Source organism: Pristis pectinata, chromosome 11 (assembly GCF_009764475.1).
Source record: "Pristis pectinata isolate sPriPec2 chromosome 11, sPriPec2.1.pri, whole genome shotgun sequence".
Taxonomy (NCBI): domain Eukaryota; kingdom Metazoa; phylum Chordata; class Chondrichthyes; order Rhinopristiformes; family Pristidae; genus Pristis; species Pristis pectinata.
The window spans coordinates 21,606,511-21,678,599 of NC_067415.1; positions in this window are offsets into that span (position 1 = coordinate 21,606,511).

Consider the following 72,089-nt stretch of genomic DNA (forward strand, 5'->3'; position numbering starts at 1 on the left):
CCAGCATAATCAAAGACCCCACCCACCTAGGACATTCTCTCTTCTCTCCTCTTCCATCGGGTAGGAAATACAAGAGCCTGAGGGCATGTACCACCAGACTTAAGGACAGCTTCTACCCCACTGTGATAAGACTATTGAATGGTTCCCTTATACAATGAGATGGACTATGACCTCACGATCTACCTTGTTGTGACCTTGCACCTTATTGCACTGCACTTTCTCTGTAGCTGTGACACTTTACTCCGTACTATTGCTGTTTTTACCTGTACTACATCAATGCACTCTGTACTAACTCAATGTAACTGCACTGTGTAATGAATTGACCTGTATGATCAGTTTGTAAGACAAGCTTTTCACTGTACCTCGGTACAAGTGACAATAATAAACCAATACCAATAGAAAATGAGTGTCACCCATTTGTTGTCTTTTCTATTGAATGTAAATTTCCTTACGTGCACCTCTGTAAACAACACAGCCCAACAGCTCAGCACATCCTTCTATGTAATGGAAGATATTCGAGTCCTAATGTGACAACGTCCTGGAAACTAGTGCGTATCTATGCAATGAATTCCTGCAGCATCTCTCACCATTACTTTAGCAAGCCATAGGGGGCAACTGCACATTTGACTATTTACCCCATTTCTTCAGGTCAGGTGATTGAGAAAACACCAGTGGGAATTTAGGAACCTTTATGATTTCATCTGTAATATCATGGAGGCCTATTTTTAATGTAATTAATTGAGGGTACCATTGCCACAGAGGTCAAACCGAACCGAGAATTGAATGAGACAATTATGGATTTGGAGATGTACACATATTTTTACAATGAAGGAATCTACCTTTCAATGTCAGGTTTTAAAAATTTTTCACGAGCTACCTTGACGTTAGCATTGATTGGCCAAACTGGAAAGATTTTGGTAGAACACCTTTAAGCACGGAAATGCTATTCTCCCTACATATCTGTATGTTCATCCTGTGATCCCGATTGGAAGGAGAGTCATGCAGTCTGCTTGCTTTGCAACAATTTAACATTGTCACAGACAGCCTGGAACATTCAGTCTGCAGCTTGAACTCTTAATGTGTAAATAATTTAAATCTTACAAATAATCCACTATCTATTTGGATATTGAGTCTTAATGCCTTTGCAAAGCCATTGCAATTCTCCAAGGACCTAAAAAAATCAAAGTCTATCACTGCCTCTAAATAATGATGAATTATGAACAGCTCTGTATTTATGGTGATTGTAAATGACAGAATGAATGTTATCTGAACTGAATTGCTTATTGAGTTTCAATAGAAAGGGAGAGAGCATAACGATGAATGTTATTCATTGATGGTTTGAAGTATTGGTTTAATGTGCACATTATATTGATCTACATTAGGGTCTGAGGAGAAAAATATTTGGTAAGCCTGAGAACTTGGAATCTTATTTGATTTTGTATTATTTATATCATATAAAACAGATTTTCAAACAGTAAAATATACATTTAGCTATAAGCACAGTGCCAACATGGGTCTGTATCCCAATAAACCTTTATTGATCCTCAAATTCCACACTGAATCAGGGGATAAATATTGGCAAAGGTGCAGGAATAATACCTCAAGCTATTCATGGTCTATGGCTGCCATGTATTATGCAGCCACAACTGCTTTGGGAAGGTGGTGATGAACTGCCTTCTTACAACTGTCACAGGGAAGGCACTCACACAGTTCTATTAGGTTAGGAGTTCCAAGATTCAGACCCAGCAGTGTCAAAATATTTCCAATTTAGGGTGATGTGTGACTTTGACAGGAGTTTGCAGGTGGTGATGTTTAAATAATTCTACCGTATCTTTTCAAAATTCACCTGAGGGAACATATTATTTTTATTCCATAGGTTTTTAAAGGCTATGGAACCAAAACAAGCAGATAGAGTTGAGATGCATTTCAAGATGGGTCTAATTGAACTAGTAGAACATGATTGATCTACTCAATAGCCTCTTTTGTTTCTATGTTTGATAATAACCTCTCATCAGACTGAGGTAACTCCTTTAGTCCAGCACGCCTTCAATAGTGCTGAGAGCATCAGCACAGACTTTGTGCTCCTCTTTCAGGAATAGAACCTGAACCCACAACCTTATACCTCCAAGATAAAAGTGCTACCCACAACAAACACCGGGAAAAATTAATAAATTCTGGAATTTTGCAAATAATGTTGCTTTTATTTTAAAGGTCTGTTTTTAATCTCTGCAAGTATCCAAAGATAGTTTATTACTGAGAACAATACAATAGTGGAGGCAAAATCTGCAGTAATTCAATACTTTCCACTGCTATATTGAATGCATTAAAAGACCTACCTAAATAGCAAGTTTCCTGACATTAATCTCTACCTTGTAGATTCAATTATGCAGAAAGCTTCTTGTTCAAATGGAAGTATTTCTTTAAATGCCACATTTAAGTTGAAAACTCTTTCCTATTTACCTCAATGTATTCTAATATTAAACATCATATAATAAAGTAATGGAAATAATATTAAAATATTGAACTGATTCCTCTGCCAGAGGATATAGATTTAGAATAATTGGCATAAAAGCCAGGGAGCTGAGGAGTTTCTCTTGTTCACTGGGTGAGTTGTTATGATATGACTTTATACAGTATGTTCTTTCACAGGTTGTTGACATTATTGACATTACTGGTAAGACCAGCCTTTGTTTGAACATAGAATAGTACAGCAGAGGAACAGGCCCACGATGTTGTGCCAAACTAATTATCAGCTTAAATGACGCCTAATCCCTTCTGCCTGCACATGGTCCATCTCCATGCTGTGCATATTCATGTGCCTATCTAAGAGCCTCTTAAACACCTCTATCATACCTGCCTCCACTACCATCCCTGGCAGTGCATTCCAGGCACCCACCACTTTCTGTGTAAAAACTTGCCCTGCACATCTCCTTTGAACTTTCACCCTCTCACCTTAAATGCATGCCTTCCAGTATCAGACATTACAACCCTGGATAAAGATATCAGCTTTCTACTTTTTCTATGCTTCTCATAATTTTATAAACTTCTATCAGATCTCCCCTCAGCCTCCACCGCTCCAGAGAAAACAACCCTGGTCCAACCTCTCCTTATAGCACATGCAAATTATTATGGCAGGGTTCTATCCTAAAGAACATTAGGAAACCAGATGGGTTTTTTGAAACAATCCAATAGAATAGAGTCATAACAACACTGAAGGAGAGCATTTAGTTCTCAAGTCTGTGCTGCCTTTGATCAGACACCAATTGAATCTGATTACACATCCTCTGTGAAGCACCATGGATAGTCGTACACTGAAGAGATGTCTGACTTCTGCATTGATCATCATCTTTCCAGGTTTTATGATTGATTTATTTGGATAGAAGCACAGTTTTCTGACTAACTGCAACTTTAATAACATTATTAGTTTCATGGTTCCTATTACACAAACCAGCTTAGTGTAACGCTATTACAACACCAGCGACCCGGGTTCAATTCTGGCCACTGTCTGTAAGGAGTTTGTACATTCTCCCTGTGACTGCGTGGGTTTCCTCCAGGTGCTCCCATTTCCTCCCACATTCCAAAGATGCACGGGTTAGGAAGTTGTGGGCATGCTATGTTGGCGCCGGAAGTGTGGCAACACTTGTGGGCTGCCCCCAGAACATTCTACGCAAAAGATGTATTTCACTGTATGTTTTGATGTATATGTGATTAATAAAGATATATTATCTATTAAATTAACCGAAAATTAATCCATTCCCTACTGAATTGGTATTTAAATGTTTGTCTCCAGATCTTTATTTTAGACATTTGGATTGTAATTGAACCACTGTACCTTTGTCTCAAATACACTCTGTGAAAGGAAATAAAGCAATAGCAACTGCCTTCAAATAGGCACCAAACGTGTGGTTGAAATAAAGACATTTGTGGAGCCATTGAGGAAGAGCAAGAGAGTTTGACTACTTGGCCAGTTCTTTCAAAGAGCATAATGAGCTGAATAGCCTATTGTATTTTGGTCCTTTCTGAAGTCAGCTTCTTACGACCTATCATCTGATTTAAATCAAGCTGCTGGATCAGTGGTGCAGCAGGTACTGCTGCTATCTCACCAACTCAGCAACCCAAGTTCGATCCTGGCTTCTGGTGCTGTCTGAGTGGAGTTTGCATGCCCTAACTCTGACTGCCTTAGTGGACATCTGAGAAACATTAGATTACAGGGAAAATAGTGGAGTGATAAAATTGTTCTGAGAGCTGGCATAAATTGAGGTGCTCAATAGTCTCCTTCTACGTCATAAAAAAACATAATATGATTTATATTCAAATAATGGGCAATAGTTATATATGCACTATGCTAGATTAAAATAGGAAATCCAAAGTGCCAAAGGCTGGTAGGATCAGTTTTGAATCCAAGAGTAACCAACTGATTGAGAAGAAGCTATTGGGAATTACTTTTCTGACATTTTGAATGTTAAGTGAGAGACTTAGAATTTTTTATTCTGGGTCTTCTGCTTCCTCCTGATCCATGGCTGTAATTGCAGTGCTGGCTTTTGGCATAACCCTGATCCACCAGGTGGAAGAAGCAACTGTTCTACATGAACACAAGTCGTGCGGTCCAACCTAACGAGTGGAAAATGGAAAGCTTCCCCATCAAATCTGGAGTCAGTCAAGGTTGCCCTCTCCCATTTGTCTTGGTCATATGTCATTTTGAGTCTTTTGCCAAATCCAACAGAAAACACGCAGGCAAAAAGGGAGACATTCCCAGGCAGCGGAGGCACTCGGTTCAAAGAACACAAGAAAATAGGAGCACTAATAAGCCATTTAGCCCCTCAAGCCTGCCCTTCCATTGAATATGATCATGGCTGATCTGCCCCAGGCCTCACTTCCACTTTCTCCTAACCCTCAATTCAACCGATCTTTCACAAATGTATCTGCTTCTTCTTTAAGTACCCCAGAGAGAATTCCACACAGAAGTTCATCCCCTCTTCAAGAAGCTCCTATGCAGCTCAGTTTTAAATGACCACCCACTAACCTTGTAACTAAAGAGATGGATAACATCAGCGTCTTCTGCTTGGACCCACTATCGGTGAGCATCTACCACCTGTTTGAATTGGCCTTAGGAACCAAAGTCAATCACAGCAAAAACAAAGCCATATTCTTTGGGTAATTATGCCAATGATCCTTTGTTCCCTTCACTGTCTGGTTTATTTACCTGTAGGTGCTGGGAATATGGTTTGCAGGAGCCGGGGCTAACACCCGGAACTGGGCGGAGTGCATAGCCAAGATGAAACAGAAACTGGGAATGTGGCAGCAGCACTGCCTCTGGATTGTAAGAAAGAACATGGTTATCAGGTGTGAGATGCTCTCAGTGTGGCTGTACTTGGTGCAGGTGTGGCTCATACCCACAGGTACCCAAGATGTCTTCCATTTCTTCTGGAAATCCAAAATGGATTGTGTCCACAGGGATCTGATGTACAAATCTCCAGAGAAGGGAAAATATAAACATTGCCTGCTGCTGGAAGATCATCAACTCAGAATACACTTTGATCTGCCCCAGGCTTGTTGGTCTTCAGTGCAAGAACCTGTCCACCACCACATGCTACAGACTAGTGCATTCCAAGGTGCAGGATCACGTGCTGAGAGACACAGCAAGGACAGGGCACACAATTGGATACTACCAGTACAGGACTCTGAGGGGCGGGCCCCGTGTAATAACCTCTCAATACATCTTTTCTGCTCTGGTTGGTAATTTTCTATATTTAAACCAAATATCTAAAGCAAGCACAGATTATGCTCTCCTAGTACAAAATTTGCTTGAGGGGGAAAACATCATTCCAGTTGATGCAGCAATTTGCACAGATGGACAAAATAAATAAGTGAGAAGCAGCTAGCAAAATATGTGATGTCTGTTCATATACAGAAGAAAAATCTATTAACTTTCACTTTCTCTGAAATGATGTGTGATTTGTTGAATGTTGATGCTGACAACGTTAAATCCCCTGAGGTATTTATTATCTACTATTAATGAAATTGCTTGACTGATCTACTTTTGTACCATAATGCCACAAAGTAAGAAGATAAGTAATAAGTATTTAGCACAATGGTGGTATATAGTCAAAACATATTAAATAAAAATGAGATAATTCATTTTTATGAAAACCCATTTTTCAATAAGGCATTGAATTATACAGATGAATTTGTTTGGATGTCCTCGATTACCATTACTGTCAATACTCAAACTATATATGGCTGTGTAATTTGTCTTTAGGGTGAAGATCACCTCGGTTTGTGCCTTTTAAATGCATTTATAATTTTCAGTCTTAATAAGAACTTTGAAAATCCTCTTCAAGAAATCAATTATTTTAATTTTGAGAGTTAAAATCACTACTGACCTTAAGGTCACCTTCGGATGCAAATACTTCTTAAAATAAATAAAAATGTATCTGGAATATTGCAATTGGCCTTTAATTAGTGAAGAACAGAATTACACTCTAATAAGAGTTTGCATTACCATAGTAACAAGAGTTGTCAAAAAACCTTTTAATGTGAAGTAGTACATCAAATGAGAAAATTTTGTTTTATTCCCCCCCCCCCCCCCCCCCCCCCCCCCCCCCCCCCCCCCCGAAGTGCTGTGTATTGAGAGCACCTACATAGCTGCTGATGGCACAATAGCTTAGATTTGCATCATTTCCGTTATCGGAGCAAAAAAAACTGCAGATGTTGCAATTCTGAAACAAAAACAGAAAATACTGGAAGCACTCAGCACAGAATTAATGGTTTAGGTCAATGATCTCTGATCAGAAATGATGGAACTGAATTCTGATATATGATCATCTATCCAAAATAATCTGTTTGTCTCTCCTAAGATGCTGCCTGACCTGCTGAATATCTATCTACAGTGTTTTCTGTTTTATTTCAGATTTTCAACACCTCTAGGTTTTGATTTTCCATTTCAAATTGTTGTTATTGATGATGCGCATTGATCTCAAACCCAGCATTGGGCCATTTTCACATGATATGCTAATAATGAGAAGGACACAAACATCATGTGAGCATAAAGATTTTGCCAATGCATCTGGAGAAAGATTCAACTCATCTGCTAAACTTGTCTCATCAAGTGATTCCTATTCCTGCCATGAAATTGCCAATGGTTTTCCAATTCTCTTGTCATGACTGAATTAGGTTGAAAATATCACAAGCACTCCTCCTGGGACCAGAAAATTATGTTATCCCACAGCTGGTACATGCAAGCCTGGTCTTACCTAAATCCCAGCTACTGCTCTGTTCCTCCTGTGTGAGGACCAGTAATCAAGGTCTACACTGGCAACTTGGCATGGGTGGCATTAAATAAAGCTTAAAGATGAATAGGCTTGGGCTTTATGTTGGCACAGAATGGTGCACAGTTTATGCACTTCATTATTCGTGTCTCTTGTGAGTGCAAGTCAAAAGTATTCCACAATTAAGTAACTTTTTATAAATTATATTAGATGACCATTTCATGTCAAACACTTTATTTATAGCAGACTTCATTGGTGATCAATTAATAAATTAATTTAGAATTGTAAAGTTCCATCTCAATTTATTTAGCTTTTGGCCACAGGATATGTAACCTTGACATCATAAATTGTATAGTTTTAAAGTTCTATCTTTCAGAATGCTATTTTCCTATCATGTTCTGCTAGCAAAATACTCACATGAATCTATTAGTGTCATATAATTCCCTGCACTCCTGCTATTACTTATCTTGATTGTATATGCCTTTGGAGAATTACTGACAAAGGCAGTTGCTGGATCATTGCATTTTCTCAATCAAAAGTGTGGGTTGTTGCATTTTAAGTATTATCATGTTAAATGATTCTTTACGAGCAATATTTAATATCAGATTCTTCACCAACATTGAAATATAAACACAAATCCAAGACGGTGCTCTGAGAATTTAATCTATCACTGGCTGTGCTCTTTATGTTTGGATCACTTTATCCTATCATTCCAGAATACTAACTCAACCATCATTCTGTTGCTGTAGTGAAGGATTTCCAAGATAATTCAATAAGCTGGCCAAGAAGGATTCTTAATAAACTCTCTTTCTGTTTATAAGCAGCTATGTGACAAGATAGTTGGCTGTATCTGTCTAAAACACTTCTTCAACCCTTTCCTTCAGCCGTGTTAGCCTGACACGTGTGAAAGTGTTAGGGGAATGATCTGTCACTGACTAGCAAGGCATCTCCAAATATAAGTGGCCGGCTTCATCCCAGGGTTACCTTTACAGACTGTGATGTCCTGCCCCCATACTAGTTGTCAAAGCTGTAATAAAGTCTAATGATTTTAATAGACCACAGGTCTAATGTGGCACAAGCTCAGCAGGCAGATTTCCCAGCCAAGTTGACCTCTGTTGGTGCAGTGCAAGTGTCTTGGTCTGGGAACTTTGCAAAGTAGAAAGCTGGACTTGAGACTGTTCTTAGGCTTCTGCCCAGTTAAGTGCGTAAAAAAAAAATCAATCAATCTGAGCAGAATTGCCAGCTTTTCTGTGGTTTATTTTGATTTTCTTCATCCCATATAAGTACCTATACCTCCAGAAGATTCCATCAGACAGTTTTATTTATCAAGACTGAAGAGATCTAGCTTATCAAATCTCTTTCTGTTGCTGCCAGGGATCAGTCTGTCAATGACTGCTTCAAAGACCTGGCCAGTTCCCTCTGCATCATCTATCAGATCAGTACCATGTACTTCACCAACAGAAGCTACAACACAGCTTATTCAGCAATACAATATAATGTCCTACTTGCTTTCTTTATCACCACTTTGCACCACCTAGATGTCATGAGCAACAGGTCAACTTCCTCCCTGGCCAGTTATCCCATCCATGGAAAGGACCTCTTCTATGTTGAGGTGGATTTTGCACCTGAATAGCCACTGATTAGCCAAGCAAAAATCCATCTGATTTATGTCAGACCTTGAGAACCTGCTCTGTGCCTAAGATTGTCCAATTTGACTTAATTTACATATTTAGTTATCTTAAATGTGCATTTACAGATCATCAGGAAAAAAAAATGATCAGGGTGTCTATCCATGGGACACCTTGATCAAAACATCTCTCTGGTATTACCTTACTTGTGACCTCAGGATGTGCATCGTGGATCAAAAGTTAGGACATACACTGATGATCAGTGTTCACTTCCTTTCACAGTTGCTCAGATAATAAAGTAGCCCATGACTCATGCAGCACAACTTTTACAAGATCCAGGCTTGTGCTAAAAACTGTCAAACAACAAATAGGCTATACATGTGTGAGGCAATGACAGATAGAAGTCAACCACCTCCCCTTGACTTTTAATAATAACATCAGTGTCAACCTCTGCACAGTCAACATCCTGGGGGCTCCCTGGTTTAACCACTGTGACTGTAAGAGGAGACCAGAAGCTGAGTATTCAACATTACATCACTCATTTCCTGTCTACTCTTCACTGTCTTGAGTACAAGCCAGGAGTGTGATGGAAATAACTTGCATATGCTTGACAAGTGTAAGTCCAATAGTGCTGAAGGAACTCAGTACCACCAACTCACATGAAGTTGTCTGCTTAATTAACTCTCCATCCACTATCTCAAACATCACTTATCATCTCCATGTAGGGTGTAGGGTGCAACATTGACAAGATGTACTCCAGCAAATGTTCAAGGTTTCTTTGGAAGTATTTCCAAAGCTTGTGACCTCTAACACTTTGATAGACAAGGGCACTGGACACCTGGGAACATCACCAATTTCCCCTCTAAATCAACCATTAATGTGATTTGGGACTCATGTTGTTGTTTCCTCATCATCACTGGGTCAAAAACCTGAAGCATTTCACCTAAAGGCATTGTGGGACTACCTTCGTCAAACAGAATGCAGCAGACCAAGAAGATGGCTCATATGCCCACCCTCAGCAACTGTGAAGAATGGGGAATATACACTGGCCTTGCCAGCAATGCCCATATCCCATCAACGAATTAATCAATATATGTGAATATTAACACAATTGGACACCATCATTTGTGTCCTACTAAGCATCACCCCTCAACCCTTGCAAAAATCTGACCTCAAGTCCCCAGCAATTATACACCAGTCAACATCAAAACACAGGGAGCACCATGGGAAGTGCCCAAGTGCTATTTGCTTATTCCATTCTCAATGGCAGAGTGACATGAAAGCCACCCTGTGGTGTCATATTTAATTCATACAATTCTCAAAAGAATTTTGAACCTCCAGGGCAGATTTTAAATTTACTGCAGCTCCAATGAAAAAGCACAGAAATATAAGCTATGGCTTCACTCCAGCCTTAGCGAGCCAGTTATACGTGAACTCCTTTGTTTGAAATTTTTGTTCATTTCTGTTTTATGAAGATAATCAGTGACATCTCCCTTGCCATTTTGTTGGTTGCAATTCATGCCTGGTCTTAAAAGAGACTATTCAAGATCCATTGTTCATATCCCTCTTAAAAATCAAAGCTACAAAGCCACATGACTAACTCCAAAATCTTACATTCTTACATTATTTTTGAACTGTGAGTCACATTCTAATTCAGTTTAGTTCTATGAAGAGGTTATAGATTCTGACACCACGAAGGAGCTGAATAAAAATGCACAGCTAAATACATATTATGGAGTTAATGGCTATTATCAGTAGGTTAGAGTTTTATCCCCTCATCACTTTTCACCTGCCAAAGTAGGAGCAGCTATTTTCAGATAACAATTAAATACACATTCAAAATGTCCCCTTTCTTCCATTGGTAACACTGAGTTAGTAGAATCCAGTTGTATTCCAGGAGGTTTCATTTCACATGGCTTCTAGACTAGGGCCAACCATTCCACAGGAAACTGACGGTATCTGAGCAACATACTAAACTTAAATTAAAGCAAAATGAACAACTTCTTCATTTAGCTTCGAGCCAAGCAACTGTACTTCTCTGCTGCAGGAACCTGAGATGTATAAAGCTGACTTCAATGGCTACTCTGGCAAGTGGGAAGACTCCCTCAGAAATTCAGTCTTAACAGCCATAATGAATTATAGCTTTCTGAGTCACCCATTACTAGACCTGTCCACATTGGTCTATTGGCTGTTCCCTACTCTATATGACAAGCTATGACCTCAAAGCCTCAGCAGGACTCTGTGGTACCGATTTCCATTTTTACCAACAATCACAGCTACAGGGGATCTGTGAAGCAACAGTGAAGAATTTTAATGGACAGCAAACCAGGACATAAGAAACCTAAACTTTCGTTAATTATTAAATATCTTAGGGAGTGAATTAAAGATTGTGATATACATTAATCAGAATTCGAAATCTACAACAGGTTTTAACAAGAAATGTTTTTATTACTTTACAGAACTTTAAAAATGATGATTCTGAGGGAATTAAACTCTGCTAACATAAAATTCATTTCTCAGGGCTAAAAAATGTTCTTCAACAATAATAGTAGTTTAATGCCACTAATAATTACAGCTTTTACAATAAAACATGATATATTCAATAACATTTAAAGCAAGAATAATGAGTGTATAGTTCCAAGTTCACACTAATTTACTGATTCTGTATTGATCATATTGACAAAGACGACAAATGTGTAGCTTGTGGAGGAGCAGAATCTTTAACCAGAATTTGCTCTTTAGAGTACAAGAATTAGAAGCAAGAGTAGGCCATCTGCCATTATCAAGGTAATGCTCATTGTCTACCATCACTATCCCCATACCATTTGACTTCCTTAATATCCAGAAATCCATCAAGCTCTATTTTGAATGAGCTCAATGACTGAGTCTCCACAACCCTCCAGCATAAAGAATTCCAAAGATTCATTGCCATCTAAGGTGGTGAATCTTTGGAATTCACCTGATTTTATGCCTAAATGGGCCACCCTTTAGTTTGAGATTGTGACCCCTGGTTCTGGGATCACTAACCACAGGAAACATCCTTCCTGTCCGACTTGAAAGAACTTTGCAGGTTTCAATGAGATCACCTTTCATTCTTCTAGACTTCAGAGAATACAGACCTAATTCACTCAAATCTCTGCTCGTCGAGCAAACCGACCATCCCTGAAACCAGTCTAGTGAATCTTCACACAGTCTCTTCCATGTCATTTATATCCTTTTTTAAGGTAAGGAGTCTAAAAGTGTACACAATACTTCAGAAGTACAGTCGACCACTAAGACCCTTTAGAAATGCAGTAAGATATCTTTATTCCAATGCTCAAATTCTCTAGTAGTGATGGTCAATATACCATTTTCATTCCTAATCACCTGCTACACCTGCATGTTAGCTTGTGACTTGTAAAAAGGACAACTAGCTCTCTATGAACATCAGCATTCCCCAACTTCTCAGCATTTCTCTATTGTACTGATAACCCCACATTTTTCCATATCATATTCCATCTGCCATGTTCTCACCCACCATATTAGGTTGCATACATCTCCTTGAAGCCTCTTTCCTCCTTACTCTAGTATTATATCACCAACAAATTTGGAAACATGATATTTGATTCACTCAAACAAATTGTTGATAGAGATTGTGGAAAGCTGGAGCCAGAGCACCAATCTTTTTGTTACGCAGGTAGTCAGAACCTGCCAAACTGAGAGAGCCCCAAGTATGACATAAATACTATTATAGCTGGAAATTCTAGACTGATGACTGTAGAAGTAGTTATAATGTACAATTGTTGGGTGGTTGGAAAATCACTCTCCTTACACAATATCATGCAGAATTGAACAAAGAGGAATAAAGCATTGAAGATGAGTAACTTGCGAATATTCTATTTATCAGCCTTAACAAAAATTCATGAAACTTGATACTGAGAGAAATTAATCTAAGGAAAATGTAATACATGTATTCCTACAAGTTTAAGATATAGGCACACAATTGTTTTATTAATCTTTTTATTTCATGGTGATTTTTTTGCTTCATTAAAACAGTGAAATTAATATTAATTTAAAATACTATCAGTGCCATAATTGGCAATTAAATCACTTGATAAACACTTTAGACAGATTCTGAATTTGCACAGAAGGATCTTTTGGTCTGGACTTTTAATATTAACAACCTGCTGTGAAAATGATGCCCACACACATACAGTACACAGATTTTTGTTCCATCATGTTACTAGTGTTTGTGACAGGTAACTTGAATCACTAAGGGTGACAGTTAATTCAGGAGAGGTTGTCAAGCCTGATGGAACTATAAGAAGAGCTGTTACTGCCATTTGAGGCCATGATAATTTACTACATGTTTAGAATTCCCAATTATGTTGAAGGAATAATATATTGGCTTTCCATGAAGACATAATGATCTTTGTGTCAGTACAAGAATTATGGAAACCTACAGAATAATAGAAGGCTGGTCAGCCCATTGTGCCTGTGCTAGTTCAATCTAAAACCAATCTCTGCCCTCAGTTTGTGCTTCAATTTTTGATCTAAGATTCCATGAGTGGATCCAACAGTTTACCCCTCAACCATATCCGATGGCAAAGCTTGTAAAGAAATTTAAAGGAATGACACCTCATGATTGATTCCCCAACCTTTCTTTTTCCACTTCATCAAACTCATTGCAAAGGCTTTTAAAAACTTGTTAGATTTCATCTGTTCTTTACTGATCCAATAGGAATAGTCTAATTTTCTCTAGCTTCTCCTCATGGTTACAAATTCTCAACTCTGTTTGATTTTAACTGAATACTTAACCAATATTTTGTGTAGCTTTGGCAATAACTACTTTTGCCCTTAAGATGTCCAGAGGTGCTTCCAGGTGAGTGCATTCACTTATAAAACATGGCCATTCTTCACACAAGATCCAGATTTGGTTATTTAACAGTAGTAACAGAATACAAACAGGGAGTTGGGAACCTAGCTGATTTTCTCTCTTCCCTCTCTTAGAGTTAGTTCCTATATCACAGAAATAATCTGACTCAGCAGAGACCTGGAACACAAGTCTATAACTTCTTCGTTCTCAGACACAAAGATTCACTGATGTAGGCAGTGGAAAGCTGTACTCCCTTGCTTTGTGAGACTGTTGAGCCACAGCCAATTATAAAATTCAAAACCAAAATAAATAGACATTTGTTCTGTAGGGATTTAAAATATACTTGCATTTATGGAGCACTTTTTACATCCCTTTCAGGATATCCCAAAGCATGTTACAACAATTGAGTATTATGAATTCTGTTCATCCAGAGACACAACAGACGTGCCCTTCACTACAGATCAGCACCAAGAAAAATGCAGAGAGCAGCAGCAACTTTGGAATGCTTGCCTTCATTGGTCAGGGCATTGAGTACAAGTGTTGGGATGTCATGTTACAGCTCTACAAGACATCAGTAAGACAGCACTTGGAATACTGTGTGCAGTTCTGGTCGCCTGGGTATAAGAAGAATGTCATTAGCCTGCAAAGGGGGTAGAAAAGATTCACAAGGATGTCACTGGGACTGGAGGGATTGAGTTACAAGGAGAGACTGGATAGACTGGGACTTTTTTCCCTGGACCATAGGAGGCTGAGGGGTGACCTTTATAGAGATTTATAAAATCACAAGGAGAATAGATAAGGTGAATGGTCACAGGTTTTGTTTTACAAGAGTTGGGGAGTCTAGAATGAGAGGGCATAGGTTTAAGGTGAGAGGGGAAAGATTTAAAAGGGATATGAGGGGCATTCCCCCCACCACACAGAGGGTGGTGGGTATATAGACCAAGCTGTCAAACTGATAGAGGCAGGTACAACTACAATGTTGAAAAAACATTTAGGCAGGTACGTGGATAGGAAAGGTTTAGAGTGATGTGGGCCAAATGCTGGGAAATGGGATTAGCTTGGCTCAATAACTTGGTCAGATGGACGAGTTTTGCTGAAGGGCCTGTTTCCATGCTGTATGACTCCATGACTCTATGTACAGATTTCTTTGACACAATAAATGCCTTTAGCTCCATCCATTGAAATGGACTTCACAAATCTGGCTGCCTGCAGAAATTCATCCCCAGCTTATATCTGCTTTGAGGTGGAATGCAACAGACCCAATCTCAGTGCAGAATGGTATTGTCACAAACCAGCAACAAAAGAAACACACTGAAGTGTCGTTTGGGTTCCATCGTGGAACATTTGGATTTCGTATGTACTCTCTCTCTGTTTTTCTACATCTACATCTTCAGACAACGGTGGTTGTTGAAGAAGCCCTTGCTCATGTTTCACCTTATGGCTTGCGGAACTGAACTTTAAGAACCATTCAGGAACTGGGAGTTTTGGACTTTGTCACACACACACACGAAGAGTTTAGTTTTGGGGTTAACGTTCGAGGTTTAACATTCTTGAATTCTAACATACTAACATTTTTACTTTTATTTTACGTATTATCAATAGTAGTGATTAATAAAATAGTTTTTAACACTGAATCATGCTCAGTGTGTTTCTTTTGTTGCTGGTTCATGACAAAATTGGGGGCTCGTCCGGGATAGTTCCCAAGGTTAACGAGTGTCATCTGGGATTGTACCCCAGATTGACGAGATTTGTTCGGGATCCAATCCAAAGATTTTTGAGGGAGGTCTGATAAATTCTTTTTAATTGGCTTGTGTGTGTGGAAACCAGCAGCAATGGATATTAAGGCATTTTTGGAGTCACCAACCCAAAAGGGATTGGAGGTGGCGAAAAAGGATGATCTGATAAAGATTGCTACAAGGCTAAACCTTACAGAAGTAAAGCAGTCTATGAGAAAGGTAGATATTCAGAGACTGATAGCTGGCCATTATGTGGAAAAGAAGGTGTTTGAGAAGGAAGTGTTAAAACAGTTTCCTGGCAGTGAAATAGCAATTTCTGAGGCACAGGTGCAGCTGGCAAAGATAGAAGCTGAACGAGAGCAAACCCAGTTAAAGATAGAAGCTGAACGAGAGGAAAAGAGATTAGAGGCTGAACAAAAGCTAACTCAGATGAAGATAGAGGCTGATCTAGCAATGAAGCAGATGGAATTGAAGAGGATGGAGCTGGATAGTGAGGAGAAGGAGAAACAGAGGCAGCATGAGTTACAAATGAAGCGTAGGAGTTCGGAATCTGATTCTGAAGATGGTTTTTTCAGCCAGCAGGGAGGTTCGATTAGTCCCTCCGTTTGAAGAAGATCAGGTTGATCAGTATTTCCAACATTTTGAAAAGGTTGCTGTGAGTTCAAACTGGCCAAGGAAAGGATGGGCTCTTATGGTACAGAGTGTGATTAAAGGTAAAGCTCAAAAAGCTTATTCTGCTTTGTCTGTTGAGGATGCAGCTGATTATACCAAGGTAAAACAAGCTATTTTGAAGGCCTATGAATTGGTCCCTGAGGCTTATAGACAAAAATTCAGAGACTTGAGGAAATCTGCAGATCAGACTTATATGGAATTTGCCAATGGAAAGAGAATATGTTTTGAACGATGGTGCCTGGCTAAAAATGTAGATGGGGATTATGATAAATTGACAGAATTGATACTAGTGGAAGACTTTAAAAGATGTGTTCCAGCTGAATTAACAACATATTTAAATGAAAAGGCAGTGGAAACTTTACAAGAAACTGCTAGGTTGGCAGATGATTATGCTTTAACCCATAAATCCAAATGGGGATAACCTAAAACCTTTCAAAAGAGTTACAAAGACAATCCAGGTAAACCGGAGATTAAATTGGGAGGTAATCAAAAAGGAAAAGATGAAAAGAAGCCAGGGCTGGAGAAACCTGTTGAGCGTACTTGTTATTACTGTAGGAAACCTGGCCACGTGATATCTAATTGTGCCCTTTTGAAGAAAAAGAAGGAAGCTGGGCCCAATGCTTGTTTTCAGGCAATTAAAAATCAAAAAGGTTTAGGAGATGCTGTTAAAGATCAGTCCTTGCAAGAGGGAAAAGCGGAAAAGTTGGAGGAGGTGAGAAAAGAATTCCGTTCGTATGTATCAGAGGGTTTTGTTTCACTGAATGATGAGTCACCCCAGGTGCCAGTGAAAATTCTTAGAGATACTGGGGCTAGTCAATCTCTCTTGCTGGACAGTGTTTTAAATTTTGGTGAAGAAAGTGACACTGGTGAAGTAAATCTAGTACGAGGTGTTACAGGTGAGACCATGTCTGTCCCTTTTCACAGGGTGATTTTAAAGTCAAAGTTCGTAGAAGGACCAGTTGAGATAGGGATAAGACCTAGTTTGCCAGTGGAAGGAGTTTCTTTGTTATTGGGAAATGACCTTGCAAATGGAGAAAGTGATCCTGTGGTACGGTTAACAACCAAACCAAGGATTGATGAGTCTGAGAATGATCAAGATGTTTACCCATCATGTGCGGTGACTCGAGCTAGAGCTAAAGAATTAGCCAAGACAGACAGTCCGGTGCAGTCTGATGTGGTTCCTTGTGACAGTCCTAAACAGGAAGAAAATTATAATGCCTTATCTGAGACTTTTATGTCTTCACTGGAGGATCAACATCCTTATAGTGAGCCTGAATTTAAAGATTTGTCTTTGTCAAGGAAGGATTTTATGGTGGAACAGACAAAGGACCCTGAGTTGACAGAATTGAAAGAAAAAGCTCTCTCATGTGAGGAGATTGAAAAGGTGCCAACTGGATACTATGTCAAAAATGGAGTGTTAATGAGGAAATGGAGACCTCCTCATGTTCCTGTTAATGAGGAATGGGAAGTTATTCATCAGGTTGTTGTTCCAAAAGTTTATAGGGATGAGATTTTAAACCTGGCCCATAGTATGCCTTTGGGTGGTCATTTTGGTGTGAATAAAACTGTAGGGAAGATCTTGAAACAATTCTATTGGCCTGGTTTGAGAAAAGATGTGGTGATGTTTTGTCGAACCTGCCACACATGTCAGATGGTAGGTAAACCAAATCAAAAACCCCCTGTGGCTCCTTTGAAACCAATTCCTGCTTTTGGTGAACCCTTTTCGAAGGTGATTGTGGACTGTGTTGGTCCATTACCAAAGTCTAAGACTGGAAATCAGTATTTGTTAACCATCATGTGTGCCACTTCTAGATTTCCAGAGGCAATACCCCTTAGAAATATTAAGGCCAAGACGGTGTCAAAGGCTCTTGTAAAATTTTTTACCTTGTTTGGTTTGCCAAAAGAAATCCAATCTGATCAAGGTAGTAATTTTATGTCAAAAATTTTTCAACAAATAGTCTATGAGCTGGGAGCAAAGCAGATTGTATCATCTGCATATCACCCAGAATCTCAAGGAGCTCTGGAGAGATTTCATTCTACTCTCAAAAATATGCTGAAGACTTATTGCTTTGAAAACACCAAGGATTGGGACGAAGGTATCCATTTACTTTTGTTTGCCGTTAGAGAATCGATCCAGGAGTCAATAGGATTTAGTCCGTTTGAGCTTGTGTTTGGACATAGGGTGAGAGGACCTTTGGAGTTGTTAAGAGAGCAATGGGTTAATGAGGAAGTTCACTTGAGTCTGTTGGACTATGTCCAAAAATTTAAAACTCGGTTGGAGAGAGTCTGCCAGCTAGCGAGAGAGAATCTGAAAACAAGCCAGATAAGAATGAAGACATATTTTGATAGACGTGCTCGGCCTAGGACATTCGCAGTGGGGCAAAAGGTGTTGGTATTTTTCCCTAGCCAAAATAATCCCTTGCAAGCTCGTTTTTCTGGACCCTATGTTATTGAATCTCGAGTGACTGATCTAACATATATAATCAAAACACCAGATAGACGCAAGAAAACACAACTCTGTCATGTAAACATGCTAAAACCTTATTATGAGAGGGATTCAGTTGTGGCCTTGGTGGATGGTGAAAAGGTTGTTTCTAGAATGCCTGATGTTGATGTTGAGGAAGGCCAATTTAGACCAAATATTGTTCCATCGAAACTGAAAAACCAAAATATCATGGAGAACCTTGAAACGAAGTTGGACCATTTACAAGTTTCAAAAAAAACAACAGATGAGAGAATTAATTTTAAAATTTAAAAATCTGTTCCCAGATGTTCCAAACAGAACATCGATAATTACCCATGATGTTGATGTTGGGGATGCAAAACCAATCAAACAACACCCATATCGAATGAATGTGGAAAAAAGTAAACTTGTTGATCAGGAAATAAAATACATGTTGGCAAATGATATTATTAGACATTCTACTTCAAATTGGAGTTCGCCCTGTGTTATTGTACCTAAACCTGATGGAACTGTTAGATTTTGCACAGATTACAGGAAAGTGAATGCTGTAACAAAGTCAGATGCTTACCCTATTCCTAGAGTGGATGATTGCATAGACAGAGTGGGAAAGGAAAAATTTCTTACAAAGATTGACCTATTAAAAGGGTACTGGTGTGTTCCATTAACAGATAGAGGAAGGGAAATTTCAGCCTTTGTAACCCCTTCTGGATTGTATGAATACAATGTTTTGCCATTTGGAATGAAAAATGCTCCGGCAACATTTCAAAGAATGATTAATTCAGTGATTCATGGGTTAAAACATACAGATGCCTACATTGACGACTTAGTGACTGGGAATGATACATGGGAGGATCACATCTCTGCGTTAGAAAGGTTGTTTGAAAGACTTTCCAAGGCTAACCTTACAGTTAACTTGGCTAAAAGTGAATTTGGCCATGCCACTGTGACGTATCTTGGTTATGTTGTAGGTCAAGGCAAGCAAGCTCCTGTTCAGGCAAAAGTTCAAGCAATATCTGAGTTCCCTATTCCCACAGGTACGAGGACTGTTAGAAGATTTTTGGGAATGATTGGATATTATCGAAAATTTTGTAAAAACTTTGCTGATATTGCTCTTCCCCTAACTAATCTTCAGAAGAAGGGAGTAAAGTTTGTTTGGACAGATTCTTGTCAAGAAGCATTTGAGAAGCTGAAAGCCATTTTATGCTACCATCCTGTGCTCAGAACACCTGACTTTGAAAAGCCATTTTCATTAGCAGTAGATGCCAGTGATGAAGCTGCAGGAGCTGTGTTGTTGCAGAAGGGTGACCTTGATGATATTGACCATCCTGTAGCTTACTTTTCAAAGAAATTTAATGAGCATCAAAAGAATTATTCCACCATAGAGAAAGAATTACTGTCGCTTGTTTTAGCCTTGCAACATTTCAGTGTATATGTTTGCACCGCTCAGAAACCATTGACTGTGTATACAGATCATAACCCATTGGTGTTTCTGAGCCGAGTCAAAAACAAGAACAGAAGGCTGTTAAACTGGAGTTTAATTTTGCAAGAGTTTGATCTCATGATAACTCACATTAAAGGCAAAGATAATGTGATTGCTGATTGTCTTTCCCGATGTTAAATGGGAAACATGTATCTGTACTAATCTGATAGTCTGTAGTTGTGTAGCGTGATAATTATTAACATTACTAACTCTATGCGCGGTTAAAATTTTCTTGGGAAAATTTTTTTTTAGGTGGGAGGTGTTACGGACTCAGTGAAAGTCCCTTTAAGATAGAGAGTGTGTGTGTATGTGTGTGTGGGGCGTGCTTACGTCAATAGAAGATAAAGGACGTAATGACGTTGTTGAAGAAGTTAGAAGAAGAAGAGAGAGAGAGAGAAGGGAGAGAGACACCAGCCTGCTTGTTTTTCTCTATCGATGGATGAGAAACAATAACTGTGTTTACCACTGAAATCCATGTATGGAAGTTGGAAGTAATCCGGTGGAGTTCACTTTGTTGCTGACCTGTAGAAGGAAACAGGTATTTGTATGTGGACGACCACGGTTCGGATGCTTTTCGGGGTGAGGAAGTCACTACCGAGTAAACACTGAAGTGTCGTTTGGGTTCCATCGTGGAACATTTGGATTTCGTATGTACTCTCTCTCTGTTTTTCTACATCTACATCTTCAGACAACGGTGGTTGTTGAAGAAGCCCTTGCTCATGTTTCACCTTATGGCTTGCGGAACTGAACTTTAAGAACCATTCAGGAACTGGGAGTTTTGGACTTTGTCACACACACACACGAAGAGTTTAGTTTTGGGGTTAACGTTCGAGGTTTAACATTCTTGAATTCTAACATACTAACATTTTTACTTTTATTTTACGTATTATCAATAGTAGTGATTAATAAAATAGTTTTTAACACTGAATCATGCTCAGTGTGTTTCTTTTGTTGCTGGTTCATGACAAAATTGGGGGCTCGTCCATCGATAGAGAAAACAAGCAGGCTGGTGTCTCTCTCCCTTCTCTCTCTCTCTCTTCTTCTTCTAACTTCTTCAACAACGTCATTACGTCCTTTATCTTCTATTGACGTAAGCACGCCCCACACACACATACACACACACTCTCTATCTTAAAGGGACTTTCACTGAGTCCGTAACAGTATCAAGAAAAGCTGTGTCATCACCCCAACACTTTTCTCAGTCTTTGTCGCCACAGTGCTGCATCTCATCTCAAAGAAGTTACCTGCCGGAGTGGAGCTTACCTATAGCACGAAAGGGAAACTATTCAACCTATATCACCTCCACTCTGAAAACAAGGTTGCAACAATTCAGTGATCGAGTGGCAGACACAAAATACATATGCGTGTGTGCATATTCAGAAGCTGAGCTCTAAGTCATCGTTCACTCATTCATTGAAGCATATGACGAAATAGGACCAACACTTAACACCCACAAAGTAAATTCTCCCTACCAACCTGACCCTGCTGTACAACACCACACACCGAGGATAAAGGTCCATGATGAAAGACAGGAGAATGTGAACCACTACCCATGTCTCGAGAGCTGCCTCTCATTGAAGAATCACGTTGATGATGAAATTTGCCATCACCTTCGGGGGAGCACAGCACCCTATTACAGTCTGAAGAAAAGTATTTGAAGATCAAGATCTCAAACGCAGCACATAGGTCAGGGTCTCTGGGGCAGCAGTGATCCCTGTCATCCTATACGCTTCTGAAACAATGGATAACCTTCCTGGGACCTTAGAACACTGGAGAGAATTCATCAACACTATCTAAAAAGTCCTCCAAGTCCATTGGCAGGATAAACAAACTGCATCACTTGTATGTCTAATACCAATTTCCAAAGCACTTATTTTATAAGTTTCCTTATTCCTTGCTCTCTCCTGGCAAGAGATTAACAGATGGACAGAGGAAATGATTCAAGAGTCTTCATTCAAGAAAACATTCTCAGAGTCTTTTAGTAAAAAATGTAACATCCCAACTGAATTGTGGGAAACCATGGTCCGTGTCTTCTCAAATGAGAGGAGGAATTCAGGGAGGCACTGAGAACCTTGAATCCACACACTAGGGGCACACCGTAGCCCAGCACAAGGAATGGTACCACCTCCCAAACTAGTCCCCACTGCCCACTCCATCAAGCATCTCCCACCAAACCCATAGCTTAGTCTGCGGATCCCTCTTTTGCCTTATTAACCACCTAAGGACCCCAAGACCAAAAATGGAAGCAAGTCATCCTCAATCCCAAGGGACTGCCTAAAAAGGAACTTTGAATTGGAGACTCTGCTTTAAAGTAGAAAATGTGGCAGCCAATTCCAGGCAGAAAGCTCCCACAAGCAACGTGATACTGACCAGATGATCTGTTGTAATGATATTGACAGAAGGATAAACATTGCCAGGACACCAGGGATAACACCTGCTCTTTTTAAAAACATTGCCAATGAGTCTTTTCCATCCATTTGAAAAGTCAGATAGAGCCTTTGTTTAATGCTGTATCCAAAAGACAGCCTTTCTGACTGTGAAACACTCCCTCAGTATTGAACAGGAGATTCAGCGTAGATTTTTGTGCTCGGGTCTCTGGAGTGGAGTAACTCACAGCCATTTAACTCAGAGGTGAGAGTCTACCTGTTGAACCCTGAATAGATTTAAGGTACATGGAACAAAACCAGGTGACCAGAGGTGAGATGTAGGTCAGCTGGTTCAGTCTTGATGTAATCCGTTATTGCAACAGGGGCCTAGGGCCTGGACAACTTATTCCTGCTTCCATGTTCTTGTTAACTTTACTTAGACATCAGATGAGACAACACCCATTTTTAAAAAATATGGTTCGGTGATCAAAGCTGGATCAAAGTGGAGTTTTCTTTCTGTCATGAATGGCTGAAGAAGTTGGATCTTCATCTTTTGGAGGAGAGATGATCTTACTGAAACATCTTTAGAGGGCATGATAGGGTAGATGTTGAAGTGTTTTCAAAAGTGAGATGGGGACATAGTACAAGATAAGGTGGCAGTCATTCAAAACTGAAGTGTACAGAAATTTCTTATCAAGTGAATGGCAAATCTCTGGGATTCTCTACCCCAAAGGATTGTGGAGACTGGAACATTTATTTGAAGAGTCGGAAATATAAAGTTTTGAAACATCACAGAATCTTGAGGGCTCTGTGGATCTGGCCCGGAAGAAGAGTTGAGACCCAAGGAAGACCAGCCATAATCATATTGAATGGTGGAGCAGGCTTGAGGTGCCAGGTGGTTTACTGTTTCTTCTCTTTTCTTGTGTGTTCATTCATTTTCTGGGATGCTGTCATCACAGGCAACTCAGCATTCATTGCCCATTCGAATTCCCCTTGAAAAATGTGGTGGGCATCAGCGAGTTGGTCATTCAAGGGAATATGTCGTTTGATGGTACTGTCAATAACTTTCCATCACTCAGCTGATGATTGAGAATAGACTGATTGGACTGTGATAAGCTGGATTGGATTTGTCCTGCTTTTTATCGGCAGGACATATTGGGAAACTTTTCACCTTATTGGGTAGATGCCACTGTTGTAACTATACTGGAAAAGCTTGGCTGGAGGTGCCGGTGGTTCTGGAAAGCAAATATTCACTACTACAGCCAGAATGATGTCCAATTCCTTACCTTTGAATCCATCCAGAGCCTACAGCCATTTCTTACTAACATATGGTGTGAAACAGAAAATTAAGACTTTGCTTAGAATCCAGTGTTCAGATATTGTTCAGTTCACCTCATTAAATAGGGCTGACCTGGTTTTCTGTGATCACTGTTGATTCAGTTGGATAGATTCAGCATGGAAACAGGGCCTTTGGTCCAACTGGTCCATGTTGACCAAGATGCCCCATCCGCCAGTGTTTTACCCATAAGCTTCTAAACCTTTCCAATCCATGTACCTGTCCAACTGTCTTTTAAAGGCTGTTATTGTACCTGCCTCAACCACTTCTTTTGGCAGCTAATCCACATACATACCACATTTTGTGTAAAAAAGTTGCCCCTCAATTTCCTGTTAAATCTTTCTCCCCCCCCTCACCTTAAACCTATGCAGTCTAGTTCTTGATTCCCCAACTCTGGGGAAAAAGACTGAGTGCATTCATCCTATCTCTGCCCCTCATGATTTTATACACCTCTATGTTTCCTATTCCAAACTATTTCATGTGAATTTACAAAATATATCCTAGAGTTTGATATGTAGCAAATTCATTGGCTAAGTTTTTATTTGGGAAGTACAAGCTCTGCTCAGTTATGCATGCACATTTATGGCTATTTTCCCTACAAGATTTTTGGTGAAAGGGTTTTTAATTATTTCTCTGCCGCCCCAACAGTTATTATTTAAAATATTGTTCAATGATCAAAATTAAATCAAAGTGGAGTTTTACTTCCATCCCTTCATCCACCGCTCCCCCACCCCACCAGGCGCCAATTCTCCCAATTATGGCCCATAAAATCTTAGCACTGCACATTTCTGATTTAGTTTCCTTCCATTTTCTAGTCACTGAAGCACTGGGTGGATAGAGGCTTTGGTCATATTTGGAGAGAACACCATCTGCTCTTAGGAAAGCTTAGTGTGTGGATATCTGAACAATCTGTCAGAGCTGACTGTACTTAATTCCTTGCTCAGCATTTCGCAGTGAAATGGAACATCATGTACTTTGATGCCGTTAAACCCACCATAATAAATCAAATGGAGAGGATAAAATCCAGCAGAAACTACTGAGGGAAAATTGATCAATTATCAGATGCAAGTCTGTTCTGACTATAAAATGCCTCTTGCATAAAAATACCAAAATAAAAATGATTGAATCAGAACACACAAGAATGCTGAGGATGATTTACTTTCCTGAGACCTCAACCAAGAGTGCAACAAAAGCAACATTAGAGTGGTCCAGGAGGGTTTAAACTAGTTTGTGAGGGGGAAGGGAACCGGAGGAGTAGGTCAGAGGAAGAAGGGGATGGGGAAAAGTTAGATCAAACAGGTAGAGAGGCTTTGGGGAAGGAGAAGCAGAATGCAGGCTATAAAAGTAGTAAGGTAGATGGACTGAAGTGTGTTTACATAAATGCAAGAAGCGTCAGGAATAAGGGAGATGAACTGAGGGCTTGGATAAGTATGGGGGACTATGATATTGTGGCTATTACTGAGACGTGGCTGACGTCAGGGCAGGAGTGGATATTGAATATTCCTGGTTTTCGGTGTTTTAAGAGGGATAGGGAAGGGGGGAGAAGAGGAGGAGGGGTGGCAATACTGGTCAGGGACACTGTTACGGCTGTGGAAAGGATGGATGTTGGAGAAGGATCATCTCTAGAGTCCGTATGGGTGGAAGTAAGGAACAAGAAAGGAGCAGTTACTCTACTAGGAGTATCTGTAGGCCCCCCGTAGCAGTAGAGATATAGAGGAGCAGATTGGCAGGCACTGTTTGGAGAGAAGCAAAAATAACAGGACTTGTTATAATGGGAGACTTCAACTTCCCAAATATAGACTGGAACCTGCTTAGTGCCAAAGGTTTAGATGGGATGGAATTTGTTAAGTGTGCCCAGGAGGGATTCCTGATACAGTATGTTGACGGGCCGACTAGAGGGAATGCCATGCTAGATCTAGTTTTAGGAAATGAACTGGGTTAGGTGAAGGATCTATTAGCGGGAGAGCCATTAGGGGACAGTTCCCATTGCTCCATAACCTTTAGAATTGTCATGGACGGGGACAGGTGCAAAGAGGACAAGAAGATATTTAATTGGGGAGGGACGAACTATGAGGCTACAAGGAGAGAAACTTGGGAGTTTAAATTGGGATGTCCTTTTGAAGGGAAATATACTATGGAGATGTGGTCGATGTTCAGGGATCTTATGCGGATGTTAGGGATAAATATGCTCCCAGTGAGGCAGAGAAGGAATGGCAGGGTGAAGGAACCGGTGGTGACGAGAGAGGTGGAACGTCCTAGTTAGGGAGAGAAGAAGGCAGCGTACATAAAGTATAAGCAGCAAGGTTCAGACAGGGCCTGTGAGGAATATAGAGTAGCGAGGAAGGAATTTAAGAAAGGGCTGAGGAGAACTAGAAGGGGACATGAAAAGGCGTTGGCTAGTAGGGTTAAGGAAAATCCTAAGGCCTTTTTCACGTACGTGAAGGGTAGGAGGATGGCTAGGGAAAAGGTAGGTCTGATTAAAGACAAAGGTGGGAGAATGTGCCTGGAGGCGGCAGAAGTGGGAGAAGTTCTCAATGAATACTTCTCTTCGGTATTCACCAAGGAGAGGGGTCTTGATGACGCAGAAGGGAGTGCTGGTATTGGTAATGTTCTCGAGGTTGTAGATATCAAGATAGAGGATGTGTTGAAGTTGTTAAATAATATCAAGACAGATAAATCTCCGGGGCCTGACGGGATCTTCCCCAGGCTGCTTCGAGAGGCGAGAGAGGAGATTGTTGAACCGCTGGTAAGGATCTTTGAGTCCTCGTTGTCCACGGGGATGGTGCCAGAGGTCTGGAGGGTGGCGAATGTTGTCCCCTTGTTCAAAAAAGATATTAGGGATAGTCCAGGGAATTACAGACCAGTGAGTGTCACGTCTGTGGTGGGTAAGCTGTTAGAAAGGATTCAATGGGATAGGATCTATGAACACCGAGAGAATCATGGACTGATTAGGGACAGCCAGAGTGGCTTTGTGAAGGGAAGATCTTGCCTCACAAGCCTGATAGAGTTCTTTGAGGAGGTGACGAGGAAGATTGATGAGGGTAGTGTGGCGGATGTGTTCTATAAGGATTTTAGTAAGGCGTTTGATAAGGTTCCTCATGGTAGGCTTCTTCAGAAGGTCGGAAGGCCAAGGGATCCAGGGAAGCTTGGCTGTGTGGATTAGGATTGGCTTGCCTGTAGAAAGCGAAGGTTTTGTTGGAGGGAGTGCCCTCGGATTGGAGAGCAGTGATTTGTGGTGTCCCGCAGGGATCGGTTCTGCAACCTCTACTTTTTGTGATATCTATAGATGACTTAGATGAGGTGGTGGAAGGCTGGGTCAGTAAGTTTGCGGACGACACTAAGATCGGCGGTGTTGTGGATAGTGTGGAGGGCTGACGAAGCTTGCAGAGGGATATTGATAGGATTTAGAGCTGGGCAAGGAAGTGGCGGATGGATTTCAATCCGGAGAAGTGTGAGGTGGTACACTTTGGAAGGACAAACTCCAGGGCAGAGTACAAGGGTAAATGGCAGGGACTTGGCATTGTAGAGGAGCAGAGGGATTTGGGGGCTCATATTCACAGTTCACTGAAAGTTGCCTCACAGGTGGATAGAGCAGTTAAGAAGGCCTATGAGATGTTAGCATTCATAAATCATGGGATTGAGTTTAAGAGCCGTGAAGTGATGATGCAGTTTTACAAAACTCCAGTTAGGCCACACTTAGAGTACTGTGTTCAGTTCTGGTCGTCACATTATAGGAAGGATGTGGAGGCGTTGGAGAGGGTGCAGAAGGGATTTACCAGGATGCTGCCTGGATTAGAGCGTATGGAATATGAGGAAAGGCTTAAGGTGCTAGGGCTTTATTCACTGGAAAGGAGGAGGATGAGAGGAGACATGATAGAGGTATATAAAATATTGAGAGGAATAGATAGAGTAGACAGCCAGCACCTCCTTCCCAGGGCACCAATGCTCAAGATGAGAGGGCATGGCTTTAAGGTTATGGGTGGGAGGTTCAGGGGAGGTTTTTCACCCAGAGAGTGGTTGGTGCATGGAATGCACTGCCTGGGGTGGTGGTGGAGGCAGATACATTGGACAGGTTCAAGAGTTTGTTGGATAGGCATATGGAGGAATGTGAGATAGAGGGATATGCGGGAGGAAAGGGTTAGGTAGTGTGAGGGTGGTTTGATGGATGGAACAACATGGTGGGCTGAAGGGCCTGTTTTGTGCTGTATGGTTCTATGGTATGCTTTTTTTTTCTGAGGAGCTGTAATACTGGCTACGCATCTTGAGAAGTCACTTCACTTGATTTAAGATCAATTTTCCCCATCTTGCTCTTCGATTTCTTTGCTACCTTTTACATCATTGGCACTTCCCTTCACCAAATGCGTCTCCATCAAAGTTTACCACAGGGCACTCCTCTCTTTCACTTTACTTTTTTATTGTTTCACTGTCATCTGCACTTTACCTCTCCCTCCATAACCAAAGAATCAGCTGTCGTTTACAGCAGAGAGTCTTTTTTTATTATGCATATACACGATTCTTTTGTGATATCACATGGAAGAACAGGGTCAAATTTATCCTAATGCATCTCCACATCACTTCATCCAATGATCTCTGATAACAAGTATCACCTGTGGCAGTGAATTGACACTAATCAATCATTAATCTCTTTCAGTTTAAACTGGTAAAAACCCAAGGCTTTTTCTTTGACCCCTTCAAGTACATATTGATACACAAACCTGATTCCATCAATTGCACCGGGTTCCAACTTTGGCTGAGTTGGGGAAGGATTCTCAATGTGCTGCTGTGACCAAAGTCAGCTTCCTTCCGCACATTGTTCTCCACAAGTGAGCAGGTTTCCCACAGTTATGACCACAAAAAAGAGTTATAGATATTGCAGCTGTAACCTCCGTGTGCTTTAAATCTGAATGATTTTAAGCAAGAATCTTTAACATACATCAACAAATGATAGCATATGCATTATAAACCGTTCTGAGGATTACATCAAATGGCAAGCAACTTATACAAACTAGTTTCTAGGTTTAACATGATTATTATTGCCTCCCTAAGCCACCTTTACAGAATGGAATTCTGACTGTCCCAAGCCCTAAACCTTTGGAAGGAACAGGTTCTACTCAGAAATTTCTTTACTGCCTAAGTGCGTCTTGATGTGCATTAGCTAACACTATTTTGGAGGTGTTTCCCACATTCTAATCATTTCAGTCACCAACTCTGCCTGCAGGCTTTTTTTTATTGCACTGAAATGCATGGCCAGTCTTTGTATTTTGCTGTGTGGAGTCCTAGCTTCTGACCCCTTATCTAAAATGCTTCATTTCTTCATCTGAGTGTCTTTTGTGTTTCCAAACTTGTCTTTGTTCATAAACTGAAGTAAAGTACAATTCACTCTTTGTTCCCCATTAACCCTCTGCCTTAAGCTCCAAAGCAAAGCACACTGTGATTCCATGACTATTTAAATCACTTTGAAATGATATAACCCTTTGACTGTTGCTCCTCTCCATCTTGATAATCATTTTTAATATTATGTCTCTGCAAAGTTCTCCTTCATCCTTTGACCCCTAAATGGTCACTTACTCAGTTGGTTTACCTTCACTCCCCTTCACACTAACCTCACCAACTTTTTCTTATTTTTAAATGTCTTCTCAGTCCTTTACTTTTGACTCTGGTTTCATGTCTTCCAAATGTTGCTGATCCAAAATAATCTGGAGTATATCCAGGAGCCTCCTTATATATCTACCTCTTTCACATTAACACAAATTGCCATACATCAATGAGAAAGTTAGATGTTGCTGTGTTCTTTGCTTGTGTTTGAGGAATGGAATGTTCTGAATTTCAACTTTGAGGAGAATTACAATCAAAATTTAAATTTTTGGATCACAGACTTGTACTGCACATTTGTGTCCTAATTAAGCTGAAAGCCTTAAACTGATTGTTACCTTTCCCCTCATTTACTGCTTTCAGCAACCAAATAAAAATGTACCCTCTCAAAGAAATAAAAAAATGTGGATGGATATTTGTGGATAGAACTCCTTGCAGATTCCTTTACCGTTGTATCAGTTTCATTTACATATTTGACACATTTCAAACATGACAATATTATCACAAAGAAATCTGCACAGCAGACAAAATATTCTTAGCTTCTGTCAGTTTTTTTTTTGGTATTAGTATTCAACACAACATCCATCATTCAGCACTCTTTGATGCAAGAATTCAGCCTGTGGAAATTGCTGCCACGTGACCTTTCAAATTATGAAGCTAGCAAATTCAGAAATGGCAGTTGTAAATCTAATTCACGATGGACTGCGGGGCTGCAATGCTTCACTTTTGGTCTAACAGGTTGCTCTTAATGTAGCTAAAAAAATGTTGAACAGAGAATTCCCTCAGCTGTTTTTACTGTAAGCTGGCTGTTGGCCTATTTATTGCAGCAATTGAGTTATAGGAGTAATAAAAATCTCAGAGTAATTTAATATTACTGAATGGCAAATACTGATTATTTTGTGATAGGTTTACATGGAACTTACAGCACTGAAACAGGTCACCTTTGCCAATGTTAATACTCCAGACATGTGTACTCCCTATCTAATTAACTCTTTCCACTTTGATCCCACACCTTTCCAGTCGCTTTCTCAAACGCAAGAACATTAAGCTCTTAAATGCATCAATGCTAACTTCCATCATTCCACACGATATCAAATCACACCTACTTGGCATTGTGGGGTTGGTGGAGGCCGATCATTAGATATGTTTAAGGTGGAGACAGATAAGTATTTGAAAGATCAAGGAATTAAGGGTTATGGGAAATAGACACGGAAGAGGAGCTGAGGCCAGCATTGATCAACCACAGTCATGATGGGGCAGGTTTGAGGGACCAGGTGGCCCACTCCTGCTCCTATTTTCTTGTGTTCCTTTGAACTTGCTGGAAACTGTTTCTCCCCATCCACCCTATTTTATATCTTCCTAATCATAAAAACCTCTATCAGACCTTCTAAGTATCTTCTCTTTTCAAAATCTTTCCTGACAAATGTATTTTCTCAATTTTGATAGCATTCTCTTGTAAATATTTTCTGATTTGCTGGTGCTTCAATATTCTTCTTGTAATATGTAACCAGAATGACACCAAGTATACCCCAACTATAACCCTCCGTAAATTTAACATTACCTACCTGTTTTTGTGGAGAGGCAATTGCATTCCATCAGGTTCATAGGTTTTATACTCCGGTTGAAGTTCTTTTGCCATGAAATTGGTAGGTGCTTCTAATTGTGCATTAATCAGATGGTTTGCAAGCGAACCGATAGAATTTTTTGTTCAAGTGCAGCCACTGGGAAATTGAGTAACGTATGAGGCCCAAGTCATTAGGCACTGTGGAGCAAGCTTAGCAACTCAAGGCCTTTTCTTCATGCTCTCTACCACTGTAAAGACAGTAAAGGAAATCAGGTAACTCCAGGTTCGGCTTCCAGGTTGGAAGAGGGGTCCAGTGCTGGTGGAAAGGGTCAGGGATTGTAAGGAAGGTTGGGGCCAATCAATGGGGGTGAGAGATGAAGGTTAGCTATTCGTTATCAGCGAGTAACTAGGGCTGGTCATCAGGATTTATAATCAGAGTTTGGGTATAGTCTTGGCAGTTACAAGGGTGTCAAAGAATAGGCTTTTGTTTTGATAGTGGTTGGGGAAGATCTTGGGATATGGGATAGTTTTACCATGGGGGCAAGATTGGTGAAGAAAAGATAGGCAAGTATCTACCCTAAAGGCAGGTCTCCTTTATGCCACACACAAGTCGACCTGAGGCACAGTGAAAGCCTGCTTCCACAGCTGGTGGATGACGCAGTTTGTGTACGTGTGACTGAAGTATACGGAACTGGTGCCCCTGGATACTAATGTACAGTTGGCGTTACTCTGGCTATTAGCCCATGTTAATTTGGAGAATCTGCAGAAATTGTTAACTTGATGCAACTTGCACAAAATCCCAAATTTTCAACTATATTTTATTTTCTGATGAAATTGGTTTGTAAGGTGCCTAATGACATGGTGTATTTAATCCAATTTCTAGACATTTATTTCTTCAAGGCAGATTCTGAGGATAATGATAGCATTATCAGTGAATCTTGGTGCACAGTTACCCATTATGAACTATTGACTACAAAATGACAGAGTTATAGCCTGCCTATTTTATAGTGCACTTTATTTTTATTCATTTTTAAAGCTTTTTTTTATATTATGACAGGCTAAGCTAGTTGTTTTCAGTTGCCTCCATTTAAAATGTTGGTTACATGTTCATCCTAACCAGAATAGTAACAGAGCAAAGCAAACATCTGTGCAGTGTACAACCCCACCAATTTTCATTCCATTGAATTCAAGGAGACTTCTGTAAAGGAATATGGCATTGTGGTTAATTTACTGGCCATGCATCCCAAAGCTTGAACTATTGATCTGTAGAAAGGAGTTTGGAATAACACCCGGCAATTTTTAAATAAATCTGAAATAAAAAGCCCATGCAAGTAATGGTGACCACAAACTAATGGACTGTTGTAAAATCTCATCTGGTCACTTGTGTCCAAAGGAATAATCATAAAGAGATACAGCAAAGAAACAGACTCTTCAGCCCACTCAGTCCATACCAACCATCAACTACCCATTTACACTATTCCTGCATTAATCCTTTTTTTTAAATTTCCCCACATTGTCATTAACTCCCCCAAATTGCACCACCTACCTTCACACCAGGGGCAATTTACAGTGGCCATTAAGTTACCAACCTGCATGTCTTTGGGATGTGGGAGGAAACCAGAGGCAATCATATGGAGAATGTGCAAACTCCACAGTACCCAAGGGTAAGGATTGAAGTTGGGCCCCGGCACTGTAAGGCAGCAGCTCCGCTAGCTGCACCACTGTGGTATTCTACTATCCTTACCAGATGGGCCTAATGTGACACCAGACCCACATAAAAATGGTTCATTCCTGATGGCAAGCAATTTAGGGGCAATTAGGATGGCTGATAAATGCTGACCGATGCAAGAAACTCTGCACCCTATCAACAAATTAGAAAAAAAAATTCTCTCCCCCGACTATATTGCCCAGGTAACGAATATATAAATCTGTGTCTATTACCTGTTCTATTTTAATCATCCACCAGTTGATGCATAGTTGGTATAAAATTATCTTTGATAAAGCAAAATAAGGTAATCCTTAATAAATCACATAAATAGAGTATATCATATCTTGATCTCCTTGTTTACATACTTTGACAGTTTTATAGAAGTGATCATGGTGAAATCACGGTCCATCAACATGCAGGATTCTGCGGTTGCCATGGGTAACAGCTTAACCTATTTGACTGCAAGCTCCTCCGCATATAAATTCTCAAAACATGAAAAAGTGATTAAAGACAGTTATGTTGTCTCGAGCCAGTTTTGGTGATATCCTGTATCTGTTAATTAACATTTTTCCAGGGATGTATTGTAATCAACCTTTGAAGTTTAATTGGGATTTCTTGTACAGAAATATCTTTGGTCTGCTCAGAAGGTTTGGGTGTTAACCCTCTGTCTTAAACCAAGAAGGTTAATGCGAAGCCAGTTAATACAGCAGTTAATTTAAATCAAATTATTTGTCTAATGCCGGTTTTACTCTTTAAAGTTGAAAACCAGGTCATTGGCTCTTTAAAAGTACATATACTTAATTAGTTGACACCGGAGTAGGTCATTTGGCCCATTAAGTCCATGCTTGCTCTTAGCAAAGGAATCCCATCAGTCCCATTCCCTCTTTATTTGCCTGTAATCCTGCAAATTATTCTCTCTCTTATGCCAACATACTGCCCTTTGATTCTGTTGCCATCTACCTACAATAAGGGGTACCAAATGTAGCCAATTAACCTACCAGCATATGGAAGGAAACCAGTTGAAAGTCATGCAGTCACAGGGAGAATGTTAACACTCCAAAAAGACAGGGGTCTAGGACCGGAATGAACACAGGTCACCAGAGCTCCGAGGCAACAGCACTAAATGCTGCAGTATCTTGCTGCCACAATATTCTAAAGATTAGACCTTTTCCATGCAAGTTGGTAAATTGGTTTATTATTGTCACATGTACCGAGGTACAGAGAAAAATGTTGTTTTGCATGCCATCCATACAGATCATATTATCATCAGTACTTTGAGGTAATACAAGAGAAAACAATAACAGAATGCAGAATAAAGTGTTACTATTACAGGGAAAGTGCAGTGCAGGCAGATAATGTGCAAGGCCATATGAAGTAGATTGTGAGGTTTAAGAGTCCATCTCATCATACTGGTGAACTAGGGTTCAATAGTTTTATAACAGCAGGATAGAAGCTGTCCTTGAGCCCGCTGTTACACACTTTCAGGCTTTTGTATCTTCTGCCCATTGCGAGGGGCGAGAAGAGAGCATATCCATGGTGGGTGGAGTCTTTGATTATGTTGGCTGCTTTACCGAGACAGCGAGAAGTGTATACAAAATCCATGGATGGGAGGCTGGTTTCCATGATGTGCTGAGCTGTGTCCACAATCTTCTGCAGTTTCATGTGGTCATGGGCAGAGCAGTTACCATACCAAGCCATGATGCATCTGGATAGGATGTTTTCTATGGTGCATCTATATATTTAAGCATAAACACATGAACTCTGAAAATCCATGGATATGTGAACAGTAGTCTGTAGGTATAATCAGGGTCAAAAATGAGCCTCTCTTACTTTAGTCATTCTATGGTGCCTTTGACACTATGTGCAGCCTTCCAATCCCCAGCTCAGTGAGAGCTACAGCAATCTCCAGCTCTATTAATGCAGGGCCTTCTTGAGGCATCCAACCAGACTGGACAATCAGATAAGCTTTGAAACCCCAGTGGAGATCCAGGCCTGAATTCTGAGCAACGAAACTGTAAGACTTTCAGAGTTCAGGTCAAGAATATGGTCTTTATTTTCATCCAGAAATATGATGCACAGTTCTCTGAAGAGGGCCCAAGTCTAGGAGATCACCTCCACATCTGCAATTCTTTTGATTTTTGAGTGGAAAATAATTCTGGGCAAAATAGGCCCTACAAAATCTAACATCAGAGTCACGGTCGCAGTATATTTAGCTTCTGATTTAATTTCCAGATCTCTGTGGCACATTCTGACAGATATTTACGAAAGTGCTCTAGGAGCATCTGTGGATAATCGGTGCTGTTATGATTGGAGTCCGCTTCACAAAACATTATGCATTACAATGACAAGATTGAAATTAATCGGCAGCAATTAGTTATTAAAAATTACTTGCTTGTCTCTTAAATTTCTGCAAAAGAATATTTGATATAAAATCAACAGCAGACTGAGCAACAATTCCTTAATGTCACAGTTCATTGAGGCACAAGCATAACTGGAAAATGAGCTACCAATACTGATTGCAATAAAATTATCACTAAAATTATGTGACTTAAAGCATTCTAGTACTAGTCTTGAAATAATATTTACTCTCCTTAGCAATTTTAATACAGCGCAATTCCCTAAACACCAACATATTTTCTAGCTAATGTTTCCTTTTAGCAAAAATTTTGTCTTTTTCTGTAGACTTCAGTGGAACTAAATGTTAGATGCAGAGTAGAGCAAGCAGCCACAACAACTTATTGTGATTAGTGCTACTCACCAGAGATGAATTTCTAGGTAATGGAGGATGAATTTCTAGGTAATGGAGGATGGATTTTGCTCATCCATGGTAACTTTAACAGAACAGCTTGTAGTAACCCTAGACAATTTTTTTGGGTTCATTCACAGGGCTTAGAGAAGAAACAAGCTGGGACTGATCTTGCTCCCCTGACTAAAAACTATTAGTCCTCTCAGGATTTTTTGAGTCGAGAGCTTTTAAAACATGGTTCTCAAATGTCTATCACACTCCCAACGAAAGATTGGATACAATGGGCTTTCACAATAAGCAATCCTAACTGAATTCTTCCTAATTTTTACAAAATGTTTTTTCCCTCAGCAGATTACATACCTTTGTCTTTATAATACTATACTTGCAAACAACAACGCTGTAGTAACTTTGGTATTGTAACAGTGATATTCATATTGGAACATATATTATTCATTACATTTTATTACATAGAACATACTGCTTTGAAACAGACCATTTGACACAGCAAATCAGACTAGCATTTATGCTCAAATTGTAGATCCTCTCTCTCCCATTTCACTCTTTCAACATCCCCTTCTCCCTCATAGCCTCCTTTAAATGCATTCATACTATTTCCCCTCAAACACTCCCTTTCCATCATTAAAATTCCCCTGTATCAAATAGTACAGGACTGCAGAGGATGGAAAGGGGAATTTCTCATTGAAGTGTTGCGACAAGCAGTGCAAAGTTACTTCATTTTAAATCGTGCAAGCAATATGACTTTGGATAAAGTGGCAAATTTGCCACAACAGTCCAGCCACACTTAAACATCTTTTTCAGATTTCCTTTTCTATTAAAGTTCTGATAAATAATCTGAAATCTCCATCTGACATTGGCATTTGTATCCCAGTGCACCAAGGCTTGTAAGAAGCACGTTCCCAGTAAGCTATTAATCTCCCAAAACATTGCATTGCAGACTAATACCCATGATACATGAAGAGCACAAACAATGTGTGTATGGTTTGTCAGAAGTTTCTTCTCAGACTCTGCACGTCTGCATAATATTCATGATGCAATATGCTATAAGAGAAATTACACATTTTTACATACGTAAACCCAATTCCCCATTGTCAAGAATAAACTGGTTTAATATATTTACAAATTCTACGAGTTTAACTGATTTTTCTGGAGGACCAAGTGTCACAAAAATGAATCAAAGTTCCTTCACTGTACATTCTGTAATGGTACTGTACACGATCCCACACCCTTTACCTCAATTCATTTCATATGTCTGTTAACCAACATCGGAATGTTATCACTGACCACACTATGTTTTATATGGACACACACTGAAGGGTTTTGTAGTGGGTAGGGATAGTACTCTTGGTGGCTGTGGTCTGCAGTTCTCACACTTTCTACACCTTCTAGCTCTTCCAGATCCTTGTCTATGCTCAGCCAACAGGCAAACCTGTAAGCATTCACATTCACTATTCACATCTTCCATACAAAACTGCTTCATAGTTCTTTCACTGTAACCATGAAGCAGTTCTCTATAGACAGCTTGTGGTGTCTGTGAAGGAAAGGCTTTGCATTATCATTTACCCAGATCGGTCCAGCCACTCATTGTGCTTTCTTAAACTTGTTTTGCATCACCCTTGTTATTTCAACTCCTGGAAGTGGAGAAAGCTTAACCTTTGTCTTCTATGCTCCCAACAGCTTCTTCATAAAACTCCCAACAAAAGATTGGATGCAATGGGCTTTCACAAAAAAAGCAATCCTGATTTATTCCTAATTTTTACAAAATGTTTTTACCCTCAGCAGACTACATACCTTTGTCTTTATAATACTATACTTGCAAACAACAACGCTGTAGTAACTTTGGTATGGTGTTGTGTTTCAATGTCATAATGTGGAGAATGGCCCACTTTTGTATTTTTGAGGCTACCATTGTGGGTTTAGCAGACTTGGGTCCAGGAATAACTGACAAAAGGTGTGTGGTCAGCAGACATTGGAAAAGATCTCCCTATCAAGAACTGGCGAAACCTGATTACTTCAGTGATAATCATTATCGCCTCCTTCTCTAGCTAGGCACAGTTTTTTTTTCACTTTAGATTAGCATGCATGATACATGAGCAATGGGCTTCTCAAGCTTCACTCTCCATGATATGACTACTCACTGCCCCATCTCCATCCCTGGAGTCATGATACACCAAAAGGGTTCATTACAGAGGTGTTCCTTACAAAGGTCTTACTACTTGCTGATGGCATTTTACCAGAAGTCTTAATGTCCAGATCATTGTCCATAACTGAGCAATCTTGAGCAATCAATAGCTGTAGTAATATTCCTGTTGATGTCTGAATCATTAACCTTTACCTTAATTTTGAGATTGCTGCAGTTTTTCCTTTGCCTTTAATAGTGTAGAAGCTGTTTAAAAAATGTTCCTCACATTGCTCATCCATTTCAATGTTATTTAAGCCTCCCTTCTGTGCCTTTCTACCACAATTATTTCTCTTCCATTGAGAAACTCCTCGACTATCACAATTCTGATTTACAGCCTTCAGTTTAACCCTGCACACTGAAGCTATTTGCCCTTGTTTAATGAAACTTAAGCATATTTCTGCTATGAACTTACGTGTTTGTACTGAATGATTCCAACTACAACAGTAGCAGCTTTTGGCACCAGACTCAACTTTCATAGAACATTACAGGACAGAACAGGCCCTTCGGCCCATGATGTTGTGTCGACATTTTATCCTGCTCTAAGATCTATCTAACCCTTCCCTCCCACATAGCCCCCCATTTTTCTATCATTCATGTGGCTTTCTGAGAGTCTCTTAAATGTCCTTAATGGGTCTACCTCCACAACCTCTGCTGGCAGTGTGTTCCACGCACCCACCACTCTCAGTGTAAAAAAAACTTGCCTCTGACAATCCCACTTATACCTTCCTCCAATCACCTTAAAACTATTCCCCCTCATTTAGCCATTTTCGCCCTGGGAAAAAGTCTCTGACTGTCCACTCGATCTATGCCTCTTGTCAACTTATACACCTCTATCAAGTCACCTCTCATTCTCCTTCTCTCCAAAGAGAAAAGCCCTAGCTCACTCAACCTATCCTCGTAAGTCATGGTCTCCAATCCAGGCAGCATCCTGGTAAATCTCCTCTGCACCCTCTCTAAAGCAAGAAAGAAAGAAACTTACCAGAGACTCACAGTAGCCTCCGCCTCCTCTCGCTGAAGCCTCTTGAGCCGAAGCCTCAGTCCCCCACTCTAATCCTGGTCCCCTCCAACAATGGCCGCTCCGCTTAAACCTACTTTCCTTTTATTTGCTGCTGTTAATTAGCCAATCAGCTATTGACAATTTGCAAATACGCCTCCTTTAGACTTTTGCAAGGTGAAACTCACAAGCACAGAGACTGGCTTCTTTTCAAAGCTCCCGCCCCAAAAAATTCATGCTAATATTCCTAATCTGATTAAACTCAGTGTCCGAGCTCCCACTAATACTTGAGCTATTTGCCCATATACCGCATTGACACTAATATTTGTGTAGGCTAAAATTTGTTTTCATTTCTCAAAAATACTTCCATAGAAGTAAACATTTGCACATCTGTTCAAATGTTAGATCTTGAATGTTTAATACTTTAGATTGGATGTACTCATCAGTTAGTCCGCACACAATAACTTATCTTGCAGCATGCAGTGAAGGTACTGTACCATGAAAGATTCCTTAAAATGACTATATAATCATTGATGGCTTTTCCTGACCTCTGGCTACAGGCTCCAAACATTCATCTTTTCATAATCTCTTCCTTGGGTTAAAATAACATTGTAATTTTTTCATTACTTCATCAAATGAAACATCAATCACTTTGCAGCAACTTTGACAAAGTTGACTATGTATCTGCCCTTGTCCCATCAATGAGATCATTTTCTTGTATTCATTTTTTGCATTCTGAATATTTTCACTCTCACCTTCTGTTGTGACAAGAACATCTCCATTCATTCTATGGATGAAATTGAAGGGCTAACACTCTTTGTCACAACAACCAAAGTTCTCAATATTACCAGTCTGCGTCTGAGCTGCCAGCTTGTACTGTCTTCCACTTCAACTTTTACTAGGCTTATTTTCTTTTCCTGAATGCTCACGTCCACACCCCAGACTTCCTGTAATTGACCGAGCTTCTCAGACTGGACCTACCAACACAGGCATGTGGTGGCTTGACATCCTCAACAACTTTGGTTCTTTTATTGACAGTGATTCTTTGCCATCCCAACCTTGGTACCAGCACACAGTACATATTCCAAGGGGGTCCATAACCTCCAACAAAGTGCATTGCAGAGTACAGCCATCGACATAAGGAGCTCAGACAAGGTACATCTAATTTACTGAAAAGATCCTTCTCAGACATGAACATGCCTACAACACTACACAAATAGATCAGAAATCATGTGACATATACTTACAAATTCTATAAGACCCACAAAGCTAAGACTTTTTGATGGTTTCCCAGTTGGTAGAGCCACACAGAAGGTAATCTTGGGCCCATGCTTTCTTTCAATTCCCTGACCACAATCACCTCTGGAAGTCTCCTTCTGATTTCTTTTAAACTTTAAATCTTATTTACAGCATGGTAACAGGCCCGTCTGGCCCAACGAGTCCACGCCGCCCATTTTAAACCCAAATTAACCTACCCGTACGTCTTTGCAATGTGCGAGGAAACCGGAGCACCCGGAGGAAACCCACACAGACACGGGAGAACATACAAACTCCTTACAGACAGTGACAGGAATCGAACCCCGATCGCTGGCGCTGTAATAGCATCGCACTAACCACTATGCTACCGTGCCACCCCACGGTATATATTTACTTTATGCCAGAGACCAGTACCCCAGGTCCCCTGCTTTGTCCTGATTCACCTATAGCTTTTCTTTCTCTGCCAACAAGTTTGCAGCCTAAAGTGTTTGGGAGCCTCACTTACTACTTGGGGCTAGAGTGGCATTAACCTTACATTGGTGGAGTAAAATAGTGCCACCCTCGGGTGCACCCTTCCCACACCCCTTGTGGTGTATACAGCCCAGGTTAAAAACAGGGCTAGAGATCTCAGTTTACTAATGGACAGATTACTGGTTCCAGAAATTCACAGGATTTCAAGATCTTTCATAAAAAGGCACATGTGAGAGCTGAGCAACCTCCAGGGAGAAAACACTTAGGGCCAGTATCAATCAGTTTCTCAAGGAGGATTTTTAGTCTCTTGCCAATGTATTTTACACAGAGAGTCATCTCATATAGAGAGTGCAGAAACGATAAATTCCACATGATCATTTCTTCTGGTTGACATTTTCAGCAAAACTGTAATCACATTCAAAACAAAATCTGCCTGGATGCGCTCACAATCTGGCCACAAATATTTTCTGGTGCAAAATCATAAATTTAAAAATCTTATTTATCCAACTATTTCCTAAATTACACATCACAATAAGCAGTAATGTGAACATTTAATTGTTTTATGAAAGATAATTTTGTTTCAAAACAATTTGTTTTCAGCTATGAAATACCCTGATGGACTTTAACATGGCTGTGTAGATAACTGAATATTTGGCTATATAATGGCAAAGGAATACAGAATGTGCTAATGAACTAGTATTATAAAGTCGCTACTGGCCAGAGTAAATAGCTGAAGTGACACAAGCTGTCACCATCTGCTGTCATTGTTCTATGAAGCAGACAGCAACTTCTAGATTTTCACAAGTATAGTTTATTGTGAAAATCCATAAATTGCCGTCAGTGATTCAGGTCCCTTCCCTGTCTGTTTTGCTGCAACTTTAAAAAGTACTCTTGTATTAATTTACCCTGAAAATATCATGGACTAACTAAACAATTTTACAGTTGTAGATAGCAATACTCAGCGAAATATTTCAAAATATAATGTATAACTTTTAATATTAACAGAAATGCTGCAAACTCTCAGCCAGTCAGACAGCACCTGTGGAAAGAGAAACAAGGGATGGGACCAAGGTGATAAAGTGGGGCAGACGCTGCCTCTGATAGGGTGGGGCAAGCATTGCCATGCTTTTAAGCAACAATGTATCCTTCCCTCCCTGACACTCTCTGTGACTTAAATCCAACTTGCTTTCCCCCTTACCCAGTTCTGACAAAGGGTCTTTAACCTGAAATGCTAACTCCGTTTCTTTCCACAAATGTTGACCGACTGATTGCTTCCAAAATTTTCTGCCGCCAATCCAGCATCTGCAGTACTTTTTTTAAAATTTTGATATTAAGAAACTTATGATATCTTTGCTTCTGTCCTAGTCTTAAATATCTGTTCAAAGCTTCATTTTCCATTCTGTAAAATGTTTAGATAGTGAACTAAAAATCTACTTTTTCCTTCCTGCTTTGATATCTGAGGATTTGTTAAAATTACTCTGCTTGATTATGTCACAGCTGCTGGATGCCAGTGATCCCTTAAACTGATCTTTTGACTGCAGCCGCCTTTGTAGGAGAAGTCCACAGTACAGACATTGCAAAAACTAGTAGGCAGTTTTCATTGAGGGTGACAGCTTATCTGTCATTTCACTGCAGATCACAAAATCTGGGCTTTATTCAGTATTTTCCATTAAATATGCACAAGAAGTTGCATATAATGTAACGTATGGGTTTGTCTGATTTATCTGTTAAGCCTCTACTTATATTAGGAACTATAATTAACATTTAGAGTGATTTGAATGATAATACAAAGTCATATTTAATGCCAAGAAAGAAAGCAAGGGCCACCTCTACCATAGACTTGATGGGCTGTGAGGATTCCTTCTACACCATAACTATTCCAAGATGAAGGGTCATGTACCTGGGATATTAACACTATAACTCTTTCCACAGATGCTGCCAGTCCTGCTGAGCATTTCCAGCATTTTCTCCTCCTGTGTCAATGCACAGTTCTCTCATTGAGATGTGAATTGGCAGTTTGGAGAATTGTTTTCCTTTGTGCTTTTCCACAGCAATTTTGATTCAATCTCTATCTGCCAAGGTGAATTGTCTTGGAGCAAGGAGATCAAATCAAGTATTGCATAGAGCTGTAAAATACAGTCAGGCTGAGAACATACTGATGAAAAATGCACATTGAACCAGATAACTGAAAACTGCAGAGAGCTTAGAAATTATCTCTGATTGTGCTTTAATAGACATTAAACAGGTATATTAAAGTGTAAAGAGACGAAATCTGAAGTTGTTGAAACTTCATTAAACAGCTAGAAAGATTACTGGAATGTAAAATGAGATCCATTGGGAAAGGTTCATTTGAAATGTGTAGAAAAAAATAGTGGAATGATTTGAAGTGAAATCAGGCTGGATCTTGCCATCTAATGTATGATATAATACGAGCATAAAGAATTAGCCACATCACTGAAAAAAGGCAGTAGCTGCTATTGCAATAATTGAGGAGCTGCAACTTGAAACAAGGCACATGTCAACATCCACTTATCAAAGACTGCTTATGCCTGCAATATAGAGAAGAGCAGAGATGAAGACAATGATACTGGTAGTGGTGGTATTTGTGCACCTGGAAGACTTCATGCTGAGCAAATGAGATGCATTTAAAGCTACATTTGTAAGTGTTTCTTCTAATACATTCTTTTGGGCTAATGAGGTAACTTAAAGCAGGATAACTGCTGCTGGAGTTGGACTGGCTGCCTATGATGCACACTGCCCACATCATCCTGTGCCAGATGTAGAGGGCCAACTGAGCGGACTCTCAACACCCCTTTTCACATGATATAGATTCCCTGTCAATAACTTTCCAACTTAGAGGAACGGAGTTGACGACATAATATTGCTCTGTTTCTACTGCGAAATTTTAGTCCAGTCTTTTTTTTCGTTTTTTTTGTTAAATTTTTCTGTTTAGCTTAGTTTGGTTTGATATATTGTTTATAATTTTTCTTATTGATTTGGGGATATTTTTCCTTTCTTTCGTTTTATTTATATAATAAATCTTTTTCTTTCCTTTCTTTTATATTCATTTACTAAGAGATCGTTGGATCTACAGATTTTTTATATTTTATTATTCTTTATGATTATCTAGGCCATGATTGTTCTCCTGATCTCTTTGTATTACATGTACAAACATTGATGTTATATATTAATCTGTATTAATTTGATAACTAATAAAAAGATTGAAAAAGAAAAAAAAGACTCTCGACACCCCGGAAGAGGAACAAGGCCTCAGCAGTGACCAAGTCTCAGGTGGCCTACTGAGACCTGACAACCATTAATAGGAAGCAAAGTTGGCATGGAGACTTGCCCCTGACAAAGCTGTCATTGACATTTAAAAACTTTTTTTCTTTACTTTGAAACATGTTAAAGCACTCAGAAATAATTAAAACTTTAAAACAAGTCCAAAAAAATTAACCTTTCTTTCCTTCCAAGCTCCAGGCCACACTGCTTCTTTAAATGAAAGAGGACTTTGATCCTATGCCAAAACTGGCTGTTTAAAGATCAGAGAGACAAATTCCCCAGCATAACCTTAGCACAATCAGGCTCTGCCTTTGGAGTGCACATGAAGTCCAGGGATGCAGTAGTATGGAAGATATGTCAGCATATGTTACTCAGTGCATCCCAGACTTGAAGTGGGTCCACAAATATCCAGGATGTCGTTAACTGGGAGCTTTTCAGAACCCGTGGCCATACAGTTTGGTCCAGGGTATGGGCAATCCAATTTAATGGAAATCTATTGGTCAAGATTTACATGAAGCATGAAGAAAAATTATTTGACTGGTTTGGAGACAACAGCAGACAGAAAAGAGACATCTCCATGAATAAATACTGGCAACCCTTTCTTATCCATGAGACGAATAAATCCTTGGAGAAATTTGACTCTTCCCTCTGTGAAACCACCACCAACCAATATAATTCAAGGCCATGGTCCTTTCCCTTGTAGCAACTGCAATCTCAGGTAAATTGGAGCATCATATTGCAAAGAAGAAGTGTTCACCAGACAATTTTTCTCATGAAAGTTGCACTCCCTTTGATGTCATTTGCACCCTTCTTTGTAATTCTAAATGGGATGCATCCACCTCATGTGCCAAAGTCTTTCTCTATCATCATCTCCTCAAATGAACGTCTTGTAATGAGATTGAAATTTTACGTAATTGGAGTAGTTGAGGTTTAGCTCTCAGCTGGAAGTAATTGCTTGATTTCCTCATGAGAGAACATTTCTATTCCCCAGCTGCCTAGAGAAAAATGGGCTGAATGACTTGTTTCTGTTTTGTGATTTCTATGTAATTTATATAATTCACTGCAAATTCCCTTTTTATAAGATTGATATTAGTCCTATAAGTTTTGGTGTTAAACTGGCTGAACATTCAATAACCATTACATTAAAAGGTAGTTTTCTATTACAGGATGTCCCCGGGTTACGAACGGGTTCTGTTTTTGAGACTGTTCGCAACCCGATTTTGTATGCAACTCGGAACAGTCTCCGCGCATGCGCACTTGGGCCTGGGATCGCGGCCGCGCATGGCCCCAGCCGCACATACGCACTTGGCCCGGGGTTCCCCGGCCACATATGCGCACTTGGCCCGGGGTTGGGCCAAAGAAGGTGTACCGCCACCGTGGTAGGATCAGGGGCCGGGCCCGCTTACAAACCGACCACGAAGGTCGGTTTGTAAGTATGGGCGTTCGTAAGTCGGGGACTTCCTATATTTGATGATGATGGAGCAATTATCACAGAGGGCAACTTTAATCTTCAGTTCCATGATCACTTCTTCTGAGCCACACATGTTCTATGAAGCAATAATCATCTGCATGTTAAAATTAATGACATTCCTACACGTTTTAAGTAACAATCCATGCTCACATTTGTAACACCAATTAAAAACACAATAGTGAAAGTCTGACTTGCAAAATATTGCATGAGAAATTAACCACTTCAATTTGCATTTTTTAATGATGCTTTTAAGCATTGTCCACTATAGTCATCACAGGCTTTGAGGGAATTGTCTATTGGTATGTTACTTCCTTTATATGTTGTGACAGCAAAATATGGATACTTGAATCCAGGCATAAAATCAGAAATCAATAAATTAACTTAATAACTATATTCTCAAAAGGTGAAAATTTGGCAGAAGATAGCATGACAAATGATGAAGTTCACTGAAGGGTAGCAGGAAAGGCACAATGACAGAAATTGCATAAGCAAGATAAATGGTTGATTTTATTTTTACACTTGGAGCCTGTGAATTAATTACTTGAAAAGCCACTGACAACATGCTGTAACTTAAGGACCATGGCCCATCTTGTTGGAGCTTAACATTCCATTCAATGAATTGCTTCATACATTGAGTCAGTACCTCCTGCATAGGTAAATGGTGGAGAGTGGTCAATTATGTGATGAACAGCTGGTATTTCACCACACTTGCAGTGGGACAATTCTTTCTGTGGAGGAGAAAGCTGTACTTGTCACATGCACTTCAGATGTGCTCAAGTATAGTACATTGCCTTCTGCAGAAGCTGAAACTAGGATTCTCTACAAGATCTTTAATTGACTGTGTATTCATGACATAAGAGATCACCTAGCTTTCACACAATGGTTGCTTGCATCTTATAATAAAGACCAAGTACAAATTTATTCCAGCAAGATCTGAAGATCAATACAGGATGATGCTTTGGCCTCTCTCTTCTGGAGCAAAATTCCACCCGTGTCTTGCATCATTATGAACTACTATCAAATTTGGATCCTGTGTGGCTGGAAGCTCAATTAAATTTGAGTTCTAATGAAGCATCAACTTTTCTCTCTTTATAGATGCTGCCTCACCTGTTGAATATTTCTAGCATTTTGTTTTTACTTCATATTTTCAGCATCTGCAGAAGTTGCTTTTGAGCTCAGTTAATTTAATTGATTCAGAGTGCAATTACCAAAAAAAATAATGGATCTACATTGGAGCAAATTGCACAAAGTTTAAAATTAAAAGATACTAAAAATAACTCAGCATTTTTTGTGCTATAGTCAATTCAATCTATGAAAGAGCCTCCTCTTCCAATGAGATTGGCCTTATGAGAAAGCCACAATGTCTTTTTAATTAAATTGCTAATGTGTTGCATTGCTTTCTTTGTCACATGATAGACATGCATTATGAATTTTTACTTTCTTAAACACACATTGTACTGAGGTAATTTGCTATCTACAAACAATGAACCTGCAATTTAGATGGTAGTAATTATTCTGTCATATAAAGCATTGAATAACCACAAAATGGTATCTTAGAATTAGTATTATTGTTCTTTTCAGATCAATGCTTTCTCATATATTTCATATCTTTGTTCACATTGATTAATGCCTTTGGCATAAATCTTAATCATAGCTTTTGCAAAAAAAAAAGAATGATTCTAAGCAGTCACTGTTGGATTTTGCATGTATCCATTGATTTATTATGAAGTTTCTTTGAAGACTGCAAGAAGATTGAATCTGCCAGAGATAAAGTCTTGAATGTACTAACATCATACATTCCCTTTAATGGTCATCTGGCCTACTTCTGAGTTGGTGTGCTCAACCCTTTAACTGCTTGCAATGCAACTTACTTATCATGTAAAAGCTATATTCCCTTATCACCTGAACCAGATATGTACTCCCCCTTCTATTAGGTATTGCTGCAATTTCAGGCACGAATCATTCCGCAATTTTCTTTCATTACACTGTTAGCAGGCAGAATGATTGAAACTGGAATCACTTAATTCAATCTGTGCCATTTATCTACATACAAAAATAAAAAGAGCAGAGAATGTGCCATACTATCACAAGACAAAGGAGCAGAAGTAGGCCATTCGGCCCATCGAGTCTGCTCCATGAGCTAAACTAATACTATTCCTATCTAGCCCCAATTTCCGGCCTTATCCCCATATCCCTTGATACCTTGACTAATTAGATACCTAACAATCTCCTCCTTAGACGCCCCCAATGATTGGGCCTCCACAGCTGTACATGGCAAAGAATTCCATAATTTCACTACCCTCTGGCTAAAGAAATTTCCCCTCATTTCTGTTTTAAAACGGTATCCTCTAATTCTAAGATTGTGCCCTCTAGTCCTGAACTCACCCACCAGGGGAAACAGCTTAATCACATCTACCCTGTCCAGTCCTTTCAACATTCTAAATGTTTCTATGAGGTCCCCTCTCATTCTTCCGTACTCTAATGAATACAGTCCAAGAGCCGACAAACACTCATCATAAGTAAGCCCTTTAATTCCGGGAATCATCCTCGTAAATCTTTTCTGAACCATCTCCAACATCAGTACATCTTTCCTGAGATAAGGGGCCCAAAACTGCGCAAGTATTCCAAATGAGGCCTCACCAGTGCCCCATAGAGCCTCATCAACACTTCCTTACTTTTATACTTTATACTTCTTGAAATGAATGCTAACATAGCATTCGCTTTCTTTATCGCCGATCCGACCTGGTGGTTAACATTTAGGGTATCCTGCACAAGTACCCCCAAGTCCCTTTGTACTTCTATACTTTGAATTTTCTCCCCATCTAGATAATAATCTGCCCGTTTATTTGTTTTTCTAGCATGTACAATGGCACATTTCTCAACATTGAATCTCATCTGCCATTTCTTTGCCCATTCTCCTAAACTAACTAAGTCTTTCTGCAACCTTCCTATTTCTTCATATACTCCCCTACTCCTCCACTTATCTTGGTGTTGTCTGCAAACTTAGCCACAAAACCATTTACTCCACAATCCAAATCATTAATGTACAAAGTAAAAAGAAGCGGCCCAAACACCAAACCCTGCAGAACACCACGAATAACTGGTAGCCAACCAGAACAGGATCCCTTTATTCCCACCCTTTGCTTTCTGCCTACTAGCCAATGCTCCACCCATTCCAATACCCTACTTGTAATTCCATGAGCTCTCATCTCATTAAGCAGCTTCTTGTGCGGCACCTTGTCGAAGGCCTTTTGAAAGTCTAAATACACAACATCCACAGCCTCTCCCTTATCCACCCTACCTGAGATTTCCTCAAAAAACTCCAACAGGTTGGTCACACAGGATCTTCCCTTCACAAAATCATGCTGGCTTGGGCCTACCTTGCCTTGCACCTCTAGATATTCCATAACCTCATCCTTGAGGATAGATTCCAATAACTTTCCCACCACTGATGTCAGACTAATAGGTCTATAATTTCCTCTACGCTGGCTCTCACCCTTCTTATACAGCGGAACTACATTTGCGACCTTCCAGTCCTCCGGAACCATGCCGGAATCTATTGATTCCTGGAAAATTATCACCAATGGCTCCGCAATCTCTGAAGCCACCTCCTTCAGAACCTGGGGGTGCTCCTCATCTGGTCTGGGAGACTTATCCGTCTTTAGTCCATTTAGCTTCCCGAGCACTTTCTCTCTAGTAATCGTAACTGAACTCAGTTCTATCCCGAGACCCCTGGCTATCCGGTATATTGCTGATGTCCTCCACAGTGAAGACCAATGCAAAATACTCATTTAGTTCCTCTACCATCTCTTTCTTATCCATTATAATCTCTCCTGCACCATTTTCAATTGGTCCTATATCAACCCGTGTCTCTCTTTCACTCTTCATATATTTAAAAAAACTCTTGGTATCTTTTTGAATGTTATCTGCCAACTTCCTTTCATAATTCATCTTTTCTTTCCTAATGACCTTCTTAGTTTCTTTCTGTAAGTTTTTAAAAGTTTCCCAGTCTTCTGTTTTCCCACTAATTTTTGCTTCATTGTATGCCCTCCCTTTTGCTTTTATTTTAGCCTTCACCTCTCTCATTATCCATATTTGTGCTATTTTTCCATTCATAACCTTTTTTCTTGGAATATATCTATCCTGCATTTTTCTTATTTCTTGTAGAAATTCCATCCATTTCTGCTCTGCAGTCCCTCCAACTAGCTTACTTTTCAAATCAATTTGGGCCAGTTCCTCCTTTAAGCCACTGTAATTTCCTTTGTTCCACTGAACTATTGACATATCTGATATCAGCTTCTCCTTTTCAAGTTTGAAACTGAACTCAATCATATTGTGATCACTAGTTCCTAGTGGTTCCTTTACCCTTAGTTCCCTAATCACCTCCGGTTTGTTACACAGCACCCAATCTAAAACAGCTGATCCCCCGGTGGGCTCATCAACACGTTTTTCTAAAAAGCCATCCTGTAGACCTTCCACAAACTCAATCTCCTGAGATCCACTGCCTTCCTGGTTTTCCCAATCCACCTTCATGTTAAAATCCCCCATAATTATCTTGACATTGTCTCTCTGACACACTTTTTCTATTTCTGGCTGTAACTTATAGTCCACATCCCGGCTGCTGTTAGGGGGCCTATATATAACTGCTGTTATTGTCCTTTTACCCTTGCCATTTCTTAGCTCCACCCATAAGGATTCCACTTCTTCTAACCCTATGTCCCTTCTCTCTATTGATTTTATATCATTACTAACCATCAGGGCCACACCACCCCCTCTACCTACCTGCCTATACACTGTGTACCCCTGGACATTTAGTTCCCACTCACAGCCTTCCTTAAGCCATGATTCGGTGATTGCCACAATGTCATATTTTTTAATCTGTAGCTGTGCCACTAGGTCGTCCACCTTATTTCTAATGCTACGTGTGTTTAAATATAGTACACTTAGACGCGTATCTGCTGCTGATTTTGCTGTATTTCTATTGTTCAGCAAATTATCCTGTCTTTTCACCTGCCTGTCCTTTCCATCTTCACGGCACACTTCTTGCATTTGCTCCTATATACCTCTTCCTTTATCCTAACATCCTGGTTTCCTCCCCCCTGCCAAATTAGTTTAAACCCTCCCCAACAGCTATATTGAACATTCCCGCCAAGATATTGGACCCCTTGGAGTTCAGGTGTAACCCATCCTTTGTGAATAGGTCATACCTCTCCCAAAAAAGTCCCAATGATCCAAGAATTTGAAGCCCTGCCCCCTGCACCAGTCACTCAGCCACACATTCATCTGCCAGGTCTTTCTATTCTTACTTCCATTGTCCCACGAGTGAGTCACAGTTGACTTTAACAACAATATCAATGAGTATCTTAATAGGAGAATCAGATTTCCAAAGGTGAATAAGTTCAATCAGGAAGTTCAAAAGCTTGCTATTTTAAGGCATGGATGCCAGCAGTGGTGATTACATTCAGAGTTGCTAAAATTGTCAGAATAGGAGAAATGAAGATAACTTGAGGGGTTTGGGGAGTGAGGGAAGGGGTCTTGCAAAGTTTGAGATATGGAGGGGTTTAAAAACAAGGCTGAGAACATACTTCTAAAATGGCTTCAAATGACCTCCCAGCATTACTAACCTTATCCCAGCAATAACCTTAACAATCTGCAGCTAACCAGATCTCTTTAGCCATGTTTCTCCTAATTTACAAAAAATCTTTTCATTTCTGTGCTTACAGGCAAGGAATAATGATTTTCTAGAAATGTGTGTGAACTTTTTTCCCCATTACATGAACAAGCTATCTATTCTTTTTCTCAGAGTGGAAACAAATTCCATTTAAAATGAGAATGAACATCTTTTCAAGGTACTTCTGGGAAAAAAAGGTTATGAGAATAGGCTTTGCTTGAAAAAAAGCTGAAAGTTGGCTGACATTTCAAGTGCTTTCTGTAAAATAATGAGCAAAAATTCCTGGATGGATCAATGACTTTCAAGCATCTAATCAGATACCTGCTGCAGACACTCCATGCAGTTTATGCAAAACTCAACCTCTCAGCTCTGTGGGCTGGAGTTCCAACCTCCCTGTGGCAGCTGGTAACTTGGTGGGACAAACAGTCTATTATTCTTTGAAACAAAGCACTTTATAAGTATATTCAGAACATGATAAGAATCAGGTCCATTAAGGATCCAAGGGTTCATCTGTGCACAGTGCTGGAGGAGGAAGATGAGGGCTATAATAATTACTTCTTATCTGTATTTACTAAGAAGCACATTGTAGTTGGAGAATTCAGGGAAGGAGACAGTGAAATTCAAGAATATGTTATCATTAAAAAGGAGGAGGTATTAGATATCTTAGCAGGCTCAAAATTGGATAAATCCACAGGGCCTGATGAGGTATGTATATTCCAGGCTGCAATGTGAGGCAAGAAAGGAGATTGCTGGAGCCCTGATAGAGGTTTTAGTGTGTTTGCTATCCATGGGTGAGGTACACAATGACCAGACAGTAAATGTGGTATCTCTATTCAAGAAGAGCAGCAGGTATTAACCACTTAATTACAAACTGCTGAGTTTAATAACAGCAGTAGGGAAGTTACTGGAAAAAATTCCTAGGGACACTATTAATTTACATTTGGAAAGGCAGGCATTAATCAAAGATTGTCAGCATAACTTTGTTAGGGGGAGATTTTGTATAACCAATTTGATTGAATTTTTCCAAAGAGTTAACAAAATGCATTGATGAAACAGTGCAGTTGATGTAGTCTACATGGATTTCAATAAGGCCTTTATAAGGTGCCACATGTGAAACTGGTCCAAATGGCTACATCCCATGGGATCCAAGGCAAGTTAGTAAATTGAATCCAAATTTGGCTTGGTAATTGGAAGCTGAGGGAGATGGTGGAGGGTTGTTCATGTGATTGGAAGTCCGGACCAGTGGTGTTTCACAGGGATCTGTGATGCACAGTGAAAGAGCTTCATTACCACTCTACCTTGCCTTATGTAAACATCGCTGTTATTTAAAGTTTTGTTTCTGATATCAATTTACTTAGAGTAATTTTGTGCAGTAGGATGTTTAGTAATGTTCTGAACTCAACTATTTATTTGCAGGCACTGGTAGATCTCAAAAGCTGGTGACAGGAATGGACATAAAACTGAAATTGCAATACTCAATTTAATGGATTTAGAAATTATGTTATCTTCCAAGAAAGACAGCACAAAGTTCATAGCAAACTTGCAGCCAAATGTAATTACAAGCATTTGTCTCCTTTTTATAATTACCAGGTCAGGCCATTATACATTTGTGAAATTAAAATTGATTAGATGAACTGATGAGTTGATGTTCAAGCTCTCAGTGAGGAAAATCTATCTGAGATTTAAGGGAATGATTACATTTATTTTCAGTATGCTCTCAGCGATTCCTGGTCAACATTTTGTAATAAGGACGGCAGTTATAGAGTCATAGAGCAATACAGCACGATACAGGCCCAACGAGTCCATGCTGACTATGGTGCCCACCCACCTAGTCCCAACTTCCTGGGTTCGGCCCATATCCCTCTAAGTCCTGCCCCTGCGTGTACCTATCCAAGTGCTTCTTAAATGATACTATTCTATCTGCCTCAACCACTTCATCTGGCAGTTGCCAAATTCACCTCTTTTGGTATTAGTTTATTATTGTCACTTATACGGAGGTACAATGAAAAACTTGTCTTGCATATCGATTGTACAGGTCAATTAATTACACAGTGCAGTTACAGTGGGTTAGTACAGAGTGCATTGATGTAGTACAGGTAAAAACAATCACAGTACAGAGTAAAGTGTCACAGCTACAGAGAAAGTGCAGTGCAATAAGGTGCAAGGTCACAACAAGGTAGATCGTGAGGTCATAGTCAATCTCATTGTATAAGGGAACCGTTCAATAGTCTTATCACAGTAGGGTAGAAGCTGTCCTTAGGTCTGGTGGTATGTGCCCTCAGGCTCCTGTATCTTCTACCTGATAGAAGAGGAGAGAAGGGAGAATGACCTGAGTGGATGGGGTCTTTGATTATGCTGGCTGCTTCACCAAGACAGTGAGAGGTAAAGACAGAGTCCAAGGAGGGGAGGCTGGTGTCCATGATGCGCTGGGCTGTGTCCACAACTCTCTGCAGTTTTGAGGTCCTGGGCAGAGCAGTTGCCATACCAAGCCGTGATGCATCCAGATAGCATGCTTTCTATGGCGCATCAATAAAAGTTAGTGAGTATCAAAGAGGCCAAACATAATTTCTTTAGCCTCCTGAGGAAGTAGAGGTGCTGGTGAGCTTTCTTGGTCGTGGCATCTACGTAATTTGACCAAGACAGGCAGTTGGTGATGTTCACTCCCAGGAACTTGAAGCTCTCAACCCTCTCAACCTCAGCACCATTGATGTAGACAGGTGCACGTACACTGCCCCCTTTCCTGAAGTCAATGACCAGCTTCAACCATAACTAGAGCCTCTGAGCTTGGCAAGATCTACATTGTCAATGGCTTCTGCACCACTATAAAACAAACAGACGGCTATTGCGTGAGGTGCTCTGTTGACCACAGTATTCTTGGTGCGCAACCCACATAAGCGTGACAATACGTAAACAACAAAAGCCATGCAGCTACTTGACAGAGCAGGCTATGGGAAGCTAAAGTAATAGGACAATTTGTTGTCCAAGAGGGATCAGCCTTCTATATGTCAGAAAACCTTGGACTTCAGCTCAGACAAACACCAAAGCCCACGACTGCTCCGTCCCTGGACTCACCAGTGGTGGAGCAATGACTCTTAGAAAGAGTCTGGATATATATCCACTTAAATGCAGTTACCAACCTTGTTTCAAAAAAAAACTACTGGAAAGTGGTTTATTTCTTTCAATTCTTTCTTAATATATTAATTGCAATTATTTTTAATCTTTTAAAATACTTGCAAATACTTTTGTTTTTTTATTTAAAACCCATTTTAATTGTTTTTAAAATCTCTCTGATGCTTAAAAATTGTTAAAAAGCCTTTTCCAGCCTTTGACACCGTTGGGCCGTCAAGGCTTGGATATGACACCTGTGAATTACTTAGCACTCAAAGCTCACTCCGTCTCACTGGACACCTGTCAGGTGTGGTGGAGTGAGGGGTTCAGGGAGACAGGAGGCTTCTAGGCAGGGATGGGGAAATCATCATTTCACTCCTGCTGCATCCTGAAAAAGGGCATGCAAGCAAAGGCCTCAGCCCGCGAGTCTAGACAATGGGCCAGGACAACCTAGCCCAATATTTCTATTGTCTGGATTACACTGAAAAAGCCCCAGGTGCTAAGTAGGTGCCAGGAATTGTGTGGTCTGCTGTTCGCAGGCCCAATTTGCCACAGTGAGGTCACTGGCTACACGTGAGCAGCTGCAGAACCTGAGGAGGGAAGAGGCAATTTGAGGAGGGGGGGGGGGGGGGGGGGGGGGGGGTGGGGGGGGGGGGGGGTGGGGGGGGGGGGGGGGGGGGAGGAGAAAGAATAGACTGCCTGTAACTAACTCATCCAAGTTGTGATATTGTTAAAAGCAACCACTAAGCCCCATTTCACCAAGAGTCCTTCACTTTACTTTCCCTCTGTTGCTGATTATTGCAGCATCTCCTTAGCCATAATGCAAAAATAAAAGCTAATGCAAGTTAAACAATCCAAAACAAATTGTTAAATCAAAGCATGTCACAGCCATTAGAAATAAGCAAAATGGCACCATCAATAATCATTCCTGTAAAATAAGAGGCTCTTAAATAGGCACGTGAATGTGCAGAGAATGGAGGGATATGAACATTGTGTAGGCATAAGTTTAGTTAGGCATTTAATTACTAGTTTAACTAGTTTAGCACAAAATTGTGGGCTGAAGGCCATGTTCTTGTGCTGTACAGTTCTATGTTCTCTATTCTATGTTAACAACCTGAAGAGGATATAGATAAAACTGAACAGCTGTGTTTAAATATAATTTTGTATCACATTTAGTTTCCACTGCAGTTGGGATAACGTGGCTCAGTCAGTGCCTCAGTGAGATTTTTCCTTTTGGTTTTATCTGTTGCCAAAGCAGAAACCGTGCAGTTATAATGTTTGTTATATTATAGTGATCTTTTATGTGTGGCTGCAGAATGGAAGTGCTGAGTCAGAAGTTAGCAAACGCATACTAAAAATTTAATGCACTGTTTAAAGTATAGCACAATTCATTAATTATGCTGCATTTCACTAAAACATTAGTTCAAACTATCTGGTAAAGGGGGAAGCCATTTTAAACTTTTCTATCAGTTGAGATTCAGTGAATCCAATATCCCCGAGTGGCTCCTGACACTTAAAAAAAAGGGGGTCTGGATTCATGATAAAGGCTTTGATTGTATCTCAGACATGATCTGCCTCAAAAGACTTCCTTTTATGAATCCAGCCCATGTCTTTATTATTTATGATCTAATCTCCATTTTAAAGCATATAGAGGATATTGTTCCAACTGATCAAAACAAAGCTCCTTCTAGAATATTGGCTTGTTTCCTGAAAAAGCCATGTGTCAGTATGTGTAAAATTAAATACGATTGACTGGTACAAAGAAAGCAACAGAAACAAGTTACTGTTTACCAGGAAAGAAATGAGAAAATGCAGGAAAAATCTGGCCAGTCAGGCAGCATCTTTGTAGAGGGAACTAGAGTTAATGTTTCAGATGAAAGGTCATCAACCTGTGATAAAGCAAAGACCAAGAGAGATTGAATGGCACAAGTACCATTGATGCTGGCTAAGAGAGTCACACAGCAGAGAAACAAGCCCCTCAGCCCACATGTCCATGCTGACCAGCAAGTACCCATCTACAATAATGTCATTTTACAGCACCTGGCACATAGTCTTCTATGTCTTGGCAGTTCATGTGCTCACCTATTCACTACTTAAATCTTACAGGAGTACCTGCCTCCTATATCTACTTGGTATTGGTTTATTATTGTCACTCATACTGAGGTACAGTGAAAAACTTGTCTTGCATACCGATCATACAGATCAATGCGGTTACACTGAGTTTGTACAGAGTGCATTGAGGTTGTACAGGTAAAAACAATAACAGTACAGAGTAGTGTCACAGCTACAGGGGAAGGGCAGTGCAGGTCGACAATAAGGTGCAAGGTCACAAGGTAGATTGTGAGGTCAAGAGTCCATCTCACTGTACAAGGGAACCATTCAATAGTCTTATCACAGTGGGATAGAAGCTGTCCTCGACTCTGGTGGTATGTGCCTTCAGGCTGCTATATCTTCTGCCTGATGGGAGAGGAGAGAAGAGAGAATGACCCAGGTGGGTGGGGTCTTTGATTACGCTTCACCAAGGCAGTGAGAGGTAAAGACAGAGTCCATGGAGGGGAGGCTGGTTTCCATGACGCGCTGTGCTGTGTCCACAACTCTCTGCAGTTTCTTGCGGTCCTGAGCAGAGCAGTTGCCATACCAAGCTGTGATGCATCCAGATAGGATGCAGTGTGTTCCATATTCCAAATACTCTCGAACTGAAAAGGATTCTTGCTCAGATCCCCTCTAAATCTCCTATCCCTTACCTTAAACCTATGCCCTCTGGTTTGTAATACTTCTGCTAAGGTCATTTCCTGCCATCTACCCAATTCATGATATTGCATACCTCTATCAGGCCCCTCTGCTCCAAGGAAAACAAATCCAAACTATCTAGTCTCTCCTCATAACAGAAATACTCCATTCCAGTCATCTCCTCCGCACCCTCTCCAGTGCAGTCACATTCTGGTATGGTGACATGAACTATATGCAGTGTTCCAGCTCTGGCCAAACCAATGTTTTATAAATGTATACCATAACCTCCCTTTTCTTATATTCTATGTCCCTGCTAATGAAGGCAAGGATCCTGTATGGCTACTTCCCCACCTTATCTACCTGCACTGCTGAGGATTCTTGGACTTGTACACCATCTCTGTTTTTCAGTACTCCCTAGGGTCCTACCATACATTGTGTATGTCCTACCCTCATGAGTCCTCCCAAAGTACACCACCTCACGTGTCTAAGGAATAAGTTCCATCTACCATTGCTCTGCCCATCTTACTATCATGATCAATATCATCCTGTCGCCTAAGACTGTCCTCCGCACTAGCTCCACCAGTTTCATGTCATCTACAAAGTTAATTATCATACATCCTACATTCTTTTCCAAATTGTTAATGTATATATCAAACAGTAAGGGTCCTAGCACCTATCCCTACAGATACCCACTGAAGACAGGCTTCCAATCACAAGAACGACCATCCAACATCATCCTTAGCCAATTTTTGACCCAATTTTTTTTTAAATTTTATTTACAGAGTGGTAACAGGCCCTTCCGGCCCAATGAGTCCACGTCGCCCATTTTAAACCCCGAATTAACCTACCCATACGTCTTTAGAATGTGGGAGGAAACTGGAGCTCCCGGCGGAAACCCTCGCAGACACGGGAGAACGTACAAACTCCTTACAGACAGCGACGGGAATCGAACACCCAATCGCTGGCGCTGTAATAGCGTCGTGCTAACCGCTACGCTACTGTGCCGCCCTGCCTTGCCTCTCATGAGCTCTAACCTTTTTGAGTAGCTTCCCACCTGGAACCCTGTCAAAGGCTTTATAAAGTCTATGTAGACTATATCAACTGCACTACCCACATCAGTACATTTTTTTTACCTCTGAAAAATTCAATCAAATTTGTCAGACTGGATCTCCCCAACAAAGTCAAGCTGACTATTTTTGATTAATCCTACCCCTTGGAATTGTTTCCAATAACTTTCTTGCCACTGATGTTAGACTCATGAGTCTACAATGATCTGGCTCATCTTGAATATATATATACATTTGCGGTCCTCCAGTTCACCTGTGGCCAATGAAGATTTAAAAATCTCTATCAGAGTTCCAGCAATTTCCTCCCTTGCCTCCCATATATACATCTCATTAGACCCTAGGGATTTATCCACCTTTAAGCTCAGTAGGACATCTAATACCTCCTTCTTTTGAAATGATAACATGTTGTAGAATTTCTACATCCCCTTTTCTAAATTGTCCCACTACAGCATCCTTCTCCTTAAATGAATCCATCTCATCTGTATTCACCAAGGCCTCACCCATGTCCTCTGACTTCACACACGAATTGCCACTTTGGTCCCTAATAGGCCCCATTCTTTCCCTGGTTACCCTATCGACCTCAGTACGCTTATAAACTGTTGTGGGATTTCCCCTAATCTTTTCTGCCAGTGAAATCTTCTGCCCCCCTTAGATCTCCTAATTTCTTAGATGGTGATAAAGGCTTGTTAGTCAGAGCCGATCAGTTTGGAAGCGATTTAATTAGAGGCAGACAAATGAAAACAGGAGGAAAGAGGAAAAACTGCTGAAACTGTAGGATATGCACCAGAGAACCAAAACACCACCGAGAATGGAAGTCAGAATTAAAAAGAGAAGATTCTGGAAATAGTCAATAAGTCAGGAGGCATTGATGAAGAAAATTATTGTTTCATGTTCATACAACTTTATCAAAAATAGCCATACGACCTGGAAAGGCTGGTTATCTTAAATCATTGAATTCAATGTTAAGTCCAGTGCCAAGTCTGAGGTGCTGTTCCCTGTCCTTATATTGGGCTTTGTTGGAACAGTGCAAGAGGCCAGAGTGGGAGTGAGATGGGAGTATTAAGGTGGCAGCCAACTGGAAGCTTAGGCTCACCCATAGAAACGGAATGGAGATGTTCTGCAAAGTGGTAACCTTATCTGCATTTGATTTCTCCAAGGTGGAGGAGACTTATTTGAGGGACTGAAGACAGCATAATAAATTCGAAGAGGCAAGTGAATTGCAGCTTTTTCTGGATGGATTGTTTGGGTCCTTGGATGGCAGGGAGGGAAGAAACAAGAGAGCAAGTATTACAACTCCTGCTGCTGCATGGGAAGGTGGGATGAGAAGGGTTGTTTGTGGATTCAGAAGTGTGAAGTAGAGAGTCACGAAGGGAACAGTCCTTTTGAAATGCTGGAAGAGGAGGGGAAGGAGGAGATGGTGGTGGCATCACGTTGAGGGTAGCTGAAATCCATTGAATATGGAGGCTAGTGGGGTGGAAGATGAGGACAAGTGATACCCTGTCCACATTCTGAGCGTGAGGTGAGGGAATGAAAGTACAAGCGTGGAAAGTGAGGGGGATGTGGGTGAGAGTCTGGCCACTACAGAAGAGAGAAAAGGACAGTTTCAGAGAAAATGAAGACACCTCACTTACTGGTGTGGAAGATGTTCATCAGAACAGACACATGGAGGTAGAGAAACTGAGGAAGCAGAATACAGCCCTTAAAGGAAATAGGATGAGAGGAGAAGTCAAAATAGTTGTGGAAGTCTGTGGGCTTGTACTGTTTATTTATTACCGACCTATCCCTTGAGATGGAGAGAGAGATTCAACAAAGGCAAAGGAAGAAAGTGGTAGCAGGGATGAAGTTGGCAGCAAATGATGAAGAAACTTCTGCATTCTGAATGAGACAATTCAGTCACGAATAGAACAGAAAAAGATATAAAGGGAGTGGGCCCCAAGGAGGATTAAAACAGGAACATTTTGTATATCCTGCAAAAGAGATAGGCATAGCCTAGATAAAAATAATTGTATTTCTGTTTCTATTTAGGATACCAGCATCTGAAGCATTTTGCTTTCAGAGTTCTGTTACCAAACTTGAACACAAAGGTAACAGCTTTTCAGTTGCAATGGATACCGTATTTGGAGTTCTATATCAGTTTAAGGCTTACTGGTACCAAACATATTAAGAAAACAGGCTCCTGACTTCTGACTGCACAAAGGGGTCATGGGGATTTGTCGACTCAATGTGTCCAACTGTGGGGATCGTGTTGCAATCTGTAGATTAAGGTCTTGCATTCCCATATCAACAACTCCAACAGACAGAAGTTTTTCTTTAAATGGTCTCACTATAACCCAATCTCTGTTACAGGTTGTTGTGATCACAAAAGCATTATGTTCATGACAACAAAGGAACATCAGCAATATATATGTCCTCCTGTAAATATGCTACAGTTTTGTAATACTGCTATGATACCACTGAAACTTAGTTAATGACCATTGTGAACTCTGCAAAAAACTGAGTGATTTTGATTGTGCATGATAGTGTACCACAACCAATATTCATTTCCGTGCAATTCAGTTGAATTAATATTAAATGCTGTCAGCAAGCATCCAAAGGCATACTTATCCCTATTTACTAAACTAACCCTAAGATCAATGTAGATGAGGAAGACAATTCAATCTATTGCTGCTTGTTCAAGTAGAAAAGTTTATTGTCCTTTCAGCCAGCATTGTACTGTCTTCTCAATGACGCCAACATTCGTGACATTATTTTCAACAGGGCAGGCACAGTAGAGGGCAGGCACGGTAGTGTAGCGGTTAGTGTCACGCTATTACAGTGCCAGCAACCTGGGTTCAATTCTGGCTGTTGTCTGTAAGGAGTTTGTACGTTCTCCCTGTGTCTGTGTGGGTTTTCTCCCACATTCCAAAGGTGTACGGGTTAGGAAGTTGTGGCCATGCTATGTTGGCACCAGAAGTGTGGCAACACTTGCGGGCTGCTCCCAGAACATTCTGCGCGAAGGATGCATTTCGATGTACGTGTGACTAATAAAGATATCTTATAAAATAGCATAAAAATATTTTAGATTTCTTTTGGCCAGAAATAACAAAGGCTAATCCCATCAGTGGTTAGGAAGGAAAAGAAAAAAAGACAAGATCAGAGGATTTAGGGACGTGTTCCAAAACTGGCTTATCCGAGAGTGACAGGAAACTGAGTGGGGACATGATTACCTACATTATCGTTCATTTTCATTGTTCAGTACACTGTTACTCTTCAATGATAATATAGGTGCACTGAAGAGCTTTACTTAATAAGAACATAAGTAGAAGTAAGAGCATACTAGTTAGCCCCTCACACATGCTCCACAAACCCATGAGATCACGGTTGATCTTTTACCTTAGCACCACTTACCAGCGCTAATCCCATATTCCTTGATTCCCTTAATATCTTAGTCTATCAATCAATCTCTTTCAGCAAGTGAACCTCCATAGCCCTCTTGCACACATCTTGGTCCCAAATGGCTGACCACTTATCTTAAAACCAAATCTTTTGGTTCCAGACATTCAACCAGGGGAAACATCATCCCTGCATCTGTCTTGTCTCTCCTTGGAAGAACTTCTGCATGTTTCAATGAGATCACCTTTCATTCCTGCAAACTCAGATAGCTTCTCATCGTGCAACTAATCCACCATCCCAGGAGTCAATCTGGTGAAATTTCAGGAGGTTCCCTCAATCACAAGTCTGTCCTTAGGAAGACCAGACCTGCACATGATACTTCAGATGTGATCAGGGTGCCATAATAATCGGAAGAAAGCATCTCTACCCTGGTACTCAGCTCCTCTTGCCAAAATACCATTTGCCTTACTAATTGCATGCTGCACATGCAGCTTTCAGTGATTCTTGTACAAGAACACTGGGTCTCATGAACATCTACATCCTTCAACTGCACCATTTAAAAATACTCCACTTCTCCAGTTTTTCCACCAAGGTGAATGATCTCATATTTTTTCCACATTATATTCCATGTCCATTCATTTAGTGTGTCTGTATCTTCCTTTATCCTCCTCACATCCCACCCACAGTTACTACTTAATCTCAAACATAGAGCTTTAAACCTCTGCATCAAGGCACCAAAACTTGTGTGACCAAGGAATGATCAAATGATCCATCCTTTAGGCTGCAGTATGAATTAGCTGAATAAAAATTAAAAATATTAGGGTCTGTTGTAAATGTTGGGGGTAATTACAAATGCTAGAGTCTTGAGAAGTATGATTGGTCTTAGAAAAACAAAATAAACATCTTATGATACAGGGTTGAATTATTCAACATAGGGCCAGCACTTCGCACAACACAAATGTACTTATGAGGCCAAACTCCCGTGGTTCCCTCCTTTTCAGATGGGGAACCCGGGAGTTTGGCCTCATAAGTATTCATTACCCAAAAGTATGGTGGAAATGAATTTAGTCCTTGAAAACAGTTACAGGACTACAAGAAGAAAATGGGAGATGGGGCTAATTGGATGGCTGATTAAAAGGTCAACACAGGGGCATTTGGTTGATTGGCCTCTTTTTGTGCCAGGCACTTATATTATTTTGCATCATTAATTAATTCTCTGACACATAAACATATGTTTCTTTCAGCTAGCAGTCAGCAAGATGCAGCGAAAACAATGGTTGTACAAGTCTGAGCCAAGTACAAGAAGGTAAATTCAGAAAACGGGTATTGTTTTAAATAACCAAAATCATAGAATGGAGGGGTGGGGAATAAGGCTTGGGTAGGGAATAATGTATTGGGATTTTTTTTATTAATTCAGGGCAAGTGGGTGGCATTGGGAAATCCATGTCCTTCCCAAACTGCACTTGAGAAGGTGGTGATGGGCCACTTCTTGAACTGCTGCAGCCCTCGTGTTGAAGGGTATTCCCAAAATGTTGCCAGTAGAAAACTTTTAGGATTTGACCCAACAGTGACAAAAAGGCAAAAGTCAGGATGGTATCTGACTTGGAAGAGAACTCAGAAGTGATGTTCTCATGTGTCTGTCCTTCTGAATGGTAGAGGTTTGAGAGTCAGTCCTCTCCCTAAGCAGGGTGTGCCAACATTGGATCTTCTGCTCCTTAAGATCCCTCACTGGATTTGTGGCATCCCCAGCATAAGGATTACCTTTGTACAACTGTACTTCACCTATTCATACATCTTAAAGGTAGAGTTCTGCACCGAAAGAGAAGAAATAGCATCCATTATCCTAATGCAACTTCTCTGCTTCTCTATATAGTTGTACAATACCAAAAGGGCTTATTTTGATCACCACTCCAAATTTAAAATCAGAGATTTTCTGTTGGCTCCTGGTCCTTCAGCCCTCACTTGAGATACACGTTACTACTTTTCCCAATATTGGCTCCAGATACCTGGAACATTTCACCTGTGCTGGTCTAGAATTGCTTTGCCAGTTCTGCTTTCCAAAGAACCAATGACGCTTAACTTCTTAACGTCACAGATAGAAAGGTGCAGCACAGGAACAGGCCCTTCAGCCCACAATGTTTGTGCCGACCATGATGCCAATCCAAACTAGACCCATCTTTCTGCACATGGTCTATATCCTTCCATTCCCCACCTCTTCATGTGCCTGTCTAAGTGCTTCTTAAACATTGCAATTGTATCCGTGATGCCTATCTCTGTTAATCCCTTTTGCTCGCATTAGGCCCATATCCCTCCGCTCCTTTCCTATCCAAGTACCAGTCCAAATGCCTTTTAAATGCTGTAATTGCATCTGCTTTTGCTACTTACTCTGGCAGCGTGTTCCATATAACCACCACCCCAAGTGAAAAACTTGCCTTTCAAATTTACCAGCTTCAGAAGGGCTGACCCAAGACAGATTGATGGTTCCTGGCATTGTTCACCAAGACAATTGCCATCGCTTACTCCTTGCTGTCTCATCTTAAAGCAGTTTTCAGGAATTTAGCATTTCTTCTGTGTACATTATTATTCTTCAACCCTCACCCACATTCCTTCTATTTCCCATACGTCTGCCTTCACTCCATTCCCCCCAAGGTACAACAGGGATAGAGTTCCCCTAGCACTCCACCAGACCCCACATCTAACACATCATTCTCCGCAACTTCCACCACCTCCAATGGAATTCCACCACGAGGCACATCTTCCTCCCCTCTCTGCAACTCCCTTGTCCACTTGCCCCTCCCCTCCGATCCCCCTTCAGACACTTATCCCTGCAACTGCGCTTAGTGTTACACCTGCCCCTACACTTCCTCCCTCACCACCACCCAGGGCCCTAAACAGTCCTTCCAGGTGAGGCAGTCCTTTATATGTGTTTACATCGGTCTTTATTTATTGCATCCAGTGCTCCCAGTGCAGCCTCCTCTACATTAGTGAGACCCAATGCAGACTGGGGACCCACTTCGTCGAGCACCTTCGCTCCATCCGCCACAACAGCCAGGATCTCCCGGTGGCCAGCCATTTCACTGAATGAAAATCACTACGATGCTGGAGGAACTCAGCAGGCCAGGCAGCAAGTTTCCTTCCTGTTTTTCATCTAGATTCCAGCATCTGCTGTCCTTGTTTCTCTATTTTAATTCCACTTCCCATTCCCACACTGACATGTCTGTTCATGGCCTCCTCCACTGCTGAGTCAAGGCTAGATGCAGATTAGAGGAAAAGCACCTCATATTCCAGCTTGGTAGTCTCCAACCTGATGACATGAACTTCAAGTTCTCTGACTTCCAGTAACCATTCCCCTCTTTCCATTTCTTCTTCTTCTTGATCCCACTGGCCCCCATCACCCTCTTTCCCCTCCCCCATCCTTTCCATCTGCCCATCACCAACACATTCCTCCCACCTCCTTCCCTTTGTTCCATGGTCTACTGTCCTCTCCTATCAGATTCCATCTTCTTCAGTCCTTTGTGACTTCCACCTATCACCTCCCAGCTTCCTACATCACTCCCACTCTCACCTGGATCCACCTATCATCTGCCAGCCCTTGCTCCACTCCTTCCCCCCATCTTTTTATGTTAGCTATCTTCCCTCTTTCTTTCCAGTCCTGATGAAGGGTCTCGACCCGAAGTGTCAAGCATTCATTTTCCTCCATAGATGCTGCCTGACTGACTGAGTTCCTCCAGCTCCCTTGTGTATTAATCCCAGATGTACCATCCATTTCCACCCAATAAACCAAATTATTTAGGTACACTTCTCAACCATCTTTTCCCCAGCCTTAGTGCAGGGATGTTCTTGCTGTGATGAATTAATGACAGAAATTAAACATTATCTAAAGTAATAACAATCTTACATAATGTTTACAAGCATCAAATAATTAATTAGGATTACTGAATCGAGTACTTAACAACCTGCAAACAGATGCAATTTTATTTTCAACAACTATTCTTGTGATGTGCAGAATACTGAAAATAACTGGTCTATGATGGAAAAGCAATTTGCATGTAAAATATGAAACATAATCAATGCTTTAATTGCCACAGATGGTATTATTTGCTATACATATCACTTGCATTTTTTCAGTGGACAACACTCTATTGGCATGTGCTCTTGGAGTGAGAGTCAATACAAGAGCTGGCGACCAGAAGCCACTCATAAAAGCAAGTACATTCTGGCCAGGATTCAATTGTCCTGAAATAGTCTCAATCTACCAAGGGAAATAAACAGTAGGTTGCTATGTAAACTAAGGGATTCATGTTACAAATGTGGAATATTGTAATTAGATTTCTCATGAAAAGCACACAATACCCAGAATGCAATACTTATGACGTTCAAAAAACTTATAGTCTGAAGGTTGGATGTAAATGTAAGAAAATCACTTTCACCAAAAATAACTGATAGTTCATCAGAAACATTGCTAAAATTGTATTTACCTGTTTACTTATTAAGTACCCTATGGAACATTGTTAATATCCTAAAAACTTGTTTGATGCCAAAACTAGCTCTACAAAACTTAATAAACTCCAATATATGTACTACATAACACAATTGTTCCACTTCAGTTAATTACATTCTACTATGAGTTGGTTCTACCTGTGTAAGTAAAAACATTCCTTCATTGTGATGGAACATCTACTGAGGCTTGAAGTAGAGAAATTATATTGAGAGATTCCAAAATGTATCATGGCCAACAGATACACATTAGAAATAAGTGGCTTATAAAACTCAAAATAGATTAGCAAGCTCCATAAATGATGAGCATATTTAATGCAAAAAAAACTGGGGATTAATTTTGAAATTGTTTTCATTGGTGAAAATCCCAGGATCATTCCTTGAGGATTCTTTTGTGAGATTTCTCCAGGATGACAGAACCTCTGTAATATGAAGTAATTTTCAAAAGTCAAAATCTTGTTTCCACTTGATGCAAAACTAAATGGGTGTATTACATGCTTCATTTACAGAATTTATAAGGTAGAATAGAAAACCAGGCTACACATCAGCGTGCAATATGCTAATGAGCCTTAAAGAGTGTGTATGTGAAAAGATTGCACAAATATATTCTTTAATTGCTTCATTTTGCTCCTGTTCCTGCAACTGCAATGGAAGATTGATGGTTATTCAAATATTATATGAAATGCAAAAAACCTTACATTCCTTGAACACATCATTTTAAAATTTAGTTATTGATTTCTCAGGACCTAGACTTTGCTGGCAAGGCCTGTATTTATTGTCCATCCCTAATTGCCCATGAACCATCTTCTTACATTTTTGCAGTGCTTCTGGTGAAAGTGCTGAAAGGACTTCCAGCATTTAAACCTAGGGATGAGGAAGAACTGGCAGTGTATTTCCAAATCATGATAATGTGCAAATTGGACAGGAACTTGCAGGTGGTGGTGTTCCCATAGGCTGCCTTTGCCCTACTTGGTGACATACATCATGAGTTTGAGAAATACTGAGAGAGTAGCACAGGCAAGTAAGTGCAAAGCATGATAACTGTATGTGACCTACATTTGTTTTCACAATTCTCTTAACATATTAATGGAAGCTTTTACAGTCAGTTTCATTTTCTCTGCAAGTTTTCACTCATACTCCATCTTCCTTCTCGTAATCAATACTGCCTTGTTGAATTCCAGTTTTCAGGCTTGTTGCTTTCTCTAGTAATTTTGTCTCCTCTTTGGACCTAACACTATCCCTAATTTTCTTTTTAAGCCATGGTTGAGCCATTTTTCCTGACTTATGGAATGAATAATTGTTTTATGTGTACATTTTTAAAATATATATCCACCATCAACTCATTAAGTAAAATTTTTCAATTTATCATAGCTAACTTGCATCTCATACCTTTATAGTTTTCTTTGTTCATATTCAGGATCCTAGTTTCTGATTCAGCTACTTCATTTCCCAGTTTCAATGAAGAATTCTATCACGCTACAGTCTCTCTTCCCCAAGAGGCCATGCACAACATGCCATTGAATGTCATTAGTAAGTGGTTAGATTCTCCCTTATTGCAAATGGTCATTGCCCAGCACTTTTGTGGCATGAATCTAGGTCTTGCTGCACATTCTGCTGTCATTTGTTGATGAACATAAAACATAGAAGATTACAGCAAAGTACAGGCCCTTCAGTCCATGAAGTTGTGCCAACCTTTTAGCCTACTCTAAGATCAATCTAACCATTCCCACCCACGAGTTGCAAATGGAATTAAACATTGTACAATCATCAGTGAACATCCACACTTCGGACCTTATGATGCAAGGAAGGTCACTGACAAAGCAATTAAAAAATTCTGGGCTTACATTCTAAATGTTACTATTCCTTATGCTTCTACTTGTCACCTGACCTTATTGAAAATTAATAAATATATAATAAATATTCAAAACACTTTCATTTCTACATTAATGGCAATTGATTAGTCATTAAAAACTGAAAAGCACCTCCAAAATCAAATTTAAATTCCTGCAGTGACTTTAATGTAAAAGGTTCCATGTCACCAGTTCAAAGAACAACAGGGGACATTGACTAGTGTTACTATCCAACAATGTTACTAAAATCAGTTATTATCTTGGTATTGTGCCTAAGTAGGCTGCCATATTTTTTAATTTACAATTCTGATGCAAAACTTTTTGTTATTCAAATACCCACAGATAATGATTTATCATGAAAGAACAACTTTTCCTTTTGAGATAGGACATAATTAACAGACTGGCACATTGTTTCATATTTGGAGAACATTAGTTCTTGAATTTGGAGAATTAGTTCTTTAGTAATAGTCTTCGTAAGAGGGTTAACAGAGGTGATTATGAGAGAATATTTCCCATTGGCTGGACAGGAGAAAATGGCTATTTAGAACAGAGGTGTAATCAGAAGATTCTGAATCTTTCTAATTCTTCACTCCAGAGGGCTGTGGATGATCAGTCACTGGACGTATTCAGGAAAAAAATTATGGATTTCGGAGTTCTAATGAATCAAGGATGTGGATCTAGTGTAGGCAAAAAGGAAGATAAAAGGTCAGGCATGATTTTATTCAATGGCTACATCTCCTTTTCAGCCACATAAATATATGCTTGCACCAAATCTAATCTCAAATATCAGGAATCTCAAATATCAGGAACATCAGGAGTGATATTTATGATTAATCAGGATGGCACTGCTTAGGAAATTACTGAAGCATTTGCTACTGTTCTCATTTTTAAGACCGCACATTAATACTAATCATTTTTTAAACCAAAATGGATGAAGGCATATTGCAAATGAAAACTTAAGACTGTCGATGTTTCCTAGCCATGCCAAGCATGGGGATGAATAACCTAACCAGTTTGCAACTAAAGATGTATGTATGGTTGCATTTCCACCTCTGCAAACCCCAAGACAATACATAACTAGTTTTGTCCTGAATTATAGTTGAAAACTGAACGCTACTGTAAATTTTGTTAACTTTAACAATGAAAATGTTTCATTGTAGAACAAAGAACATATACAAAAGGAGGAAGGGGAAAGAAATACCACACTGTTATAAAGCATGTACAATGGATAAATGTACACAATAAACCAAAAGCAATACTGCAAAAGCTAGAAATGCAAAATTCTAGAAATACACAGCATCAATCTAAAGAGAAAAAGAATTAATGTTTCGGCTTGATACCCATTCATCGGAAGTGGGGAAGGTCAGAAATAAAACAAATGTAAAGATACAGCATAGGGGGTGGGGCTGTTTATAGATCCTGTTGTATGCACAAAATAGATGGGTCCAGTTTGGATTTAGGTGGTGCAGGAATATAATAAGTGTCTCCACTCAAATATGTATTCCATGGTTTGCTTAGTAACGATCTTGCCTCTTGACTTGTTCTTTAATCAGAAGTGTACAAGTTCCAGTCCCAAGAACAAATCTATACACTTATGCTGTTGTGCAAGCTGAGCAAGTGCAGCATTGTCAGAGGTGCTTCCTTTCAGATAAAATGCTAACTGAAGATCTAACTGCTTTCTCAGATGGACATAGTTCAAAGAAGGAATTATTCCCAACATTTTAATTCAACAACACTACAATGGATTATCTGGCCAATGTTGCATTGCTTGTGGGAGCGTGCCACTTGCAAATTGGCTGCTGTGTTTCAACATTTACAGCACTCCAAAGGTAGTCCAGGTGTTGTAAGGCACTTTGAGATGGTCTGAAAGGTGCCACATAAATGCAGTTTGTTTTTACAAAGAGGATAGTATTCAAACTCAAGGAATATGTTCTATCTGAACTAATGAAAAAAATCTTAAGTACGAGTTAAATCACTAAAGGCTATGTAACCTAACAAAATGTGTAACTCCTGATCAGAGAAGGCATCCAAGCAATGGTGCTGTATCAAACAGACTGCTGGAATCTTAAAGCTTAAGCCATTGGAGATTCCAAAAGGTGTTTATTTTAATTTAGCTATGAAAGTACTTTTGCCTGTTGAAAATAAATTTGAAAGGACCACCACTCCCTTAATTTTCACCATCCTTCTCCCTTTCTGTGAAGCTTTGTCTTCATAAAAGCCCTTAATTGCCCTCCATATTGCCAGCACTTTTACCTTTTGTTTCAATGTAAACTTTAATAGGATACCCTCATTTGCCATTGAATTATCTACAGATTCACTGCAAACAAACACATATAAAGCACTACATGCTCTTTCTACTGTTCTCCTATCTGAGTTACACTTTGCTAAAAAAAAGTATACACTAATCTGATTAGGCAGTACATTAGAAGAAAATAGAAAAGGTTCTTTAGGCATTGAACCTTCCACCAACCTACTCATACTCACTCCATTGATACTGCTTCATCTGCAGTACCTTCATTTTTATGGCCTGGAGTTAGTGGTAAAAGTAAGTGAAGGTGACGGCACTCACTATTATTAAAGCCTTAATCAGACTGCAGCTTCCAGTAATTGCACACACAAAGTTAAATAGAGAAATCACAAAGCAATTGCTAGTGCTGACCTGCCCGTGGTTTGTTACTCCAGTTTAGTGATAAGAGATTTGACTTCAAAACATACAGAACAATGAGCTTGCCACTCTGACAGGATAGATATTCACCAAAAAAAGAGTTGTCCATTTCATTTTAAGCAATCTTTCAGCCCCACTGCAAGTAAAGAAAACTTCTAAGCCAAATTAAATTAGCTTTCAGAACTGAACTGTAGGCCCAGATTTTATTAGTTCTATTACTTAGTCCGTGACCAAAGTTAACATTAAAGATTTCTGCCCACAAATATCTAAGACATATATTTTACCTCTCCTGATGTTACTTGGTAACAAACACCAGCTCCAAGTGATCTATGGCTTCCTCCAATGATGTCATCAATGATGTCAGGCCAAGCAGCCAATCACAGTGAAGAACTGTCTGAGCTAGCAAACTAGGAATTTAAAAAAATGCTTTGCAATTGGATTATATTTTGGTGTGCTAAAAGATTATGGCATATTAATGATAACGCTCATATAAAAAAAACATAAAATTAGCACAAAGGCTTCTACCAAGTAAAATGCTGAAACAGGACCTGTGAAGTTTCTGATATGAAATTGAAAGCAGCCATAAATATTTTGCCGCACAGCAATCACAGAAAGATAGAACCCCTAAAGGCACACATCCCATGGCAGCCAAACACCAGAAATACACATTATGGCTGCCTCAGAGGAGTGTGATCTCCTGGATTTTCTGAAAGGGACTTCAAAGTGAGGTACATGTCAGGAGGGAGGTCCTGGAAGCCAGAGATGGGAGAAGGTTGGGAGAGGTGGGCCAAGGTATGGAGGAGACCTACTAGTGTTATAGTTAGAAGAGCCAAGCAGGAGGTAATATGGTCTCCTCCAGCAGTGAGAATCCTCACAAATGGTGCAATGCCATAAGGAATATTGTGGCTTTACAAAATAGGCTGCATGCCATTCCAAATACTATGTTCTTAAACATGTTCAGATTGTTGATCACACTCCTGTAACCTCATCCCTACATCTACACTCATCTACACCACTGTCAACACTCACCCCACCACTGACACTGTGCCTTCCATCCTCCACTGAGGTAAACCCTCCAGAGGTAAGTACTCACAAGCCTAACACCTCTCAGATTGAATGAGAACATCCTTCTCCCGATGGGCAGAGGGGTTAGGGAGATGCAAACCAGAGAGTTTAAGAATTCCATCAGATAGGTTCCCTAACAACTGTGAGAAGAGGGAGAGATTTGCTGCAGCCACTTGAAAATATGCCAAGGTGCATGAGTTGACAGCAAGTCTGACTTTGACTTGTAGAGAGAGCAGTGTAGGCAAGCTAGTTGCTCAAAGGTCTTTCTGTAGAATGACACATATCTCAGCGATGACGGCTTTGGAAAACCTGAGCCTGCTCCTGTTTTGTTCATCAGAGAGCTCTGGGAGGAAGCCATGTTTCTGAAGACTATGGGAATGAGCATGTATGAGCCCTTTTGCCTCCTGCACTGAGATCCCTGACCCACCTCGTGACCAACCCTAGCTGTAACCAGACCAGCTCCAGCGATGGAGTTCTAGCAGCAATGTCACCAGCGAGACCCACTAGATATCTCAGATTGTTCAGTACTGGAGCAGGCACTCCATGTTAGTTTTAGCACACACTCTTTGGAATTTGAGCAGCCTGAAAGTGCCCACTAAGTTCTCACCTCAGCCTGTGTGTTTAAGTATTAAGAAAAGCAACAAGCTAGCAAATGTACTCCTTAAATGTTCAATGATTGTTAAAGCATGGAACTTTCTTAGCTATTACATCATTAGAAACTTACTGTAAAAGAAAATCCTGAAAAAAAAATCAGGTGTAATTTAGTAAATATTCAAATTTCCTGAGTTAACAAATTGAAAGGTTTACCTACAACTAACTTTTTAAAAAAATTTTTTAAATTTTATTTACAGCGTGGTAACAGGCACTTCCAGCCCAACGAGTCCGCGCCGCCCATTTTAAACCCCAAATTAACCTACCCGTACGTCTTTAGAATGTGGGAGGAAACCGGAGCACCTGGCGGAAACCCACGCAGA